This window comes from Symphalangus syndactylus, chromosome 11 (assembly GCF_028878055.3).
Source record: "Symphalangus syndactylus isolate Jambi chromosome 11, NHGRI_mSymSyn1-v2.1_pri, whole genome shotgun sequence".
In the NCBI taxonomy this organism is placed as follows: Eukaryota; Metazoa; Chordata; class Mammalia; order Primates; family Hylobatidae; genus Symphalangus; species Symphalangus syndactylus.
This window is the reverse complement of record NC_072433.2, coordinates 24,181,529-24,253,617: the sequence shown is the minus strand read 5'-3', so window position 1 is coordinate 24,253,617 and position 72,089 is coordinate 24,181,529. Positions and strand designations below refer to the sequence as shown.

Genomic DNA, 72,089 nt, shown 5'->3' with positions numbered 1-72,089 from the left:
CATGGTGAAACCCTGTCTCTACTAAAATTACAGAAATTAGCTAGGTGTGGTGGCACACGCCTGTAATTCCAGCTACTCAGGAGGCTGAGGCAGGAGAATCACTTGAACCCAGGAGAAGGTTGCAGTGAGCAGAGATTGCACCACTGCACTCCAGCCTGGGCAACAGAGCGAGACTCTGTCTCAGAGAAAAAAAAAAAAGAAAAAAGAAAGAAAAGCAAGTTTCAAAACAGGGTATACAGTATTATCCTACTCGTGGGTAAAAATTATCTACATATGCATATATAGATATACATTCATAGAAAAAATTGTGAAAGAATATTAAAAAATTGCTAGCAATAGAACTAGCAAATGAAACTAGGATGGGAAGATTTTGCTTTTCTCTTTATATCCTTTCATGCTGGTTGAAAATTTTATTTTATTTTATTTTAATGTATTTTTTGTAGAGAGGGGGCCTTGCTATATTGCCCTGGCTGGTCTCAAACTCCTGGCCTCAATTGATCCTCCCACCTCAGCCTCCCAAAGTGTTGGGATTACAGGCGTGAGCCACTACACTTGGCCTAAAAATTTTGACCTAAGGAAAGCTTACTTTTCTAATTTTTTAAACCGTTACAAAAATTCCGTATAATCTTGAGAGCCCATGAAATCTTAAACTTCCAGCAGGGGGCAGCAACGATTCTCAAATATCTCTGACGTCAGCACAAAGCTGAGGATTAATGTCCACAGGTTTCCATTTCCAGGCCCAAATACTGTCCTTGCATCACCAGATCATAAGGGAAACAAAACGCAATAACCACAGAAGGCTTAAAATGCCTCAAGAATTGTTGTGTAACAAAACATTTCTGTATGGCTCTTTGTTAACACATCTGTGAGTTAAACTGCCTTTTCTCTCTCTGGAGCTCAAAGTTTTCTCATCCATTAAATTGAGGGGGTTTGATGAGATCATCTTAAAAGTTTTCTTTCCATCTCTGTAATGCTAAGACTTTATGACTTAAAACCCAGTATCAGGAAGAAACAAGCCCCAGCGCCCTCTGAAATTAACTGGCTTATCAAAGAATCTGCTTTAAAACCCTCAGCTGGTCAGTGAATTATTGCCAGTTTATCTTTAGTGTAGATCAAAGAATACTTTTTTTCAGGGGGGAGGATGTTGGTATTTACTTAACTCACTGATGGAGAAAAAGAACTCTCCCACTCTATAAATGTTTAGCATGTGTGTAAAGGTCGTGGGTCTGGTGTTCAGAAATTACATACAGGCTTACAAAAGAATCTTCACTGGGTTGGCCAAATTAAACAACAGGCAGTTGTAGAGAAATAAACACAAGTTAACATTTAACCACAACAAGTCTCTGTTCTTGCTGCTCAGTCTTTCTCCCTAGGAGGGGCCTTGAGAAGGTCAGAGAGCTCTGGCTACTCCAGCGAGAGGGCTCTTCTGAGAATGCACTAATCTATTACTTTTATAATATATATATATATCGGCCGGGCATGATGGCTCATGCATGTAATCCCAGCACTCTGGGATTCCTTATCTGTAAAATGGGGATACCAAAAACCTCTAAGACTGTTAATAGCTGTGAGGGTTAAATGATATAATGCATTATCAAATTGCTTAGCATGGGACCTGGCAACTGGAAAGACTTGTTAAAATATGAGTTAATAATATTGTTTAATAAAGCTTAAGCAAAATAAGAATCATACATACAGCCACATTTCTGGGGTGTAGACACCCCTTCTCAAATTATTCAGAATCTCCCAGCACCAAAAGATTCATTTCCTATATTTTTATAAGAAATGTATTCTTCTCCTGACATAGTTGTCTTTTTTGTTTTGTTTTTTGTTTTGAGACGGAGTCTCGCTCTGTCGCCCAGGCTGGAGTGCAGGCGTGATCTCGGCTCAATGCAAGCTCTGCCTCCCAGGTCCATTCTCTTGCCTCAGCCTCCTGAGTAGCTGGGACTACAGGCGCCCGCCACCATGCCTGGCTAATTTTTTGAATTTTTAGTAGAGATGGGGTTTCACCATGTTAGCCAGGATGGTCTTGATCTCCTGAGCTCATGATCCACCAGCCTCAACCTCCCAAAGTGTTGGGATTATAGGCGTGAGCCACCGCGCCTGGCCGGTTATCTTTTCTGGGACAGGAGCTTGGTCTGCTGCCCAGGCTGGAGTGCAGTGGCTCCATCATGGCTCACTGCAGCCTTGACTTCCCAGGCTGAAGAGATCCTCCCACCTCAGCCTCCCAAGTAGCTGGGACTACAGGTGTGAGCCATCCCACCCAGCCCACAGTTATCTTTTGATCATGTTAGAATGTCTTCAGGAAAGAATGATGCAAAGAGGCCCCAGCCCCCAAGCCCCAAAACCTGGGGCAAGTTCCCAGGGAAGGAGAGCTGCGATGGAGACTAGACCTTGGAACAGGCAAATCAAGACGGCCAAGACAGGCAATCAGTCATCTGGGGGCATTTGTTAAAAAGTTTCCAGGATCCAGTCTCCAAGATTTTCATTCTGTTCCAAAATGAAATTCAATAGATAGTTTAATATTTTCATAAAACTATAATCACAGGAAGAGTTTCACGTGATCTTATTCTGCTGCACACCCCGGTTCCCCACCAGTTTATTTATTGTTTTCTCCCAAACACTGACTCACTTCCTTTATCCTCAGTCAAGGGCATTGCTTTGATTTGCTATAGTGGCTGCCCCTCTCAGCTTCTGAGTCTTGGCATGAGGGTGTGTGAATTCTTCCATCTGAAATCATCTGCTTTCTCACAGCCTAACACTTCGCTTCTCTTCTAAAAGCGACTGACAACTCACCTCCTTCTGGAAGCCTTCCCTGTTGAGTTTTTTCACTTTCACACTGTGTTCTGTGCCACAGATGCAAGTGGAGTTGTGGGAATACAACCAGGGCCGTGTCCTTCTGTCTTTGCTATGGGTGGGTAAGTTCTGGTTCTTTCCATTGGGGGCAGCATGGTTTTAGGGAGAGAGCAGGACTCTGGAATCTGTCTGGCATGAACGCATTCAACAGCACTACCCATGAGCTCTCAGATTCATCCCGGCTGTCCTTTGTCACGTTGGGATCGATGCTTTCTTCTCATGGGTCATCCCAATTTCTCCAGGCAGCTTTCTCTTCTCCTCTTCATGTTACTTCTCTCCAAGAGTAGACAAGAAGCCCTTCTTTTTTTTTTTTTCTTTTTTAAATAAAATAGACAGAATCTTGCTATGTTGCCCATCTTTCTTTCTTTTCTTTTTTTTGAGACAGAATCTCACTCTGTCGCCCAGGTTGGAGTGCAGTGGCACGATCTCAGCTCATTGCAACCTCCACCTCCTGGGTTTAAGCGATTCTCCTGCCTCAGCCTCCCGTGTAGCTGGGACTACAGGCACCCGTCACCACGCCCAGCTAAGTTTTGTACTCTTAGTAGAGATGGGGTTTCACCATGTTGGCCAGGCTGGTCTTGAACTCCTGACCTCAGGTGATCCGCCCACCTCGGTCTTCCAAAGTGCTGGGATTTCAGGTATGAGCCATCGCACCCGGTCTATTTCTTTTTAAATAAAATAGAGACAGAGTCTTGCTATGTTGCTGGTCTTGAACTCCTGGCTTCAAGTGATCCTCTCGCCTCAGTTTCCCAAAGTGCTGGGATTGCAGATGTGAGCCACTGCACCCAGCCGGTCCTCTTTTAATTCTCCAATGCACAATTAAGGTCATACCGTGCACCCCACCATGACTGTCGTGTCCTCATCTGTCAAATGGGGATGATTAGAGTCCCTGCCTCACTGAATTCTTGTAAGAATGAAATGAGATCAGGCATGTTTCCAGCACCTGGCACCTGGCAAGTTGTGGCGGATGCTTTGGACTGGGTCACTCAAAACCCACCCCAACCCCTTTCTAACTTTGCTTCCTGGACTGCAGAGGATGGAAAGCTAAATATGACATTTCTCAAACACCCTTGCAGCTCTGGTTCTGTTTATGATTTAGATTCTACTGTGTGAGACTTGATAACTATGAGTCACGTGGAGGGGGAGACAGAGCAGGAAGCATCCATTTTGCTGGCACTGGTCAGGGCAGAGGCAGTGCTATTCTGGAGCCAACAGCTGTGGTGGCTGCTTAGCAATTCTATTCTTTTCTTTTCTTTTCTTTTCTTTTTTGAGTCAGGGTCGCATTCTGTCACCCAGGCTGGAGTGCAGTGGTGCAATCATAGCTCACTGCAGCCTCAAACTAGTGGCTTCAAACGATCTTCCTGCTTTGGCCCCCCAAAGTGCTAGGTTTACAAGCATGAGCCACTGTGCCCAACCACAGTGTAATTTTGAAAGTCATTCCTGGATATTTATCCTAGTGTCTATTTCTTCAACTTCCCTAATGAGTCCATGAGCTATCCATACCCCTTAATAAATCCTTTTGTGCTTAAATTAGCAAGAGTGAAATCTGTTTTCTGCAACAAAGAAAACTAACCAATACATACATTCAATAAATGTTAGCTGTTACTATTATTTAAAATACTTCATCAAAGATTTAGTAATAATGGAAGTAATTACATTTCAGGAAAGGAAATTTTAAATTGGCTACTAGATATGACTATATAAAATAATTTCTGGAGTAGTACTGTCCCACAGAACTTTCTTTTTTTTTTTCTTTTTGAGACAGAGTCTCACTCTGTCACCCAAGCTGGAGTGCAGTGGTGCCATCATAGCTCAGTGCAGACTTGAACTCCTGGGCTCAAGTGATCTTCCTGCCTCAATGTTCCAAATGGCTTCCCAAAGTTCTGGGATTACAGACGTGAGCTACTGAGCCTGACTTGAATTATTTTTTTTCCTTTTTTTTCTTTTCTTTTCTCTTTTTAAGATGGAGTCTCACTCTGTCACCCAGGCTGGAGTATGGTGGCACAATCTCGGTTCACTGCAACCTCCCACCCAGGTTAAAGTGATTCTCCAGCCTCAGCCTCCTGAGTAGCTGGGATTACAGGCGCCTGCCAATATGCCCGGCTAATTTTTGTATTTTTAGTAGTGACAGGGTTTCACCATGTTGGCCAGGCTGGTCTTGAACTCCTGACCTCAGGTTATCCACCCGTCTCAGCCTCCCAAAGTGTTGGGGTACAGGCGTAAGCCACTGCGCCTGGCCAGAACTTTCTTTAATGATGGACATGTTCTGTATTTGCACTCAATATGGTAGCCACTGATTATATGTGGCTATTGAGCACTTAAAATGTGGCTTCTATAACTGAGGAACCGAATTTTTAATTTGATTTAACTTTAACAAACTTAAGTTTAAAATTAAATAGCCACATGCAGCTAGTGGCTACTGTGTTAGATAGCACAGTCTTGAGTATCCCAGCCCTACCTTTCACAAGTGTCTTTTACAGCTCTCTCTGTCTCTCTCCCTGGCCAAGGAAACATCTTCAGTCAGTTCTTCCACAAGCCCCAGTCTCAGGGCCACACTATAATAATCTACAGAGGTGCAAAATGCCCACGATGATGACAATTTTTAAATGGTAAATTTAGAGTTTCATTGTCCCTAAACCTCATTCTAAGATTGCATATTGGCTTCTTACTTGCACGACCGAATGTTTATTGACTATAAAGTACTTGTATGTGTGTATAATGAGAACTGTACAAGAATGTTTACTGAAAAAACCAAACACCGCATATTCTCACTCATAGGTGAGAATTGAACAATGAGAACACATGGACACAGGAAGGGGAACATCACACACCGGGGACTGTTGTGGGGTGGGGGGAGGGGTGTAGCATTAGGAGATATACCTAATGTTAAATGACGAGTTAATGGGTGCAGCACACCAACATGGCACATGTAAACATATGTAACAAACCTGCACGTTGTGCACACGTACCCTAAAACTTAAAGTATAATTTAAAAAAAAGTTTACTGAAGCATTGACTATAGTAGACAAAGGTTGAAATTAATCTAAATGCCTATCAAAAGAGAAATAGCCAAGCACAATGGAATATTGTATAAAAGTTAAAAAGGGCCAGGCACAGTGGCTCACACCTATAACCTCACCACTTTGGGAGGCCAAGGCGGGCAGATTGCTTGAGCCCAGGAATTTGAGACCAGTTTGGGGAGCATGACAAAACCCAGTGTCTGCAAAAAATACAAAAATTAGCAGGGCGTGGTGGCATGTGACTGTGGTACCAGCTGCTTGGGAGGCTGAGGCAGGAGGGTCACTTGTGCCCTGGAGGTGGAGGTTGCAGTGAGCCAACATCACGCCACTGCACTCCAGCCTGAGTGACAGAGCGAGACCCTGTCTCAAAAAAAAAAAAAAGAATGACTATCTATAATAATCGTATAAAGTGTTCAATATTATATTATTGAGTGAAAAAAATCAAACTGCAGAATAATATATAGAATATAATTTGTTTTCTTAAAAGCATGCATGTAAAAATACTACATATTTATTTTCTATGAGTACATTTATATGTATGTAAAAGTATACTGAAAAGTCAGTGAGTGATTTTTTTAGAGGAAGGGAGAAAGGAACTGGCATTGTGGGGAGTGATTAAAGAGAACCAAAACTTTGTCTGCAATACTCTAATTTTTTTCAAAAGGGAAGAATGTATTACCATATATTCACTAGTAATTAAATGCTAATAAAAATACAAGAAAAATAATGGTAGAGTGTTAAAGGGGTAACTTACTGTGAAATAAGATGAATAATTATAAACTTGTTATTCAAAGCCAAATTTTTTTTTTTTTGGCTGACTAGTGGTCACAAGGAGTCAGTAATCAGAGCCATCACCCAACAACTCTAGGAACCTTCTGGAACACAGACATTCACAAAAAGAGTGCAGATGTCAGTGAAGCTCCTCTTCCATGTGTCACTTTTTCATGTTATATACATAAACCCACATAATGGACCATAAAAGTTTCATAGACCTTCCTTGTCACACAACCAAGCAAACGTACAACTCAAAGGAAACCAGGAAAAGACACAAGAGGTGTCCAAGTTCAGCTTCAGGACGTCTCTTTTCTACGAGCTTCCACTCCCCCGCTTCCTCCCACACAGATGTTCCCTATAAATGAGCTTGGCTCTATGCAGCTCATATCAGAATGGGATTGTCCAAAACAGTTTGAAGAGAGGAACTCACACTTCCTGAAATGATTCTCTCTTGACATAAATTCAAATTTAGGAAGGAACCATCTAAGCCTTTTATAAATACCCATGATGCCCATATGTGACTCAAGACTGATTTTGTTTCCTCCTGTCCTCCTGGTACCTCTTTTATCTTACTAGAGTGATGCTATGGCTTCGGTTCATGACTACAGTGAGTGACAGCTGGGATCTGGCCCTTTCCTCCTGCCCCAATTCATAAATGGTGGGCGTTTTTCATATCTCGAGGGCCCAGGTGCTTGGAAATACTGCCAAATATTCCTTTCAACTTAAAAAAAAATGTAATTATATTGGATTAGGTTATGCATTCACATAATTTAAAAATTCAGAGGATACAAAGGGTATAAAGTGAAATTTGTTTCCCCATCCATGTTGTCCAGTTGCCCAGTTCCCTTCCCCAGTTCTACCAGTTCCTAGAATACCTACCCCTAGATAGATATTTTGTACATGTTTAAAATAACATGTCTTACATATTTTTTGTAGAGACAGGGTTTCACCATGTTGGCCAGGCTTGTCTTTATAGACCTGGCATGGTGGCTCATGCCTATAATTCTAGCACTTTGGGAGGCAGAGGCAGGTAGATTGCCTGAGCTCAAGAGTTCAAGACCAGCCTGGCCAACATAGTGAAATCCCGTCTCTACTAAAATACAAAAAATTACCCAGGTGTGGTGGCGCATGCCTGTAGTCCCAGCTACTTGGGAGGCTGAAGCATGAGAATCTCTTGAACCTGGGAGGTGGAGAGTGCGGTGAGTTGAGATTGTGCCACTGCACTCCAGCTTGGATGACAAGATGAGACTCTGTCTCCAAAAAAATTTTAAAAATAAAATAACACATTTATATTTTCTTCCCTCCTTTTTTTTTTAATTTTACATTAGCAATAGAACACTATATGGGCCAGGTGCGGTGGCTCACGCCTGTAATCCCAGCACTTTGGGAGGCCGAGGTGGGTCGATCACCTGATGTCAGGAGTTCAAGACCAGCCTGGCCAACATGGTGAAACTCCGTCTCTATTACAAATACAAAAATTAGCTGAGCGTGATGGCGGGCGCCTGTAATCCCAGCTACTCGGGAGGCTGAGGCAGGAGAATCGATTGAACCCGGGAAGCAGAGGTTGCAGTGAGCTGAGATGGTGCCATTGCACTCTAGCCTGGGCGAGAAAGCGAAACTCCATCTCAAAAAAGGAAGAAAGAAAGAAAGAGAGAGAGAGAGAGACAGAGACAGAGAGAGAAAGAAAGAAAAGAAAGAAAGAAAGAGAGAAAGAAAGAAAGAAAGAAAAAGAAATTAGAGAAGTATCTGGAATTTAGAAAGTTCAGAAAAATTGGAGAAGGGCCTTTGGCCCATGCGGTGGTTACTGAGATGCTCGTTGTTTCTGTGCAGTTGACTTCAAGATAGAAGGTTCAACCTCAGTGTCAACCTCAACCTCCAGGACCCTCTTGGAGACTTCCAAGACCTAGGAAGGTTTGGCATTCAGTGCTTTGGGAGCTGCCATTCTTCACCTGCTGGGGTTCTGTGTGGGATTGGAGTGGGGATCTCTGTTACTCAGGAACCTGCCCTCCCTTCCTCCCAATTAGATTTGCACTTTATTACTTTTTTTCTCTAGCTTTTTTCGAGACGGATTTATACTTAAAAAACCCTCCTCTTAGATAATGGGTGGCAGGGGGGTAGAGGGGATTTGAGAAGACCTGGAAAATTCCCAGGTCTCCACTAAGTAAGAAAACTGGGGAGTAAGGACACTGGAGGGGAACGGAGAAAGAAATGTATTTTCTTTTCTTCTTTTAATCAGAACTGTAGCTTACAATAATTTTTTCCCAAGCTTCTAAGAGAGTTTTGCAAACAATTGGAGTAATTAAAAGTTCTCAGAAGTAGCCGATGGTGCCCTTTTCACCGAGGGAATGTGGGCCAAGCATGATATATTAAAAGAGAGGGAGCTGCTCTATTGAAGTTAAAAATAATCTGTCACATGGCTAATTTGTTGGAATGCAGCAATAAAGGGCTGTGGGCAGAGGGAGAGCTGGAAGCAGCTGGGAAGTTTGCAGGCAGAGTGCACGCCCTGGGGACTGTGTTTGTAGGGAGAGAAAAAAGTGTTACAGCTGACTTAGGGCACCTTATCAGAAAACCCACAAAATGGGCAGGAAGAAGGAAAAGTAGGTTTGAGTCCAGAGCATGACCTTTGGGCTTATCAGACAGTGAAGGGATGGGTCAGAACTTGTCACCTGTGCTCACGGGATGCTGATTCACTCAGCAAGGAAGAAGTCTTTTCAGATCCCCCTGCCTTTGAATCTGTTTCAAAGGAATACATAACCCAAAGGAGGCTTTTGATCCGAAATCCATGGGAAAACCAATCTATAGGGTCTTGAGCGAAAAAAGTTCAAGCCAGGAATACAAATCCTATTTTGGGGGATTAGGTATATTATAATTTTTGAAATGTTAGAGTTGAAAGAGAGAAAACAAATTACTTAGTATAATCCCTGAATTTTCTTTTCTTTTCTTTCTTTCTTTCTTTTTTTTTGAGACAGAGTCTTGCTCTGTTGCCTGGGCTGGAGTGCAGTGGCACAATCTCAGCTCACTGCAACCTCTGCCTCCCGGGTCAAGTGATTCTCCTGCCTCAGCCTCCTGAGTAGCTGGGACTACGGGTGTGCACCACTGCGCCCATCTAATTTTTGTATTTTTAGTAGAGACAGGGTTTCACCATGTTGGTTAGCCAGGATGGTCTAGATCTCCTGACCCCGTGATCTGCCTGCCTCGGCCTCCCAAAGTGCTGGGATTACAGGTGTGAGCCATCACGCCCGGCCTAATCCCTGAATTTTCTACATGAGGCAACAGACTCAAAGAGGTTGATTTGCTCAAGGTCACTCAACCAGCAAGTAATAGCGCTAGATTCAAACCTAGGTCTTTAGCTAGAAAGGAAGGGCATAGTGGTTAGCAAATATAGGGTTCTGAATGCCCCAATGTCAAATCCTGGCTCTACCAGCTGCAGGACCCTTGGGCAAGTTTCTAACTCCTCTCAGTGTTAGTTTCACCATCTGTAAAATGGGAATAATAGTACCCACTAGAATTGCTATAATGTATGTAAAGTGCTTAGTACGACATCCAGCCTAGAGGAAAGGCTTAATCAAACACTAGATGTTATCATGCCACAGCTTTTTCATCACCCTGCATCAAATTTCTAGAGCTTTCCGCAGGTTAACTTGTCCAAACATCCTCTTTGGTTTGGGTGAGATTCTCTTTCTCCCTTTCCCACCTCCAACTCTCACCCATTATATATAAAGAAAAAGAGGGTGGCTGAACTTTAACCTCTCTATCCTCTGGTGGACACTTTTGCTAGCATTTCCTACATTGTAACGCACCCATGAGACTTGTTTTCTCTTAAGCTACATGCCCTCCGGCCTGTATTTTCAGTATGGTTTCCAAGTTGCTGACAGGCAGAAACGGTGCCAACATGAAGAAGCAAGTATTGCTGCCCCAAATGCAGCAGCAAGATGTATTTGAATGTTTTGGAATAGTTGATCATTTTTCAAATTCATAATGGGCACTGCTCACAGAGGGGGCTCTTAATATACAAGGCAGGTCTGGGCTCATAGTTAGCACTTCTGGAAAGTGGAGGCCGAGTTCTGTGTGTGCACATACCAAAGAACAGGAGCCTACCTCCAGCAGCTTGGACAAAAGCAAAGGTGAATTTAGTGGCTCAAGTAACCAGAAGACCAGATTTAATTGATGACTAGATTCAAGTGTTCATTAATGTCCTTAGACACATTTCTGCTTTGTTGGGCTCCATTCTTCAGACTGATTCTTTCTACTTGGCAGAAAAAAAAACATCTACAGAGAGTCTAAGCTTTACTTTTTCTCCAGGTTAGTTTTTTTTTTTTTTTTTTTTTTTTTGAGACGGAGTTTTTGCTCTTGTTGCCCAGGCTAGAGTGCAATGGCATGATCTCGGCTCACGGCAACCTCCACCTCCCGGGTTCAAGTGATTCTCCTTTCTCAGCCTCTGGAGTAGCTGGGACTACAGGCATGTGCCACCACGCCCAGCTAATTTTATATTTTTAGTAGAGATGGGCTTCTCCACTTTGGTCAGGCTGGTCTCGAACTCCCGACCTCAGGTGATGCACCTGCCTCGGCCTCCCAGAGTGCTGGGATTACAGGCTTAAGCCACTGCGCCCGGCCCTTTTTTTTTGTTTGTTTGAGATGGAGTCTTTCTCAGTCGCCCAGGCTCAAGTGCAGTGGCATGATCTCTGCCCACTGTAACCTCTGCCTCCCGGGTACAACCGATTTTCCTGCCTCAGCCTCTCGAGTAGCTGGGACTACAGGTGTGTGCCACCACACCCGGCTAACTTCGTATTTTTAGTAGAGATGAGGTTTCACCATGTTGGCCAGGCTGGTCTCAAACTCATGGCCTCGTGATCTGCCCTCCTGGGCGTCCCAAAGTGCTGGGATTACAGGCGTGAGCCACCGCGCCCGGCCAGGTTAGTATTCTTAAGGAAAGTATGTCACGCCTCCCTGAGTTGTCTTTCCCTGATTGGCTGCTTTAAATCACACTCCTATTACTGAAACAATAGGGCCAGGAAAACAGGCTTCTCTGATTGGACAGAGTGGATCACATGCCCAACCCTTGTCACCAAGGGGAAGCGGAGCATACTGATTGGCAGCACCGCTACTTCACATAGAGTGGAAGAGGAACAGCTCCTAAAAGAAAAATTGGAGCTACAGAAACCAGAAGACAGGGAAAGGGATACAAAAGTCCATGACAAGACCTATGTGCATTTTCCTTGGATGGTGGTTCATAGCTTGCTTCACATCCTCAAAGTTATTGTATAATCCAAGAAATAGTTAAGAATTTTGGGGCCAGGGACGGTGGCTCATGCCTGTAATCCCAGCACTTTGGGAAGCCGGGACGGGTGGATCATTTGAGGTCAGGAGTTCGCGACCAGCCTGGCCAACATGGTGAAACCCTGTCTCTTCTAAAAATACAAAAATTAGCCGAGCATGGTGGCGGGCGCCTGTGATCCCAGCTACTTGGAAGGTTGAGGCAGGAGAATTGCTTGAACCTGGGAGGCGGAGGTTGCAGTAAGCTGAGATTGCACCACTGCACTGCACTCCAGCCTGGGTGACAAAGCAAGGCTGTTTTCTTTTTTTTTTTTTTTTTTTTTTTTTTTTTTTTTTTTTTTTTTGAGACGGAGTCTCGCTGTCGCCCAGGCTGGAGTGCAGTGGCGCAGTCTCGGCTCACTGCAAGCTCCGCCTCCCGGGTTCACGCCATTCTCCTGCCTCAGCCTCCAGAGTAGCTGGGACTACAGGCGCCCGCCACCTCGCCTGGCTAATTTTTTGTATTTTTAGTAGAGATGAGGTTTCACTGTGTTAGCCAGGATGGTCTCGATCTCCTGACCTCGTGATCCGCCCGCCTCAGCCTCCCAAAGTGCTGGGATTACAGGCGTGAGCCACCGCGCCCGGTGGCTGTTTTCTTAAAAAAAAAAAAAAAAAAAAAAGAATTTTTAGAGAAGAAAATGCTTCCTCTCACTCCAGATATTTCCTTTGGTATGAAGGGCCATCAACTACTATAACGCTCCAGCCTCCCCCTTCAGCCCTTACTCCTGCACATAGGGAAAGGAGAGTATTAGCATATTCCCAGCCCCAGGAGAAACTGGGCATGAGTTGCCGTGTCTTCCTCTTCCTGGTATCTGAGGATCAAGAAGGGAGCAGAAATTCTCTTCCTCCACATGGGAGGGTGCTCCGGTCCACCGCTGCTTGGGACTGATGGGATAGTCTGTCTTATTAGGATACAAGGACACACTCAGGCACATTCTGCAGCCTATAGCCTTTATCAGGAGATAATCCATCTTCTGACTTTTTTTCCCCCCTGAATTGATTTAGAGCCTCAGTAGGGAGGGAGTGTGTTATTTATTTATTTATATATTTTTTGAGACAGCGTCTCAGTCTGTCACCCAGGCTGGAGTAAAGTGGAGCCATCTCAGCTCACTGTAACCTCCACCTCCCGGGTTCAAGCAATCCTCCTGCTTCAGCCTCCCAAGTAGCTGGGACTACAGGCGTGTGCCACCACACCTGGCTAATTTTTGTATTTTTAGTAGAGATGGAGTTTTGCCATGTTGGCCAGGCTGAGTCTGCTATTTATTGAATCCCTTCTCAAAAGTTATCAAGAACTACCAACTTAGAGCATCAAGGACCCATAGATTCGTCCTCTCACCTCTCCCCTTCCTTGCTGTATTCTCAGCCCCAGGAGAAGAAGCTGTTTTCCTTGGGAATCTATAGAGATAGTGGAGTGCTAGAAGTAGCCTCGGAGGGAAATTCCAAGAAAGGCAGAAAAGTTAGATTTACTTACAACAGCAGGTGAGAGGAAATGGATTATATCACATGGAGCGGGGCGGGGAACAACAGAGCAGTGATTTAATAGTGGACTTCACCAGAACCACGCTCAGGGTGTGGCATCCCTGGTATTTTTCCACAGCCTCACCCTGACCGGGACCACAGTCACATCTGTCCCCCACCTCGCCTAACCCACTTGTATCCTTTTATGCACACTTCTTGGAAAATAGATTGTTCCACTTCCACAGAGAGGAGCAGGAGTTTGGTGCATACATACCAGCTTAAATAACATAGTATTTTATTATTATTAATTTTTAATTACAAAAGTAATATACAATCTTTGAAATAACTAAACAAAGATATAGAGAAACATAGAAAAGTATAAAGATGAAAGCTAAAGTCAGCTCCAAGCCCTCAACTCTGAGATAGCTATTGTTAAACTTTTAGTTTATTAAGTGTTCAGCCTTTTTTCTATACATATTTTAAAATTTCTTCATATTCCTTAAAACATTTTATAAAAGTAGTTCAAATAATATAGAAGCGCATGATGTAGAAGATGAAAATGGTTTATTCTGCTATTTCTCCTACTATTATGATGTAGTTGTATTATTACATGGAATTTTTGTCGTCATCACCGCATCCTTTTCTCTTTCCTGGTCTCAGGAATGATTGAAATACTGCACACACGGCTGGGCGAGGTGGCTCATACCTGTAATCCCAGCACTTTGGGAGGCGGAGGTGTGAGGTGCTTGAGCTCAGGAGTTCAAGACTAGCCTCGGCAGCACAGTGAAAACCCATCACTACAAAAAATACAAAAAATTAGCCAGGTGTGCGGGTGCATGTCTGTAGTCCCAGCTATTTGGGAGCCTGAGGTAGGAGAATGGCTTCAGCCTGGGAGGTGGAGGTTGCCGTGAATCGAGATCATGCCACTACACTGGCACTCCAGGCTGGGAGACAGAGCCAGACCCTCTGTCAAAAAAAAGAGAAAGAAAGAAAGAGAGAGAGAGAGAGAGAGAAAGGAAGGAAGAAAGAAAGGGCACTCATGTGAGAAGAAGGTACTTGTATTATGACATCCATTGTAGAGTTGAGGAACTGAGGCTCCCAGACTCACCCACAGCAACACCCCACTCTTGGTTGGGTGGCCAGGATCCCTGGGGACAGGAACAATTTCGTTACTTAATAGGCAGCTTGGTTAAGAAAAGGTGGTAACAGGCTGGGCGCAGTGGCTCATGCCTGTAATCCCAGCACTTTGGGAGGCCGAGGCGGGCAGATCACCAGGTCAGGAGATCGAGACCATCCTGGCCAACATGGTGATACCCTGTCTTTACTAAAAATACAAAAATTAGCTGGGCATGGTGGTACATGCCTGTAATCCCAGCTACACAAGAGGCTGAGGCAGGATAATCGCTTGAACCAGGGAGCTGAAGGTTGCAGTGAGCTGAGATCATGCCACTGCACTCTAGCCTGGCGACAGAGCAAGACTCTGTCTCAAAAAAAAGAAAGAAAAGGTGGTAAGAGAAGTGGCTTCCATAAGCCGGGGCTCTTGGCCTTTCTTTCTGTACCAGAAATACCTATCACATTTACCCGTACTCACACTGGCCTCTCCAGTTCCAAGAATTTGATTCTGGGAACATAGAGCTGCAAGTGAACAAAGAGTCAAGGGAAAGTTCTTTATCAACAGAAGAATTATTTTATTCAATGTGTTTCCTTACAGAACTTGGGACAATATGGGGAAAGAATGAGAAGAAATAAAAGGCCAGTTACTTAGGCCACTTTTAATGAATCACCCCTCAATGTCATTACCCATCCTTAGTCAGGAAAAGCTTGAGTTTTTCCGTGCCAAGAAAAACAGAGGGCAGGAAGAAACAAATTACAACCTTGTTTGTGTTTTATTTCTCAACTGTTTGATTTATAGCACTTGATCCAGTGATTATGGATGAAAGAAAATATCCCAGTGTCCCAAACCTAACCTGAACTTAACCGGGGGTGGGTCTCACGTCCACTGCTCAAGTTAGCACAAAGTTAAAATGCTTTAAGAAGAAAGCATCGAGGTTTGGAGCTGCCTGTAGGCATTCTCAACCCAGCGGCAAGGCCAAATTCCTTTCCCACACTCCGATTTCAAAAAAACTCTGTTTAGAAACTTTACCCCTTTTTCCTTATCGCAGAAGCTGAGCATTTATCTATTTAGCTGATAGTTATCAAGCACCTACTGTGTGCAATGCATGACATTGGACAGAGGACACAGAGAGCATACAGATCAATCAACACACAAATCAGAAAATGTCATGTAGGCTGGGCACGGTGGGTCGTGCCTATAATCCCAGCATTTTGGGAGGCTGAAGTGGGAGGATCACTTGAGGTCAGGAGTTTGAGACCAGCCTGGCCAACGTGATGAAACCCTGTCTCTACAAAAAGTACAAAAATTAGCTGGGTGTGGTGGTGGGCGCCTGTAATCCCAGATGCTTGGGAGGCTGAGGCAGGAGAATCGCTTGAACCTGGGAGGCAGAGGTTGCAGTGAACTGAGATTGCGCCACTGCACTCTAGCCTAGGCAACAAAGTGAGACTCCATCTCAGAAAAAAAAAAAAAAAAAACCACAAGAAAAAAAGAAAGTGTCATGTAGCCATGAGCAAATGGAGAGAAAAGAAAACAGAATGATGTGTTAGAGAGACACTGGGTAACCACTTAGGAGGAAGTGGCGAACCTTGATCTTAGGAAGACAATGACATTTAAACTGACATCAGAATAAGATCTGTATGTGAAGCAGGCATTGGGGAGACCATTCCTGGCAGAGGGAAAATCCTCCAAGACAGGCTTGTACTTGACATATAGAAATTAAGCCATCCTGAGGCCAGGCGTGGTGGGTCATGCCTGTCATCACAGCACTGTGGGAGGCCGAGGTGGCTGGATCACCTGAGGTCAGGAATTCGAGACTAGCCTGACCAACATGGTGAAACCCAGCCATGGTGGCGCACACCTGTAATCCCAGCTACTCAGGAGGCTCCAGGCAGAAGAATCGCTTGAACTGGGAGGCAGAGGTTGTGGTGACCCAAGATCGCGCCATTGCACGCCAGCCTGGGCAACAAGAGCAAAACTCCATGTCAAAAAAAAAAAAAAAAAGAAAGAAAAAAGAAAAGAAAAGAAATTAAGCCATCTTGAGGATGCATATGCTGGCTAGTGACAGCCGCTGTCAGGCTCAGTGTAAGGGGGCAGGTGTCCTCACTTTCTGAAGGAGCTGTGCCCACCTTGGCCAGAGCCCCATGGGGCTCCACTGCACTCAAGGGATGGAGGGCTGCCCCTGAGGCCCCAGCTTGGCTCACCATCCCAACACCCCTTGATAGCTGCTCGAATATTGCATTTTTATCCACCACCCAGGCCTTCTTTCTTAAGCTGGTGTCATGGAAGTTTGAAAGAAATGGAAGAAAAGGAGGGACATGACCGATTCTGTTTGGTCCTCCTACCTTGAGGCCTGGTTGGCATTTTCCGAGAGGAAAATACAAAATTGTGTTTTTTTTGGAGGAGGGTGAGAGGAGAGAGTGAGAAAAAGGAAACAAGGCTTCACATTTTCTATGATTTTCTAAAACTCTGCACGTTGACAGTGGTGGCAAAATAAACTAATCCCAAAGCTGTTTTTCTATTGAGAAGAAAGTGGAGGTGGATTTCATTCCCTTTTGTTTCCTACCATTTCTCCCAGTGACAAAGCATAAAACATGGACACTAGAGAATAAGGTGAACCTCAGAAATCCTGAAAAGACTGCTAAGCTTACTTTCTTCCTCTGGAGGGAAGAGGGGAATGTTTCTAGCCCTCCCTGGATCCTAAAATGAAAAACACAAGTTGTGTGCGTTGGAAAGAAGACAAGGCCGTATCTGAATCATCGGCGTTACAATAATGTGAACGTCATTATGGCAGCATTTCAAACAAAAGGCTATGAAGCTGTTGCGCAGGGCTGCAGGTGCCATTGTGCTCACTAATGGTATGCGCTGCATGGGTGTGGGCTTCAGCGCTATGGAAGCACGGAAGAGGCCTCTCAAAAGGCTGCACCGGATCTGTGCTCCAGAGTGAGGCAGGGCCTGCTACAACCTTGATTCCAAAAACAAGATGCCCGAGTGGATTGGAGGCGGGAGTGAGCTCCAGAAGTTAATTTCTTTTTCTTTCCCCTTTTTTTTTTAGACAGAGTCTTGCTGTGTTGCTCAGGCTGGAGTGCAGAGGCATGAACACAGCTCACTGCAGCCTCAACCTCCTGGGTTCAAGTGATCTCAAGCAATCCTCCTGCCTCAGCCTCCTGAGTAGCTGGGACCACAGGCAACTGCCACTATGCCTGGCTAATTTTTGAATTTCTTTTTTGGTAGAGACGGGGGTCTCATCATGTTGCCCAGGCTGGCCTTGAACTCCTGGCCTCAAGTGATCCTCCTGCCTCAGCCTCCCAAAGTGCTGGGATTACAGGGGTGAGCCACCACACCAGCCAGGAAATTTCTAAAACATTATTTGCAGGGAAAGGACGGTGCCTTCCTGCTGGTGGTACCAGAAGAGTGCGTAGGCTCACCAGAGTTGGGCCATTGGTGTGTAACACATTTCGGCCCAACCTCTCCCTCGCCTTGGCCCTTTCAGTCCTCTGTGATATGCTGGGCCCTCTACAGTGAGTGGTCTGCCCATGCCACTTCCCCAAACAACTCATCACAACTCACGAAGTTTTTCCCCTTTGGATCTGACCGTGCAAAATGTTAGATGTGTAGACTGTTACAGCCAGGCGCAGTGGCTCATGTCTGTAATCCCAGAACTTTGAGAGGCCAAGGTTACAAAAACCACTCAGTGTTTTGCTCCTGGGAAAGGAAGGTAGGCGCTCTGTGCACTCAAGGCCAGTGTTCACAAACCCTTGTTTTGTTTTTTGTTTTTTTGTTTGGAGACAAGGTCTTACTCTGTTGCCCAGGCTGGAGTGCAGTGTCATGAACAAGGCTCACTGCAGCCTCAACCTCTTGGGCTCAAGCAATCCTCCTGCCACAGCTCCCCAAGGAGCTGGGACCACTGGTGTGTGCCACCACACTCAGCTAACTTAAAAAATGTTTGAAGAGATGGGATCTCTCCATGTTGCCCAGACTGGTCTCGAACTCCTGAGCTCAGGCAATCTTCCTGCCTTGGTCTCCCAAACTGCTGGGATTACAGGCATGAGCCACTACGCCCAGCTCCTTGTTTTATTTAAAGGGAGAGGAGAAAGAACGAAAGGGGAGGTCCTAGCTTATTTTCCCTTTTCTTTTTTTTTTTTTTTTTTTTTTTTTTTGAGACAGAGTCTCGCTCTTTCACCCAGGCTGGAGTGCAGTGGCGCGATCTCGGCTCACTGCAGGCTCCGCCCCCCGGGGTTCACGCCATTCTCCTGTCTCAGTCTCCCGCGTAGCTGGGACTACGGGCGCCTGCCACCTCGCCCGGCTAATTTTTTGTATTTTTAGTAGAGACGGGGTTTCACCGTGTTAGCCAGGATGGTCTCGATTTCCTGACCTCGTGATCCGCCCGCCTCGGCCTCCCAAAGTGCTGGGATTACAGGCGTGAGCCACCGCGCCCGGCCTTATTTTCCCTTTTCTATGAGGACCTGATGCAGATTCTGCTTGACATAGTACATACAAAGCCCATGTGACTGGCTCCAAGGATCCATTACCTTAAGGGTCTCTCAGGAAATGAACCCTAAAAGCCTGGTGGCGGTACAACATACTGCCTCTTTTTTTTTTTTTTGAGACGGAGTTTAGCTCTTGTTGCCCAGGCTGGAGTGCAGTGGCGCAATCTTGGCTCACCGCAACCTCCGCCTCCCGAGTTCAAGCGATTCTCCCTCCTCAGCCTCCTGAGTAGCTGGGATTATAGGGATGCGCCACCACATTCGGCTAATTTTGTATTTTTAGTAGAGATGGGGTTTCACCATGTTGGTCAGGCTGGTCTCGAATTCCCAACCTCAGGTGATCTGCCCGCCTTAGCCTCCCGAAGTGCTGGGATTACAGGCATGGGCCACCGCGCCTGGCCTCCCTCCAACTTTTTTTTTTTTTTTTTTTTTTTTGAGACGGAGTCTCGCTCTGTCGCCCAGGCTGGAGTGCAGTGGCGCAATCTCGGCTTACTGCAAGCTCCGCCTCCCGGGTTCACGCCATTCTCCTGCCTCAGCCTCTCCGAGTAGCTGGGACTACAGGCGCCCGCCACCACGCCCGGCTAATTTTTTTGTATTTTTAGTAGAGACGGGGTTTCACCGTGGTCTTGATCTCCTGACCTCGTGATCCGCCCGCCTCGGCCTCCCAAAGTGCTGGGATTACAAGCGTGAGCCACCGCGCCCGGCCCTGCCTCCAACTTTTAACACCACTCCTTACCCCTAGTTTTAAGGGTAATTATGGCCAGCTGTGGAGTGCTTGTTATTTATTTATTATTTATTTATTTATTTCTGAGGCGGAGTCTCACTCTGTTGCCCAGGCTGGAGTGCAGTGGCATGATCTCAGCTCACTGCAACCTCTGCCTCCTGGGTTCAAGCGATTCTCCTGTCACAGCCTCCCAAGTAGCTAGGATTACAGGCATATGCCAACACACCCAGCTAACTTTTGTATTTTTAGTAGAGACGGAATTTCACCCTATTGGCCAGGCTGGTCTCGAACTCCTGACCTTGTGATCCACCCGCCTCGGCCTCTCGAAGTGTTGGGATTACAGATGTGAGCAACCGCACCCAGCCTAATTTTTTGTATTTAGTAGAGACGGGGTTTCACCATGTTGGTCAGGCTGGTCTCGAACTCCTGACCTCAGGTGATCCACCTGACTCAGCCTCCCAAAGTGCTGGGATTACAGGCGTGAGCCACCACGCCTGGTCATTTACTGTACTTTTAAAATCAGCTTTATTAAGATATCCTTTTTTGGCCGGGCGTGGTGGCTCACGCCTGTAATCCCAGCACTTTGGGAGGCTAAGGCAGAAGGATCACCTGAGGTCAGGAGTTAAGAAACCAGCCTGGCCAACATGGTGAAACCCCATCTCTGCTAAAAATACAAAAGTTAGCCAAGCGTGGTGGCATATGCCTGTAGTTCCAGCTACTCGGGAGGCTGAGGCAGGGTAAAGATCCACTTGAGCCTGGGAGGCAGAGGTTGCAGTGAGCTGAAACTGAGCCACTGCACTTTAGCCTGGGTGACAGTGTGAGAGTCTGTCTCAAAAAAAAAAAAAAAAAAAAAAAGAAAACCAGTAAAAGTTAACTTAATCACCATGGAGGATTCTGTGCCTTGCTATTCATCCTCAACAGACTAGAAAAAAGGCAATTGGCCAAAGGCAATTGGTGCATTTGGAGGGCAAAACCAACCTACAGGAAACTTTGTGTTTATAGAAAGATTATGACTTATCGAAGTGGCCTTTGCCCAGCAGACTGTAGTAAAAACAGTGAGTCATGTAATCTATGTGCTAGATTATCTTTAACAAAAAGAATCTGGCCAGGCGCTGTGGCTCATGCCTGTAATCCCAGCACTTTGGAAGGCCGAGGCAGGAGGATTGCTTGAGCCTAGAAGTTTGAGACCAGCCTGGGCAACATAGGGAGAACCTGTCTCTTCTAAAAATAAAATAAATTAGCCGGGCATGGTGGCACATGCCTGTAGACCCAGCTACTGGGGAGGCTGAGGCGGAGAATAACTTGAACCCAGGAGTTCGAGGTTGCAGTGAGCTATGACCGTGCCACTGCACTCCAGGGCAAGAGAGTGAAACCCTATCTCAAAAAACAAAAAGAGCTGGGTGCAGTGGCTCACACCTGTAATCCCAGCACTTTGGGAGGCTGAGGCGGGCAGATCATGAGGTCAAGAGATCAAGACCATCCTGGCCAACATGTCTCTACTAAAAATACAAAAATTAGCTGGGCACGGTGGGGCATGCCTGTAGTCCCAGCGACTCAGGAGGCTAAGGCTGGAGAATCGCTTGAACCCGGGAGGCAGAGGTTACAGTGAGCTGAGATCTTGGCATTGCACTCCAGTCTGAGCGACACGGCAAGAACCTATCTAAAAGAAAGAAAAAAGAAAAAGAATAAAAAAAGTAAAAAGAATCCCTTCTATTGTAAAGAGCTTCACAATTTTAAAATCTTTTCACATCCATTTACTCATTGGCTCTGCACCTGATGGGGATTGCAGCCTTTCAATATTTTTAAATCACTGTCCCTCCTCCTCTTCATGACTTTTCTGCAACACCGAATCCAGACTTCTAACACTATATCTAGGTTTCGTTTGTGATTTTAACAGCTTTATTGAGATATAACTCACATACCATATAATTTACCATTTATCTTGTAAAACTGAATTTTTTTTAGTATAGTCACAGGGTTGTGCAATCATTATTACAATCTAATTTTATTATTTTTGATACATAATAATTATGCAAATTTATGAGATTCGATTTAATTTTAGAACATATTTATCTTTCCCAAAAGAAAACTCTTACCCATTAACAGTCACTCCCCATTTCCCCCCAACTCTTTCAGTCCTAGGCAACCACTAAATCTACTTTCTTTTTCTGGAGATGTGCCCCTTTTAGAAATTTCCTATAAATAAAATCATATAGAATGTGATCTTTTGTGACTGGCTTCTTTCACTTAGCATGATGTTTTCACCATGCTTTAGCATGTTATTTTTGTGGCTGAATACTATTCCATTTTAAGGATACAGTCATATTTTATTTATCCATGCATTAATTGATGGACATTTAGATTGTTTCCACTTTTTGGCTATTATAAATAATGCTGCTATGAATATTTGTGAGCCAGTTTTTTTCTTTTTTTTTGAGTTGGAGTAGTTTTTTTCTTTTTTTTTTGAGTTAGAGTTTTGCTCTGTCACCCAGGCTGGCCAACATGGTGAGGTCAGGAGTTTGAGACCATCCTGGCCAACATGGTGAAACGCCATCTCTACTAAAAATACAAAAATTAGGTGGGTGTGGTGGAGTGTGCCTGTAATCCCAGCTACTTGGAGGCTGGGGCGGGAGAATTGTTTGAACCTGGGAGGCCAAGGTTGCAGTGAGCTGAGATTGTGCCACTGCGCTCAGCCTTAGCGACAGAGACTCTGTCTCAAAAAATATATATAATAATAAATTAAAATAATACAAGAATAAAATGATATTGAGCCTGTAATCCCAGCACTTTGGGAGGCCAAGGCAGGCAGATCACTTGAGGCAAGGAGTTAGAGATCAGCCTGGCCAACATGGTGAAATCCCGTCTCTACTAAAATTACAAAAATTAGCCGGGCATGGTGGCGCATGTCTGTAATCCCTGCTAATTGGGAGGCTGAGGCAGGAAATCATTGAACCTGGGAGGTGGAGGTTGCAGTGAGCCAAGATCGTGCCACTGCACTCCAACCTGGGTGACAGTGCGAGACTCTGTCTCGGTAAATAAATAAATAAATAGAATGACCTTGAAGAAAAATTTTAAGCGAATAAAGCAACAAAGCAGTAAAGCTTATCTATAATAAGCTATGCTTTGTATAAAAAGGGAAGGGCTGTGGAAGGGATAAATAAAAGTGTATTTATTACCTATTAAAAATAAACTAGCAAACACTGGAAGGAAGAACAGCAAGTGTTCTGAAGCCAGGAAAACCAACCCAGGGTGGAAAGTATCCTTGCCAATGGCTGTTTGCATCAGCCTATAGTTTCTTTCACTCCTAGAAGCTGGGCTGGGCTGGTGGGGTTTGGGCCTTACTGGCATAAGACTGACAGGATGGTCTTGGATGAAACTCCAGAAGAGGCCACCTAATGGGCCGGGAAGATCTGGCTGACTTGGGGGTGGGATCTACCCCAGAATGCTGACAACCAAACACCCCCTGAGGCTATCCCCTGGAGGATATAGGTTCCCAACTTTGCAAGGACTTCCTGAAGCTTCCCAAACACTGGATGACTCAGGCCTGGCCCTGGGAAGGGAAAGACTGTTGGAGTGTGACAGCTTTAGAAGTTTGTCTTCCCTCTGGCAGGGGCAAAGAGTAGGTTGCCAGGGAACATAATACCTTGAGAAGGTCAAGAACAGATTGGAGGGCCACGTCATTGTATTTCATTCCTGGAAGAGGAAAAGGGAACATTCCTCCTCGCTGCCACCTCAGAAGGGTATGAGAACACAGGGCATGCCTGATGGCTGCAAAAACTGGGACAGCATCCTCGCTTCTTACTCTGTTCTCAAGGAGCATGCACAGTGTTTGCCTTGACCATTTCCTGTTTATACAAAAGCAGTAAAATGAGCTTGCAAGGTAAATAACAACTCCGGTGGAGCAGTGTCTCACATGCTAAGGTACTGGTATCTGAGGTAAATTACAGAATTCACACTGATTGTCATCCAGCCTGGGGAGAGAATTTTCTAACTTGTAAAAACAGCAATAGTAAAATGTTCATGTTAAACTTGTTTTATATGATAAGTGCCATCTTCCTTGTAAATTTCCTTAAGAACTGGGTTTCATTTTTCAGCATCTAGAAATAATAACCCCCAAAATAGCTAGCATTTACTGGGGACTCTCTGTGATAGGCAGTGTGCTAAGAATTTTGTTTAATTCTCATGTCGCCACAACGCTTTACTGTAGCTACCCAGTAAATATTTGTCAAAGAGCTTGAAAAACCTATCAAAGACCTTCAAGAAGAGAAAATTACAGACCAATATTCTTCGTGAATATAAATGCAAAGATCCTTTTAAAATATTAGCAAATTGAATTTAATAAACAAGATTAGCATCATAACCAAAGTGGGATTTATCTCAGGAATGCAAAGATTGTTAAGTTTTTTTTTTTTTTTTTTGAGATGAAGTCTTGCACTGTCGCCCAGTCTGGAGCACAGTGGTGTGATCTCGGCTCACTGCAACCTCCGCCTCTCGGGTTCAAGTGATTCTCCTGCCTCAGCCTCCCAAGTAGCTGGGACTACAGGTGCATGCCACCACGCCTGGCTAATTTTTTGTATTTTTAGTAGAGACAGGGTTTCACCGTGTTAGCCAGGATGGTCTCGATCTCCTGACCTCATGATCTGCCCGCCTCGGCCTCCCAAAGTGCCAGGATTACAGGTGTGAGCCACCATGCCTGGCCAGATGGTTAAGTTTTTGAAAACCATTCAGTGTAATTCACCATATTAACAGAATAAAGGAGGAAAATAATGTGGTCGTTCTGATAGATGTATAAAACATATTCAACAGGCCAGGCACAGTGGCTTATGCCTGTAATCCTAGCACTTTGGGAGGCTGAGGTGGGTGTATCACATGAGCTTAGGAGTTTGAGACCAGCCTGGGTGACATGGCAAAACCCTGTCTCTACAAAAAATACAAAAATTAGCCGGGTGTGATGGTGTGAGCCTGTGGTCTCAGCTACTCAGGAGGTTGAGGTGGAAGGATTGCTTGCGAGCCCGGGAGGTTGAGACTGCAGTGAGCCGTGATTGTGCCACTGCACTTCAGCCTGGACCACAGAGCAAAACCTTGTCTCAACAACAACAACAACAACCAAAAAAAAAAAGAAAAGAAAAAATATTCAACAGGATTCAACACCCTTTCTTAATAAAAACAAAATAAAAATAAAACAAACTCAGGAAACTAGATCCTCAAGATCCTCAAGCTGATAAAAGGCATCTACTGAAAAATTATACTAAATTGTGAAAGACTGAATGCTTTCCTCCTAAGATTAGGAACAAGACGGGGATGCTTACTTCACCATTTCTATTCAACACTGGACTGAAAGTCCTAGCCAGTGCAATAAGGCAAGGAAAAAAGAGGCATACAGATTAGGAAGAAAGGTGGAAGCAAAGCTGTCTCTATTAGCAGATGACATAAATATTACATAGATAATTCTAAGAAATCCATAAAATAATTAAAGGAACTATAAGTGAATTTGGCAAGGTATAAGATAGTAAGTCAATGTACAAAATCAATTATATTTATCTAGACTGGCAGCAAACAATTGGAAAATGAAATAATTTCATTTATAGGGGCATTAAAAAACAAAATATTTAGAAATAAATTTAATAAAAGATGCTAAAGATGTCTACATTGAAAACTACAAACTAAACTGAAGTAAATGGTTGATGAAATGTAAGGTTTTTAAGGTGTCTTTTTTCTGTAAATTCATCTATAAGTGCTTTTGTAAAATTAAGAAGCTGATTTTTTTTTTTTTTTTTAGAAACAGGCTCTCACTCTGCCACCCAGGCTGCAGTGCAGTGGCACAATTATAGCTCACTGTAGCCTCCAACTCCTGGGTTCAAGCAATCCTCCTGCCTCAACCTCCGAGGCAGCTGGGACTATAGGTGCCCACCACCATGCCCAGCTAATTTTTACATTTTTTTTAAAGAGATGAGGTCTTGCAGGCCAGGCACAGTGGCTCACGCTTGTAATCTCAGCATTTTGGGAGGCCGAGGTAGGCGGATCGCCTGAGGTCAGGAGTTCAACACCAGCCTGGCCAACATGGTGAAATCCTGTCACTACTAAAAATACAAAGAAATTAGCTGGGCATGGTGGTGGGCACCTGTAATCCCAGCTACTCAGGAGGCTGAGTCAGAACTGCTTGAACCCGGGAGGCGGGGGTTGTACTGAGCCGAGATCATGCCACTGCACTCCAGTCTGGGTGACAGAGCGAGACTCTGTCTCAAAAAAAAAGAGATGAGGTCTTGCTATGTTGTCCAGGTTGGTCTTGAACTCCTGAGCTCAAGCAATCCTTGAGGATTGTAATCCCTCCAAAGTGCTGGGATTACAGGCATGAGCCAGCAAAAAAATAATAACCTTTTTTTGTAATAATTTTAGATTTACAGAAAAGTTGCAAAAATAATACAACGAGTTTCTGTATACTCACTCAATTTTCCATAATGATAACATTTTACATTACTATAATATGTTTGTCAAAAGTAAGAAATCAACACTGGTACCTTACTGTTTTATTTGGATTTCGCTAGTTCTTCCCTAGTGCCCTTTTTCTGTTCTAGGATCCAGTCCAGGATACTACACTGCATTTAACTGTCATGTCTCCTTAGTTTACTTGAGTCTGTGACAATTTCTCAATCTTTCCTTTTTTTTTTTTTTTTTTTTTTTTTATGAGCTTGTCAGTTTTGAGGAGTACTGGTCAGGCATTATGTAGAATGTCCCTCAGTTTGGGTTTACCTGATGTTTTTCCCATGCTTGGACTATGGTTATGGGTTTTGTGGAAGAATGCCACAGTGGCAACATGCCCTTTTCATCACATCACACCAGGGGGTACATGCTTTCAACATGATTTATTATGGAGATGTTTTAATTTGATCACTTGGTCAACAAGCTGATTTTAAATTGTATGTAGGGCCGGGCATGGTGGCTCATGCCTGTAATCCCAGCACTTTGGGAGGCCGAGGTGGACGGATCACCTGAGGTCAGGAGTTTGAGACCAGCCTGGCCAACATGGTGAAACCCCTTCTCTACTAAAAATATGAAAATTAGCCGAGTGTGGTGGTGGGGCCCTGTAATCCCAGCTACTCTGGAGGCTGAGACAGGAGAATCTCTTGAACCTGGGAGGTGTAGGTTGCAGTGAGCTGAGATTGCGCCATTGCACTCCATCCAGTCTGGGTGATGAGAGTGAAAAAAAAAAAGTATATGGAAATACAAAAGATCTAAAAGATCTAGAATAGCAAAAATAATTTTCAAAAGTTAAGAGCAAAGCTATAAGACTTATATTACCTGATTTAATGCCTTACAGTAATCAAGACTGTGGAATTGGCACAAGGAGAAACAAATAAGTCATCGGAACAGAGTAGAAAGTTCAGAAAAAGAACCATACTTATATGATCAATCAATTTTCGACAAAGACAGGAAAGCAATTCAAGGGGGAATTGCGTTTTCATCAAATGGTGCGGGAACAAGCGGGTATCCACATGGAAAAAAAGAGGCTAAGAAACCTGCCCAAGGTCACCAAGTTTGTGAGTGGCAGGGACAGGTATTCCAAGCCAGACTTTCTGGCTAACATGTGCTATAAATTGTAAATATAAATTTATAACCAAAATATTTAGGTCACAATAATTTTTCAGTGTAAAGTTCAATTTGAGGCTATACTATTTAAAAATATCAATGTCATGAAAGCAAAAGCAAAGTTAAGGAAATGTTCCAGATTAAAGGGGACTCAAGAGACTTAGATAAGTGCAATACATGATCCTGAACTGGATCCTGGGTCATACAGGCACACTAAAATTCCATGAAGGACATGAATGCAATAATGGAAAATAATATGGAGAGTATGTTAGATAATAGTTTTGTGTGAATGTTAAATTCTCTGAATTTGAAAATCATACTGCAGTTATGTAACAATATGTTCTTTTTTTTTTTTTTTTTGGTGGAGATTTTTTTTATTAATTTTTTTTGCATACAAAAACAATAAACATTTTCTAAAAATACATACAAACAAAAAGATGCGTATCAAACATATTAGGAAGGTTGCACATGGGAAGTCGGGGAATAGAAATGGGGGTGGGAGTTAAAATAAATGAGAGAGGGACTTTATATGGATCAGTGATAATAACTCAATCCTCTATTTGACAAAGAAGAGGGAGAAGGAAGAGGAAGAAAAAGAAAGTGGGATAAAGGATCAGAAAGGGAGGAAAATAGAAAAAATTAGAGTATGACTCCAGGGTAGACCTGTTTTGTTGTCATTGAGTTGGTTGGTTGGTTTGTCTGTTGTATTCTTCATGTTTCGCCAAGTTGGCCAGACTGGTCTCGAACTCCTAGCCCGAAGTGATCAACCCGCCTCGCCCCCCAGAGTGCCGGGACCACAGGCGTGAGCCACCACGTCCAGCCCCCACATTGCTTCTGGCCTCCGTGGTAGACCTCCCAGACGGAGCGGCCAGGCAGAGGAGCTCCTCACTTCTACCCAGACACGGGGCGGCCGGGCAGAGGGGCTCCTCACTTCCCAGACGGGGCGGCCAGGCAGAGACGCTCCTCACTTCTTCCCAGACGATAGGTGGCCGGGCAGAGGCCCTCCTCACTTCCCAGACGATGGGTGGTCGGGCAGAGGCGCTCCCCACTTCCCAGACGATGGGTGGCCGGGCAGAGGCGCTCCTCACTTCCCAGACGATGGGCGGCCGGGCAGAGGCGCTCCTCACCTCCCAGACGATGGGTGGCTGGGCAGAGGCACTCCTCACTTCCCAGATGGGGCAGCCGGGCAGAGGCGCTCCTCACTTTCCAGACGATGGGTGGCCGGGCAGAGGCGCTCCTCACCTCCCAGACGATGGGTGGCCGGGCAGAGGCGCTCCTCACCTCCCAGACGATGGGTGGCCGGGCAGAGGCGCTCCTCACCTCCCAGACGGGGCGGCCGGGCAGAGGCGCTCCTCACTTCTTCCTGGACGGGGCGGCCGGGCAGAGGCGCTCCTCACTTCTTCCCGGACGGGGCGGCCGGGCAGAGGCGCTCCTCACTTCTTCCCGACGGGGCGGCCGGGCAGAGGCGCTCCTCACTTCTTCCCGGACGGGGCGGCCGGGCAGAGGCGCTCCTCACTTCTTCCCGGACGGGGCGGCCGGGCAGAGGCGCTCCTCACTTCTTCCCGACGGGGCGGCCGGGCAGAGGCGCTCCTCACTTCTTCCCGGACGGGGCGGCCGGGCAGAGGCGCTCCTCACTTCTTCCCGGACGGGGCGGCCGGGCAGAGGCGCTCCTCACTTCCCAGACGGTGGGTGGCCGGGCAGAGGCGCTCCTCACTTCCCAGACGGGGCGGCCGGGCAGAGGCGCTCCTCACTTCCCAGACGGGGCGGCCGGGCAGAGGCGCTCCTCACTTCACAGACGGTGGGTGGCCGGGCAGAGGCGCTCCTCACTTCCCAGACGATGGGTGGCCGGGCAGAGGCGCTCCTCACTTCTTCCCGGACGGGGCGGCCGGGCAGAGGCGCTCCTCATTTCTTCCCGGACGGGGCGGCCGGGCAGAGGCGCTCCTCACTTCCCAGACGGGGCGGCCGGGCAGAGGCGCTCCTCACTTCTTCCCGGACGCGGCGCCCGGGCGGAGGCGCTCCTCACTTCTTCCCGGACGGGGCGGCCGGGCAGAGGCGCTCCTCACTTCTTCCCGGACGGGGCGGCCGGGCAGAGGCGCTGCTCACTTCCTAGACGGGGCGGCCGGGCAGAAGCACTCCTCACTTCCCAGACGGGGCGGCCAGGCAGAGACGCTTCTCACTTCTTCCCCGACGATAGGTAGCCGGGCAGAGGCCCTCCTCACTTCCCAGACGATGGGTGGTCGGGCAGAGGAGCTCCCCACTTCCCAGACGATGGGTGGCCGGGCAGAGGCGCTCCTCACTTCCCAGACGATGGGTGGCCGGGCAGAGGCACTCCTCACTTCCCAGATGGGGCAGCCGGGCAGAGGCGCTCCTCACTTTCCAGACGATGGGTGGCCGGGCAGAGGCGCTCCTCACTTCTTCCCGGACGGGGCGGCCGGGCAGAGGCGCTCCTCACTTCTTCCCGGACGGGGTGGCCGGGCAGAGGCGCTCCTCACTTCCCAGATGATGGGTGGCCGGGCAGAGGCGCTCCTCACTTCCCAGACGGGGCGGCCAGGCAGAGGCGCTCCTCACTTCCCAGACGGTGGGTGGCCGACAATATATTCTTATTTTAGAAGATACATGTAGAATTATTTGGCTGTAAAGGGTGGTGATATCTGAAATAGTTCAGCATTATTAACAACAACGATCAAAATAATATGGAAAAAATCAAATACTGAAAAATATTAACAATTGGTAAACCTAAGCTAAAAGTATACGGTCATTCATTGTATTATTTTTGTAACTTGCTTATTTGAAATTCTAAAAAAATTTTCAAATAAAATGTTACATGTATGTATCACTTAAGTACTAGAATTTGTAATTTTTTTATTTTTTATTTTTATTTATTTATTTATTTTTTTGAAACAGGGTTTCGCTCTGTCATCCAGGCTGGAGCACAGTGGTGTGATCATACCTCACTGCAGCCTCGACTGCCCAGGCTCAAGCCATCCTCGGATCTCAGCCTCTCAAATATCTGGGATTACAGTTGTGTGCCACCATGCCTAGATAATTTTTGTATTTTTTGAAGAGACAAGAGCCTCACTATGTTGCCCAGCCTGGTCTTGAACTCCTGGGCTCAAGTGATCTGTCCACCTCAGCCTCCCAAAGTGCTGGAATTACGGGGCTTGGGCCGCCGCATTCAGCCTGTACATGTTTTTATTTCTTTCAGAGATTTTGTTTCTTATGTTATCTCTCTACTCTCAATGCCTATCATAAGACTTGTAACAATAAATAGTAAATGTCTGGAATAAGTGTAAATATTTGAATGTAGAGTTTGTGGAGGATCCTAAGAATCTTGTGAGATTGCTCTCATAGTGTCAGTCTAACTAGGGATGTAAAATACGTAAAGTTAAAATTTATAGACTTAGCAGGTTTCCCAAAATAGTAATATGCTTTCTTAGGTACTACAAAGGGATGGAACCAACTGGAGCTCAAAACGGTAGGAGAAGAAGTTTGAAAATAGAAGAAACTGAAGAGGAACTTGAAAAGCCAGTAAGTAGGCTTTGAAAGGAAGAGGAGTCCTCGGGACAGCAATTGAGGGTAGAATGTGGAGTATCCCATGTTTCTACCACCACTCAGAATCCGATTTTCAAATGAATTCTGTGATGATCAGGATCAGTTTGCACTATTTTAGTCTCTACGTGATCTAAAATTAACTCGGTGGACCTGGGATGACCACGGATGTGGTTTTAAACCAGGAGGTTTCGGAGTCGGGGCTGGTGCAACAGGCTTATAAAGGGAGTGGTGGAAAATATTATATGTTAGTGAAAGAGGTTGCGAATGGATTGTGGAGAGCCCTGAATGGTAAACTGCGAGAGTGACAGGATGAAAATGGCATTATAGGAAGAGCAATCTGTCAGTTACAATGGCAGTTAAAAAGTGGCGCACAACGCTGCACCTTAACCAAACTTGGAATTCCAAAGTGCCGGGACCTCTAGCGGAGAGCAGTTGAGTTCAATTCTATTTTAGATCACGTAGAGACTAAAATAATGCCGATTGATCCTGATCATCACAGAATTCGTTTGAAAATCGGATTCTGAATGGTGTTAGAAACGTGGGATACTTCACATTCTACCCCGAATTGCTGTCCCAAGGGACAGCAATTGCCTTTCTAATCGGCTACCATGTTTAGCGATTACTATGCGCCAAGCGCTTTACAGGCACTCTCATTAAAATAGGCAAACCGGGCCGGGCGCGGTGGCTCACGCCTGTAATCCCAGCACTTTGGGAGGCCTAGGCAGGCGGATCACCTGAGGTCAGGAGTTCGAGACCAGCCTGGCCAACATGGTGAAACCCCGTCTCTACTAAAAATACAAAAATTAGCCGGGCGTGGTGGCGCATGCCTGTAATTCCAGCTACTCGGGAGGCTGAGGCAGGAGAATCGCTTGAACCTGGGAGGCGGAGGTTGCAGTGAGCTGAGATCGCGCCACTGCACTCCAGCCTACGCGACAGAGCGAGACCTTGTCTCAAAAAAAAAAAAAAAAGGCAAACCCCCCTGTAAAAGAGCGTTTATCAAGCCCATTTTACTGATGGGGAAATTGAGGAGAGACGGGATTGGCCAGATCACTACCTGGAGGCAGCAAAGATGTAAAATCAGGGTTGGGATACAGGCTGCGCCGGTAGTGTAGGGTATACGAGCTTCCTGAGACTCAGGAGAAAGCCACAGCGATGGGAAGGGAAGCGGAACAGTGGATACCCTAAAGGCCCACAGGCTGAGCGAAGTGGAACCTCTCCTGAGGTGACACCTGTCAGCACGCCTCTTTTGGGCGCCAGTCCAAAAATCGCGGTATCTGATTGGCGAGGTTGGAGGGGCTGAACGACCCTAATTGGTTAGTTGGACCTCGAACCAGACTTTCACCTGGAGGATCGGGAGAGGAGTGGGCGGGATTTCGAACTGAGCCACTCGCTTCATTGGTGAAAAGAAAACGAACCAGGAACTATTCGGAAGTTTGATTGGCTGTTGCTAGGAACCGTCTCAAGGCCTTATGGGCCCTCGTTACGGAAGCCGAGGAAGGCTGAGCGCGGGCTCTCAAGGAAAGTAGTCGCGGAATCTCAGTTAGCGGTGGAGAGGCGGTATGTCCGGTTCAATGGCGACTGCGGAAGCTAGCGGCAGCGATGGGAAAGGGCAGGAAGTCGAGACCTCAGTCACCTATTACCGGTTGGAGGAGGTGGCCAAGCGCAACTCCTTGAAGGAACTGTGGCTTGTGATCCATGGGCGAGTCTACGATGTCACCCGCTTCCTTAACGAGGTGGGGCCTGGGAGGCGGGAGGCCTCTGAAGCTGCTGGGGCGAGGGGTGAAAAGGCTGTATGGAGGGTATGTGGGAAGGAAGGAGGGCTTGGCTGGGGGCGATAAGGCGTACGAAAGGGATCACGACCCTCAGAGGGAAACTGGGGTGGGATTGGGGGAGGGCTTTAGTTTGCATGCATTTCCAGTCAGCTCCGAGTTCTGGTGCCTTATGTAATATCATGTATTACTTATGTGTCGAGCACTTGCTGTGTGCTCAGCTAAACTCTAAGCCATCATTATCTTTATTTTACAGAAAGCGAAACAGCCTCACGGGTTGAGGACTCTCAGGGCCATAGAGTTAACGGCCTAGATCCGTTGAACCTAGGTCTGAAGTGCACCCACATCTGTGCTTTTCCAGTGTGCCTTCTGAAGTAATACCGTTTTTGGTTTTCGTCTTCTAGAGTAGAAGCTGAGATTTCTCTCCACACGCTCCCCCATTTTGATTATGCCTCCACTGTTTTTTTTTCCCCCAATCTTGAGTTGACCTTGAGGCCAGAAAGTCATAAATCAACCCTTTTTTTTTTTGTCTTTGACTCATGTTTTGTCATTTTTCTTAAATATTCAAGACTGTTTTATTTAATCTTCAAGCCTGTTGCATTAGATCTCATTTTAAAAATTATCTTTGAGACTATGGTGCAACTAATTTTTTTTTTAATTAAGGAAACAGGATAGACTTTTAAAAATTTAAACTAACTTTATTGAGGTGTAATGTACATACGTAAACTGTGCCTATCTAAAATGTACATTTTGATGAGTTTTGAAAAATGTATCCATCCATGTTAAGACATAAACCATTTCCATCACTCTAAAAAGCTTCCTTTCCCTTTGCAGTGATTCTCTCCCAACCCCAGGCAAGTAGTGATATGCAGACACTAAAGATTGGTTTTGTGTGTGTGTGTGTGTGTGTGATCATTTTATTTTGAGCAATATATTAATGACTTGTGAAAGTTCACTTCTATTTCTCTGAAGCAAATATACTGGTGAAATATTTTTTCGATTAATTTGGGGCCTAAAAGAGAAATCTCTGCATCCTGACTTTTAATTCTAAAAACTTTTAAAATTTAAAAGTTTCCCCCAAAGAACATTATTTTTAGTAAATCTTAATAGCGAACAATAATTTAACAAACTCAGAATTTACTAACTTCTTGCATTTGTATGGTGTATGGCATTTTATGCTTTTAAAAGTGCTTTCCGGCCGGGCGCGGTGGCTCACGCTTGTAATCTCTGCACTTAGAGAGGCCGAGACGGGCGGATCACGAGGTCAGGAGATCGAGACCATCCTGGCTAACACAGTGAAACCCCGTCTCTACTAAAAATACAAAAAATTAGCCAGGCATGATGGCGGGCGCCTGTAGTCCCAGCTACTCGGGAGGCTGAGGCAGGAGAATGGCGTGAACCCGGGAGGCGGCGCTTTCAGTGAGCCGAGATTGCGCCACTGCATTCCAGCCTGGGGGACCGAGCAGCCTCCATCTCAAAAAAAAAAAAAAGAAGTGCTTTGCCGGCCACGTGCGGTGGCTCACGCCTGTAATCCCAGCACTTTGGGAGGCTGAGGCTGGCGGATCATGAGATCAGGAGTTCCAGACCAGCCTGACCAACATGGTGAAACCCCGACTCGACTAAAAATACAAAAATTAGCTGGGCGTGGTGGCGGGCGCCTGTAATCCCAGCTACTCAGGAGGCTGAGGCAGGAGAATCACTTGAACCTGGGAGGCGGAGGTTGCAGTGAGCCAAGATTGCACCATTGCACTCCAGCCTGGGCGACAGAGCAAGACTCCAAAAAAAAAAAAAAAGGGCTTTCAAAACAGCTAGTGGAGGGTGACTTGGATAGTAGTGATTTTTATTTTAACAGAGGTACAAGTAACAGGTTCAGAGAGATCCTGGTCATACAATCAATTAGTAGCAGATTTGACAGATCCCTTGATTTCTCTTGTCTGCATAGCATTACTTCAAAATTCTAGCCTTAGCTATGACTTCTGGTATTTGCTTCATAATAAGTTTCATGCTAAAGCGTGGTTCATAATGGGGAGAAAATCAAGTTTTTTGGCCGGGCGCAGTGACTCATGCCTGCAATCCCAGCACTTTTGGAGGCACAGGCAGGCAGATCACCTGAGTTCAGGAGTTCGAAACCAGTCTGGCCAACACGGCGAAACCTCGTCTCTACTAAAAATACAAAAATAAGCCAGGCGTGGTGGCACCTGTGATCTCAGCTACTTGGGAGGCTAAGGTAGGAGAATCGCTTAAACCTGGGAGGCGGAGGCTGCAGTGAATTGAGATGGCGCTGCTGCACTCCAGCCTGGGTGACAGAGCGAGACTCCGTCTCAAAACAAAGAAAAAAAAAATCATGTTTTTCATTTGTGGTTTTATTTCCCTCCATTTTTTTTTCTTGATTGATTCAGAATAGATGGTGAGCTTGGAGGGAATACAGCCCTTACAGAGAGCATTAATTCAGTCTCAAGTAATAGTTGCTAACCTGTTTCTTTCTTTTTTTTCCCTCCGTGAAGATTCCAGAAGTAACTAACCTGTTTCAACCACATGCTGATATAGCCAGAGACATCACTAATGTGCCAAGGTTTCTCTTGGAGCTTGAGCCACAGCTCTTTACTTGCAGTTTTGTTTTTTGAGACAAGGTCTTACTTTCACCCAGTAAGCTGGAGTGCGGCTCACTGGAGCCTCAGTCTCCTGGGGTCAAGTGATCCTTCCATTTCAACCTCCCGAATAGCTGGGAAAAGGTGTGCACCACCACACCTGGCTAATTTTAAAAATTTTTTGTAGAATTGGGGTCCCACTGGCTGGGTGTGGTGGCTCATGCCTGTAATCCCAGCACTTTGAGAGGCCGAGGCGGGCAGATCACGAGGTAAGGAGATCGAGACCAGCCTGACCAAAATGGTGAAACCTTGTCTCTACTAAAAATACAAAAAAATTAGCTGGGCATGGTGGCGCACATCCATAATCCCAGCTACTCAGGAGGCTGAGGCAGGAGAATCGCTTGAACCTGGGAGGCAGAGGTTGCAGTCAGCCGAGATTGCGCCATTGCACTCCAGCCTGGGCGACAGAGCCAGACTCCGTCTCAAAAAAAAAAAAGAATTGGGGTCCCACTATGTCCCCTTCTGCCCAGTATGGTCTGGAACTCCTGGGCTCAAGGGATCCTCCTGCCTGGGCCTCCCAAAGTGCTGAGATTACAGGTATGAGCCACTGTGCTCAGCCTAATTAGCTATTCTTATTTATTCTGTTTTCTTGTTCATTCCAAGCCTATTCATTCATTTACTTATTCAAATATTTATTAAGCCTTTATGATGTTCCAGACACTGTTCTAGGTGCTAGAGACTTAGTAGTGAATAAACAGCTATGCCCTCATGGAGATTACATGGCATAAGAGGCAGACAATAAGCAGAGTAAATAACTAAAATATATACTACATTAGGTAGTGGTAAGTGCTAAGAAGAAAAATAATACAGGGGGCTGGACACGGTGGCTCACGCCTGTAATCCCAGCACTTTGGGAGGCTGAGGCGGGTGGATCATGAGGTCGGGATTGAGACCATCCTGGCCAACATGGTGAAATCCCATCTCTACTAAAAATACAAAAATTAGCTGGGCGTGGTGGCATGTGCCTGTAGTCTCATATACTTGGGAGGCTGAGGCAGGAGAATCACTTGAACCCAGAAGGTGGAGGTTGCAGCGAGCCAAGATTGTGGCACTGCACTCCAGCCTGGTGATAGAGTGAGACTCCATCACAAAAGAAAAAAAAAAAGAAAAATAATACAGGGAAGAGGACTGTGGAATACGTATGTGGTGTGAGGAGGAGGGTTTGAAATTTTAGCGATGGTGGCAAGATAACTTTATGAATTTGACTAAGTAAAGGCCAGGAGCAAAGTAAAGGAGCTAGCCATGAGGATATCTGTAGGAAGACCATTCCTGGCAGAGGAAACAAGTTCAAATGCCTTGAGATGGGAGGATGTCTGGTATGTTTGAGGAACAGTCTGGGAGGCCACAGTGGTTGAATAGTTAAAGACTGAAGGAAGAGTGTGTCTGGAATTGGTTCCTTCTGGTGGGTTCTTGGTCTCGCTGACTTCAAGAGTGAAGCCATGGACCTTCGCAGTGAGTGTTACAGCTCTTAAAGGTGGCACAGACCCAAAGAGTGAGCAGCAGCAAGATTTATTGTGAAGAGTGACAGAACAAAATTTCCACAGTGTGGAAAGGGACTGGACCAGGTTGCTGCTGCTGGCTGGGGTGGCCAGCTTTTATTCCCTTATTTGTCCCTGCCCACATCCTGCTGATTGGTCCATTTTACAGAACGCTGATTGGTCCATTTTTACAGAGTGCTGATTGGTGCATTTACAATCCTTTAGCTAGACACAGAGTGCTGATTGGTGTGTTTTTACAGTGTACTGATTGGTGCATTTACAATCCTCTAGCTAGACACGAAAGTTTGCCAAGTCCCCACTCCACCCAGGAAGTCCAGCTGGCTTTGCCTTCTCAAGAGGACAAGGGCAGAATTGAGGAGCCCAGTTAGGAGGCTGTTTTAGTAATTAGGCAAGAGATAGTGGGTTGTACCAGAACAAGTGTCAGATTTTGGATATGTTGTGATGGAAGAGCCAATAGGATTTAATGATGTCCCAGATTTGGGGAATGAAAGAAAAAGGAGTCAAGGGTAACACCAAAGTTTTTGGCTTATGAGTCTTCAAGAATTGGGTTGCTATTAGATGAGAGAGGGAAGATTTACATTGGTGTTCATCCTTCTCTTTCCAATCTGATGTCACTTCGGGGCCCCTCCTTTAGCAAGAGGTTCCTAATCTAAGTGTCCTGTGTCTGTAGCTTACCATTTTTTTGATTAATGCCTGGTTAGAGTGTGATACTGGAGTTTGAATGTGGTAGTTTAGAATTGGTAATATAATTGAATTGTCTTTCCCTAGCAGATTAATTTTGCATTGTTTGAATCAGTGCATTCATGAGTTACTGAAATCATGAATGAAAGTAGTACATGTCATTATCTTTCCACTATTTAGTAGTTTAGAAAAATCACATAAAAATGATTGTAATATCTTATGACATTGAATAGAAAATATCAAAGTGCATCTCTCTTATCAAGGGTAAAATTTTGTGAAACTTTGTTCAGTTATATATAATGTCTTTTTTTTTTTTTCTTTTTTTGGAGACAGTCTGGCTCTGTTGTCCAGGCTTGAGTGCAGTGGTGCCATCTTGGCTCACTGCAGCCTCTGCCTCCTGGGCTCAAGCAATCCTCCGCCTCAGCCTCCCAGGTAGCTGGGACTACAGGTATGTACTACCACACCCAGCTAATTTTTTTGGTATTTTTTTGTAGACATGGGGTTTTATCATGTTGCCCAGGCTGGCCTCAAACTCAGGGCTCAAGTGATCCTCTCGCCTTGGCCTCCCAAAATGTTGGGATTACAGGCATGAGCCACTGTGCCTGGCCTATAATATCTCATGTATATGGTGTTTACTGGATTGCAGTGTAAAATTATTTTCTTACTGGGTATTACAAGTGAAAATTTGGAAGCCATTGACTTGTGTATAAATAGCCATTTGTCAAAAGAGTAACTTGAAATAACATTGTGATATTTTAAAGCTTTTTTTTTTTTTGAGACGGAGTTTCGCTCTTGTCGCCCAGGCTGCAGTATGGTGGCATGGTCTCGGCTCACTACAACCTCCGCCTCCCAGGTTCAAGTGATTCTCCTGCTTCAGCCTCCTGAGTAGCTGGGATTACAGGTGCATGCCACCATGCCCGGCTAATTTTTCTATTTTTAGTAGAGACAGGGTTTCGCCATGTTGGCCAGGCTGGGCTTGAACTCTTGACCTCCGGTGATTCACTCTCCTCGGCCTCCCAAAGTGCTGGGATTACAGGCATGAGCCACCATGCCCAGCCCTATTTTAAAGCTTTATATGTGTATTTAATCATTTATTTATTTTGAGATGAAGTCTTGTTTTGTCGCCCAGGCTGGAGTGCAGTAGCGTTACCTTGGCTCACTGCAACCTCTGCCTCCTGGGTTCAAGCGATTTTCCTGCCTCAGCCTCTGGAGTAGCTGGCACTACAGGTCCCTCCCACCACAGCTAGCTAGTTTTTATGAGATGGGGTTTCACCATGGTAGGTAGGCTGGTCTCGAACTCCTGACCTCAAGTGATCTGCCCACCTCGGCCTCCCAAGGTGCTGGGATTACAGGTGTGAGCCACGGCACCGGCCTGTATGTGTTTTTAGAAACTGTCACCATAAATGAGAATATTACTTTAGGACCCATCTCGTAAATGGTATAACATTTTATTAACCCAACAAATATTTGTTAAGTTCTGTATAGTAGTAGGCCCTGGTGGTGTATAAAAATAAACGTGGAACCCCAGCCTGGGTGACAGAGTGAGATTCTGTCTTAAAAACAAAACAAAGCTGGGTGCAGTGGCTCACACCTGTAATCCCAGCACTTTGGGAAGCCAAGGTGGACAGATCACTTGAGCTCAGGAGTTTGAGACCAGCCTAGGCAACATGGCGAAACCCCATCTCTACAAAAAATATGAAAATTAGACGAGCATGATGGCATGAGCCTATAGTCCCAGCTACTCAGGAGGCTGGGGTGGGAGAATGGCTTGAGGCCAGGACATCGAGGCTGCAGTGAGCCAAGACAGCACTACTGCACTCCAGCCTGGGTGACGGCGAGACCCTGTCTCAAAACAAACAAAACAAAAAAATCCCATGGTACTGCCTTCTTGAAGCTACCATTCTAGAGGAGTCAAAACCAAAGCAGACAGATGAAATAATTTTAAATTATGGCACTTTTATGAAGAAAACAAATGAGAAAGAAAAATCAGGAAAGATTTAATTTAATAAGAGTGATCTAGGAAAGCCTCTGTGAGAAGATAACTTTTAATTGAGCTGATGGTCATGAACCTGATTTGGAAAGAATACAGAAAAGAGCATTCCAGCAGCATTTGAAGTCAAGCAAGAGTTTGGCACATTAGTGGGACTGAAAGAAGCTGTGTCTATAGTGAATGAAGGACAAGAATGGCCAGAGAGCTAGGGAGGAGCCAGGACATGCAAGGTCTGGTAGGTAGTTTGGATTTGATCTAAAAGGTAATAGAAAACCACTGACATGTTTTAAGATGAGGGATGACATTGAAGCAATTTACAGACAGTCCCTGACTTACTATGGCTTGACTTAAAATTTTTTGACTTTACCGTGGTGTGAAAGTGATATGTGAGTACTCATACAAGCATTCTGTTTTTCACTTTCAGTGTGGTATTCAATAAATTACATGAAATATTCAACACTTTATTGTAAGATAGGCTTCATGTTAGGTGATTTTGCCCAACTGTAGGCTAATGTTTAAGTGTTCTGAACACATTTAAGTTAGGGTAGGCTAAACTCTTTCAATCCCAGTAATTTGTTTGAATACTACATCTTCCATGCATATACTTATATGTGCAAACATGTGTATACTTATATATACAAATATGTACAAATATATACAGAAATAGAGTCATAGTATTCTATTAGTTGATTTGCCCTTGTAGTCATCATAGTGTTTATTGGGTGCTTATTATTCTAAGTGCTTTACATGTAATTTCTCTTTTAAGCCTCCCAACAACCTGTTTTAGAGATGAGAAAACAGGAGCAGAGGAGTAACTTTCACAGAGTCATAAAGTTAGGTGGCACAAGTGAGATTTGAACTCAAGCACTGTGACCCTATAGCCTGTACTCTTTTTTTTTTTTTTTTTTTTTGAGACAGAGTCTCGTTCTATCACCCAGGCTGGAGTGCAATGGCACGATCTCGGCTCACTGCAACCTCCACCTCCCGGGTTCAAGCGATTCTCCCTGCCTCAGCCTCCTGAGTAGCTGGGATTACAGGCACCTGCCACCACATCTGGCTAATTTTTGTATTTTTAATAGAGACGGGTTTTGCCATGTTGGCCAGGCTGGTCTCGAACTCCTGACCTCAGGCGACCCGCCTGCCTCAGCCTCCCAAAGTGCTGGGATTGCAGACCTGAGCCACCATGCCCGGCCTGTGGCCTGTACTCTTAACTGTACCCTAGGATCTGCCTCAATGTTTTTCATGGCTGCAGAGTATGGAATTAAGTCTGTTTTATAGCTTCATTCACATTTTAAATATAATTTGGAAGGATTAGGAATGTGATATAGGGAAGTTAGAACAGATACCCCTTTCCTGGAACCTAGGTAATTTTTTCATTTCTTAAGTAGGTCAAACAGGTATATAGTGAAAAGCCACCTTCCTCTCTGCCCAGTTTCACTGCCTCCTAAAGTTAACTACCATTGTTTGTGTATCCCTCTAGTTTCTTTTTGCCTGTACAAGCCAAAGTGAATGTAGTTTCTCTTTTTTTACACAAAAGATAACATACTGTGCACACTGATCTGTGTCTTGCCTTTTTTCACTTAACTGTATATCTCAGGGATCTTTCCATAGCAATAACTGGCATCTCTCCTCCTCCTTCACCACAGCTGCATAGGATTTATTATATGGATCATTATTTAAGCAGTATCCTGTTGATAAACATTTGGGTTTATCAATATTTTGCTGTCACATTTTTTTCTCTAAATCAACTTAATTGAAATCAAATGTAGGGATAATAAAATATACAGATTTTGAATGTAGAGTTCAGTGAGTTTTGACAAATGTCTCATCTGTATAATCACTATCACAATCAATATACGGTCATGAGTCACTTCACAATGAGGGTACATTCTGAGAACTGCATCATTAGTTGATTTTACCCCTTCACGAACATCATAGAGTATATTTACACAAACCTAGGTAGTATAGCCTACTACACACCTTAGCTGTACGGTATAGTCTCTTGTTCCTAAGCTATAAACCTGTACAAACCTGTAGGCAGTTGTGACAGTAACAAGTATTTGTGCATCTAAACATAGAAAAGGTTCAATAAAAATATGGTATTATAATCTTATGGGACCACCATCATATATATGGTCCATTGTTGACCATATTATGTGGCACATAACTGTATAGAACATTTCTACCAGTGTTGTCCCCATACACACTGATTTTATTTCTAACGCTATAGTATGTACTCTTCTGTCTAGCTTCTTTTGCTCAGTATATCTGTGAGATTCATCTATTTTTTCTGTGTTATCAGTGATTTGTAACTTATGATTTCATTGTGTGAACATACCAAAATTTGTTTATCCATTCACTTGTTGATTGACATTTGGGTTGTCTCCAGTTTGGGGCTGTTATGAATAAAACTGCTAGGAACTGTCATGTAATCTTTGTGTGGACATATGATTTTATTCCTCCTGGGCAAATACCTAGTAGTAAAATTGCTAGGAGTGAGATTACTAGGTTATATGTCTGTTTAACTTTTTAAGCAACTGCCAGAGCATTTCCCAAAGTGTTTGTATCATTTTATACTCCCACCACAATGTAGGTTTTCCACTTTCTTCACATCTTCCTTAATACATTGTATTTGTCAGTTATTTTACTTTTAACTATTCTAATGGGTGTGTGGTTGGCCAGGTGCTGTGGCTCACACCTGTAATCCCAGCCCTTTGGGAGGCTGAGGTGGGCAAATCACGAGGTCAGCAGATAGAGACCAGCCTGGCCAACATAGTGAAACCCCGTCTTTTCTAAAAATACAAAGTTAGCCACGTGTGTTGGTGCATGTCTGTAGTCCCAGCTACTTGGGAGGCTGAGGCAAGAGAATTGCTTGAACCTGGGAGGTGGAGGGTACAGTGAGCAGAGATTGCGCCGCTGCACTCCAGCCTGGGCGACAGAGCAAGACTCCATCTCAAAAAAAAAAAAAAGCCATTGTAATGGGTGTGTAATGGTATACAATTGTGGTTTTAACTTGCATTTTCCTGATGACTAATGATGTTGTATCTTTCCATGGGCTTATTGGCCATTTATATATGCCTTTTTATGAAGTATCTGTTTGGTCTTGCCCTTTTTAAAATTGGGTTGTTTGCTATTTTTGACTTGAAAGCATTTTCTCTAGTGGCTGGGTATTAGCTTTGGGGTCCAAGTGTCTGGTTGAGCTTTCTACTTTACCACTTAATAGTTGTGGAACCTTGTGGAAATAAGCCCTGTAAAGGCCCTTTTCCCTCTGTAAAATGGAGATAATAGCACATACTTCACAGGGTAGTTGTGGTTGTGACAAGTAATTTAAATAATGCATATATAGACTTCTGATATGGCATGTTACCTGGCTTAAAGAGCTCAATAAGTGTTAGTGATTATTTTTGTTTTTAATACAAAATTGCATTGAATACAAAATTGCATTGTTTCCTGCAGCATCTTTTGAGTACCAAGTGGCAAGTGCTTTGAAGGATTGAAAGGTAAATTAGATGACTTGGATTTGCAGGGAAGATCTGTGCCCAAGTAATTGTTGTGTGAGGTATAGAGTGGCCTTGCCTTAAGACTGCTGAGAATGCAGGCTCTATTTGGTACAATCCTAGGATATTTTTGAAAGCTTTGGCGTTTGACTAATAATTCCTACTGTACTTCTCCAAGGCTGGTCAAAAGAAAGTTGATTGTTGCCTGGCCAGTGGAATTAACATTATAATTAAATTAAATTAATTAATTTATTTGTTTTTGAGACGGAGTCTCACTGTGTCTCCCAGGCTGGAGTGCAGTGGCGCGGTCTCAGCTCATTAAAACCTCTGCCTCCCGGGTTCAAGCAATTCTTTTGCCTCAGCCTCCCGAGTAGCTGGGATTACAGGTACCCGCCACCACGCCTGGCTAATTTTCTGTGTTTTTAATAGAGACAGGGTTTCACCATGTTGGTCAGGCTGGTCTGAAACTCCTGACCTCAGGTGATCCTCCTGGCTCAGCCTCCCAAATGCTGGGATTACAGAAGCGAGCCACTGTGCCTGGCCTAACATTATAATTTTATAGAAAGAATGCTCTCTGCCAAGAGTGGTTCCAAGTGGTTAGTTCTAGGGAAGGTGAGAAATAAGATGCAGAATTTAACCTCTATCACTGCCCAGGTGAGGTGACCTGATCAAGGAATCTACTTTCATTTATTTATTCATTTTGCCCGGGGGCATGGCACGCACTCACATGTGTGTTCGTGCTTGTGAGCGGTGTGTGTGCTCACTGCCAGCTCCCATTATGTTCCAGGCACCATGCTGTGTTCTAAAACAGCCATGAATGGGACAGGCGTGGTCTCTGTTCCCAATGGAGTTTATCTAGTCTGATGGAAAAGAAAGATATTAAATAAATAATTGCAATTGTGATACATAAATATCATGAAGGTACATATGGTGTTGTGAGAATCAGTGCAGTGGGACCCCATCTGGGGGGATAAGGATGTCAAGTTATGTTTGGACTGCAGACCTGAACTTCAGACCCTGCCAAGGTTACACCATTCCTGTCAGCCAGCTGGTTTGCCTCTCTTAGGTGACAGCCTTTTCTTATCAGGCTCATTCTAACCCAAATGCAAATACCTATAGACCTGCATCGTTTCCTCCTGTTCACCCCCCAGGTCTGTTATCTTTCTCTGCCCTGCAGACTGTTTTTTAGGAAGTAGTTTTTGTCCTCTCCAAAATTTTAACCTCCATGTTTTATTTTGACGAGGTAACCTGTTTGGCCAGAGGACCCCCTTTTCATCACCAGGCCTAATTTTGCACTTCCTCAATCTTAATGTTTCTAGATTTAATTTTCCAAGTCAGGTGATCTCTAGTATATCTCCATTGTTATATTTTTATTACATCACTGTGGAATTTCCACCTACAGATAATTTGTGTAATTTTTTTCCAACAAGATATTTATTCTATAACTGCCATTCTTCACATTCTCCTCTTTTCTGCCCATCAGTCCCCTATTTCCATAGAATTAGTAATCTGGAAGTATTATTTTCCATAAGGAATTTGTCCTCTTCTTTGTTGAAACATAGATTTTCTGTCTGCTCTCCAAAAATACTTAGTAAAGTAAATGAACTTAAGGAAAAGTCAATAGATGTCCCCTACTCCTATCACATATTCTTTGGACAGTTGAACTGGATAAAATTTTTCACAAGAGGACATTACCAAATTTCCTTTGTAGCCGTAAAGTATTTCACTTGATTATTATTGCTTGACTTAGATAGAAATGAATAGATCACAATCATTGTTTCATCTTTTTTGGCAGTTTATAATTTCAGTTGCAGTGTAGTTTATTTGAAACATTTCATTTGTAATATTGTGTAACTGCGTACATAATATTAATATTAAGTAGATAAAGAGTCCATTAGTGTTAAAGTACAAAGGCTATTCAGGTTGGAAGAATGTTTTTTTGCAAATTCGCAAGAGGTTTAAATACAAAGCAAATCCTAGAAAAAAATGGGAAATATCTACTGTCTTACTAGGTTTACTTAATAAAAAGTAGGGAGGAATTTTTGAGTATCTAGTAGATTTGAATAGTATAGACAACTAATCTAGACTACTGAGCATAACCTGCCCCCATACACTTCTGTCTTGTTTTGTTAGGATTCAGACAAAAGCACATTTTTAGTTTATATTAATTATAGATATATAAACCTAACTTTACTCTTTCTTTTATTGTGGTGAAATATAGATAACAAAATTTGCCATTTTAACCATTTTTAGTTGTATAATTCAGTGGCGTTAATTATGTTTACACTGTTATGCAGTCATCACCACCATCTATTTCCAAAACTTTTTCGTTACCACTCCAAACAGAAACTCTAACCATTAAGCCATAACTCCGTATTCCTCTCCCCAACTCAAACTAACCTCTCATCTACTTTCTGTCTCCATTGAATTTGCCTGTTCTAGGTACCCCATATAAATGGAATCATATAATATTTGTCATTTTGTATTTGGCTTCTTTCACTTAGCATAATGTGTTTTGTTTTATTTTTATTTACCATTTTATTAATTGTTAAGCATACAGTTCAGTGGCATTAAGTACATTCACATTGCTGTGCAATCATCACTACCATCTATCTCCAGAATTTTTCATTACTCCAAACTGAAACTCTGTACTTGTTAAATAACTCCCCATTTCCCCCTCTTCCCAGCCTCTGGTAATCACAGTTCTATTTTTTGTTTTTATCAATTTGACTACTCGAGAATATAAATGGAATCAACAATATTTGTCCAGTTGTATCTGGCTTATTTTACTTAGCATAATGTCTTCGAGGTTCATTCATGTTGTAGTATGTATCAGAATTTCATTCATTTTTAAGGCTGAATAATATTTTATGTATATACCACATTTTTTGTATCTATTCATCTGTTTATAGGCATGGATTGTCTACCATTTGGCTGTTGTGAACAATGCTGCAGTGAACATTGGTGTACAAGTATCTGTGTGAATCTGTTTTTAATTCATTTGGACATATCTAAGAGTGGAATTGTTGGGTCATATGGAAATTCTATGTTTGACTTTTTGAGGAACCTCCAAACTGTTTCCCACAGCAGCTGCACTATTTTATATTCCCACCAGCAATGTAGAAAGATCCCATTTTTCGATTTTTTTTTTAAATTGTAGCCATCTAGCAGATGTAAAGTGGTGTCTCGTTATGGTTTGATTTTCATTTCTTTTTTTTTGGTGTGGGGAGTCCCTTTCTGACAGAATTCATTTCCTTAATGACTACTGATATTGCACATCTTTTCGTCTTCTTATTGGTCATTTATTTATTTTCTTTGGAGAAATGTCTACTAGAGTTCTTTGCCTTTTTTTAAATTTGGATGTGAGAAGGAGAGAGAGCGAGAGAGCTCTTTGCCCACTTTTAAATTGGAGTGTCTTTGTTGTTAGGTTACAGTTCTTTATATATTCTGGATATTCTTGATCAGATACATGATTTGCAAATATTTTCTCACATTCTGTAGATTGTCTTTTTACTCTTAATGTCCTTTGATGCTCAAAAGTTTTTATTCTGATGGAGTCCAAATCTGTTTTTTGTTGTTGTTGCCCATGCTTTTGGTATCATATCTAAGAATCCATTGCCAATCTCAAGATCATGAACATTTACCCTTATGTTTTCTCTAAGAGTTTTATGATTTTACCTTTTATATTTAGGTTGTTGATATTTTATATTAGGTTGTTGAGTTAATTTTTGTAATATGGTGTGGGGTAGGGGTTCAACCTTTCCTTTGCATGTGGAAATCCAGTTTCCCAGCATCATTTGTTGAAAAGACTGTTCTGTCCTCCACTGAATGGACTTGGCATCCTTGTGAAAAATGGGAGCTCGATCTTGGCTCACTGCAACCTCCGCCTCCTGGGTTCAAGCGATTCTCCTGCCTCAGCCTCCCGAATAGCTGGGACTACAGGTGCCCGCCACTAGGCCCAGCTAATTTTGGTATTTTTAGTAGAGATGGTATTTCACTATGTTGGCCAGGATGGTCTGGAACTCCTGACCTCATGATCTACCCACCTTGGCCTCCCAAAGTGCTGGGATTACAGTTGTGAGCCACCACGCCCGGCCTGTTTCTATTTTTAATTGTATTTTACTTAAAAATTTATATTATGGTAAAAACAGCATGAAATCTACCATCTTTTTTTTTGAGACAGTCTCACTCTGTCACCCAGGCTGGAGTGCAGTGGTGTGAACTCTGCTCACTGTAACCTCTGCCTCCTAGGTTCAAGTGATTTTCCTGCTTCAGCCTCCTGAGTAGCTGGAATTACAGGTGCGGGCCACCACATCCAGCTAATTTTTGTATTTTCAGAAGAGATAAGGTTTCACCATGTTGGCCAGGCTAGTCTCAAACTCCCAACCTCAAGTGATCCACCTGCCTCAGCCTCCCAAAGTGCTGGGATTACAGGTGTGAGCCGAAATCTACCATCTTAAACATTTGTTTGTTTTAAAGACAGGGTCTTGCTCTGTCACTCAGGCTTGAGTGCAGTGGTGTGATTGTAGCTCATTGTAGCCTCGAACTCCTGGGCTCAAGCAATCTTTCTGCCTCAGCCTCCCAAGTAGCTGGGACTACAGGTGTGCACCACCACACCTGGCCAATTTTTTTTCTTTATTTTTTTATTTTTATTTTATTTTATTTTATTTATTTATTTATTTATTTATTTATTTATTTTTTTGAGACAGAGTCTTTCTCTGTCCCCCAGGCTGGAGTGCACTGGCGCGATCTTGGCTCACTGCAAGCTCCGCCTCCTGGGTTCACGCCATTCTCCTGCCTCAGCCTCCTGAGTAGCTGGGATTACAGGTGCCCGCCACCACGCCCGGCTAATTTTTTGTATTTTTTGTAGAGACGGGGTTTCACCGTGTTAGCCAGGATGGTCTCGATCTCCTGACCTCGTGATCCACCCGCCTCGGCCTCCCAAAGTGCTGGGATTACAGGCTTGAGCCACCACGCCCGGCCTTCTTTATTTTTAATATAGATCGGGGTCTTGCTGTGTTGCCCAGGCTGGTCTCCAACCCCTGGCCTCTGGTGATCCCCCTGCCTCAGCCTCCCAAAGTCCTGGGATTACAGGCCTGAGCCACTGCACCTGGCCCATCTTAAACATTTTTAAGTGTACAATTCAATTGTTTTAAATATTGAATATTGAATATTGTTGTGAATCAGATCTCTAGAACTTTTACATCTTACAAAAATGAGACTATACTTATTAAACAAATTCCCTTTTTTTCCTTTCCCAGTGCCTGGCAATCACATTCTACTTTGTGTTTCTATGAGTTTACTTTACGTACTGCCTATATTTTTGAGATTTAGCCATAAGATGTCACTGTAGTAAGTGAACACACTTGTATAACCACCATCTGGTTCTTCCTCATCCCCAGAGGTACCCACTGTATTACCATAACAGCATAGATTCATTTTGCCTGTGTTTGAACTTTTTATAAATGGAAATTTCACAGTATATATTCTTTTGTGTCTGGTTTCTTCAGTTCAACATGTTGCATTCTCATGTGTTGTGTGTGTGGCAGTGGTTCGTTCTTTTTCATTGCAGATTAGGATTCCATTATATGATTATATCTCATTTTGTACATACTCTGTTGTTTGGCTGTTTCCAGTTTGGGACTGTAATCAATAATGCTGCTATGGTCGTGTGTGTTGTGTGTGTGTGTGTGTGTGTGTGTTTGTGTGTGTAAATACATATATCTATTACACATTTCTCTTTAGTATAAAGGGATCTCATTTGATTTTTTTTTTTTTTTAGAGAGATAGCATCTCACTATGTTGTCCAGGATGGTCATGAACTCCCAGGCTCAAGCAATCCTCCCACCTTGGCCTCCCAAAGTGCTGGGATTACAGGCATGCACCGCTGTGCTTGGCCTTCATTTGATTTCTTTTTTAATGGAAATTTTTATTGAGATAATTGTAGATTCATATGTAGTTGTAAGAAATGATAGAGATCCTTTGTACTCTTCTCCCATTTGTAACATTTTGCAAGACTTTAGTATGGTATCACAACCAGGATATTGACATTAATACAGTCCACAGATATTATTCTGATTTCCCAGTTTTACTTCTCTTTTTTTTTTTTTTTTTTTTTTTGAGACGGAGTCTTGCTCTGTTGCCCAGGCTGGAGTGCAGTGGTGCAATCTCAGCTCACTGCAACTTCTGCCTCCCGGGTTCAAGCGATTCTCCTGCCTCAGCCTCCTGAGTAGCTGGGACTTACAGGCACATGCCACCACGTCCAGCTAATTTTTTTATATTTTTAGTAGAGACAGGGTTTCACCATGTTGGCCAGGATGGTCTCGGTCTCCTGACCTCATGATCTGCCTGCCTCGGCCTCCCAAAGTGCTGGGATTATAGGCGTGAGCCACCACGACTGGCCTTACTTCTTTGATTTATTTCTTAAAGAGAAAGCGAGATGGTTTAATTTGTAGTCAAGAGTCATTTCTTCTTGATTATAGTGCTCATTATGCAAATTTCATCTACCTGTTGATACAAAAATGGTACCCTGCCACTTCCCTGGACATTTATTCCAGACAGAAAAATTCCTGCGCAACCCTCACCTACATATCTGCCAGCAGTTGATCTCTCTGCCTTCTTAAAAAGTTATGTAAACTCTTATCTAGAATAGCTGGGGTTTTTAGTTCAACTGATTGGACATATACAGTATAGAAACTCATTTTTTTTTTCAGTGGGTTTGATAATATTCTCAACTCTAGATCAAGAACTTCCCATTACTTAACCTGTCTTTGATGATCCTGAAAGTTCCCTAGATGGGAAATAGATCTAGCAGTATGTCAGGGTCACTAATTTTCCCTGCATAGTATTAAAATATATAGAAGGTTTGCTGTCTCCTGGCCCTGGATAATCCATCTGAAAAGAGTTTGTATGAATGAAGTTTTCACATATTTGCTCTTCATGTCATCTTGTAGGCTAAAATGAACAATACAGGTAGATTCATTTTGCTTATCTATAGTTTCTAAATTTTTGGTAATGAAAATTATTACTTTTGTAAAGAAAGTTATAAAAATACTAACACAATTAAATATAAAAATGCAGGGTGCTTGGATCCCAAGAAAATAGGAGCTTACTGTGATTAAAAGTCAGACTGCATATAATAATTAGTTATAATTAATAATGCTTTTTCTTTTTTTGTTTACATGAAATCTTTCAGAAAATAATAATGCTTTTTCAAAGATTGAATTTTTAGTAAATGTTTATATTTTGGCTAGCTTAAGTTTTCCCCTTTCTCTGCCTCTCATTTCTAGAGTCACCAGAAGGAAAATATAAAACATTTTTTAAATGGCTCTTTCCCTGTAAATCATCCAGCACACACCCTGCATTTTTTCTAGTTTCAGGCATAAAGGGAAACCTGGCTCAGATAAGAATAATCCTTGCTGCATGCTCAGCGGCTCATATATCTTTCTTTTAAAATTATTATTTTTTATTTTTTAATATTTATGTATTTTTAATTTTTTTAGTGACAGGGTCTCTGTTGCCCAGGCTGCAGTGCAATGGCACCACGCCTCAAATCCGTTGGCTCCTGGATGACCCTCCTAATTCAGCTTCCTGAGTAGCCACCATGCCTGGATAATTTTTTAATTTTTAAAATTTTTTTTGTGGAGAACAAGGTCTTGATTGCCCAGGTTGGTCTTGAATTCCTGGCCTCAAGCAATCTTCCTGCCTTGGCCTCCCAAAGTGCTTGGATTACAGGTGTGAGCCACTGTGCCTAGCTATCCTTTTTTTTTTTTTTTTTTTTTTTTTTTTTTTTTAATTCTGAGAGTCTCTAGTTCAAACACAAGTAAGCAGGTTAAGGGCTACTCCAAGTTCTGGCAGAGCTAATCTTTACTGCTTGGTCTTCAAAAAACAGAACTTTATAACTCTTTTTTTAAATTTTTTTTGTGACAGAGCTTCACTCTATTGCCCAGGCTGGAGTGCAGTGGTGCGATTGTGGCTCACTGCAACCTTTGCCTCCCAGGTTCAAGTGGTTTTCCTGAATAGTTGGGATTACATGTGAGCGCCAGCATGCCCAGCTAATTTTTGTACTTTTAGTAGAGACAGGGTTTCACCACATTGGCCAGGCTGGTCTCAAACTCCTTGCCTCAAGTGATCCACCTTCTTCAGCCTCCCAAAGTGCTGGGATTACAGGCGTGAGCCATGGCACTTGGTCTTGTAACTCCTTTTTGAACATAACTTCAAAGTGAAGGTCTTTGCCCATGAGCTCTTTGACATCATCTGGTGTCCACTGGTGACCCATCAGCTCTAGAACTTTCTACTTTGTCTTGGAAGCTTTGCTGGTTTCTGTGGGCATGGCCATGGCTGCTCTGGTCATTTGCTCCTGCCTCATTTCTTATTGGTCAGTTGCCATTATCTTGGCCCAGAATCACAGTAAATTCTCTGAAGCCCAAATACGTTGAGGAAATACCAGGATGCAGAGCTCATTCAGGGTGGATCTAATGTGAGTGGTTTGATAACTTGCTGTAGCATAGGCTTAAAACCAGAGGGTCAGCTGGGTGCAGTGGCTCATGCCTGTAATCCCAGCACTTTAGGAGGCTGAGGCAGGTGAATCACCTGAGGTCAGGAGTTCGAGACCAGCCTGGCCAACGTGGTGAAACCCTGTCTCTACTAAAAACACAAAAATTAGCTGGGCATGGTGGCAGGCACCTGTAGTCCCAGCTACTTGGGAGGCCAAGGCAGGAGAATTGCTTGAAATTGGGAGGCAGAGGTTGCAGTGAGCCGAGATTGTGCCATTGCATTCCAGCCTGGGCAACAGAGTGAGACTCCGTCTCAAAACAAACAAACAAACAACAACAACAAAAAAACAGAGGGTCAGTGGAAATAGGACCTTGGTTGCAACAATGCCTGAGTATGTCAGTGTTGATCCATTCACAAGTAAGAATCATAGGGATGACGTTTGTTATATTTCCTTTCATCATGCCTGAGAGCATAGTGGGAGGAAGTGGTGATATTTTTATCCTCTGGGTTGTTGATGTAATATTCTCATGTCAAGAAAAAGACTTTTTGGGAATGTAATTTCTATTTTCACTGAAGGCTCTGCTTCAAATTAGGACTTAACTGTCAGATACTTGCTCCTGGGTGAGCTTCTTGTCGCTCTGTACCAGGATGAACGTGTAGTGGCAGATCATATCTGAGAAGAAGAAGATGATAAATATGGGCGGGACCATCCAATGGCTGATGCTGGAGTTGGACAGTAGCTCCTACCCTCTGTCTTCACTGAGAGCTGGTCTGGCTTCTCCTGGGGTTCCGGGGCTCTTTGGGTTTTCCTCGAGGCCTTCTCATGCTCCTCAGCCTGGGCATTATCTTGGCCTAAGACTGGCCAGGACCCTGCCACAGCCTCGGGCCTAGTGGACTGATTCCAGCTCCTCCAGCTGGGCTGCCAGTGGCCCACGGCAGCCCTGCATCCATTTGATTTTCATTAACTCTATCTGAAGACTATAGAGTTCTAAACAGAAACCAAGAGCTCCCTGACGTCTTTTTGCTTGTTCTAAGCCATCTCTATTAAGACCATATTTTAGAGTGAAAGTTATTAAACCAAAGAATTTTGTTTGATCACTCTGACCCCCACTTGCTTCAGTGAAAAAAAAAAGCAGGCTATAAAACATTATAACATTCACTTTGTGAGAACACAAAAAACTTTTATCACTGCCTACCACATAAAATAGTAAGGATTCAATAAAAAATTGTAGACTTATGGCTGAAATGATTGAAAGAATACACAGGAAAAATGAAATTTTATGCACCAAATTGTTAACTGGACTTATTTCTGTTCCAGGACTCCAGTTGATTATTTTCTTCCAAACTTACCACTGTGAATATATAATTTTTACTTAATATTTTAAAAAAGTGTTGTGCTTTTTCTTGTTTATAAGTGGTGAGAGACTGATGAAAGTGAAAGTACTTTGTGGAAAGAACTGTGTAGCAATTCAAAAATTCAGTCATTCCCTGAAATGTTGTAATCTACTAAGGAGTTTTATTGTCCTTTTACTCTGAAAGGCAACACAATAGTTGGGATGTGTCAAAAGGAAAAAATATCATCCATAGTTGAGATATATAGAACAAATTGGGACATAATTCCAGAACTGATGACTTAGTTCCACAACAAAGAACAGTTTCAGATATAATAACCTGAGAGTTTCAGATATAATAACAAGTGAATCGTGGCTGTCTTCCTCTTGCTGTAAAATAGCATTCTTAAATACTGGGATGCGAGACCCACTCACTGGGTGGAGACCTTTTAGGAGATAAAAATAGAAGTTATCCTTATCCTCAGGGAGCTCATAGGCTGGTGACTATGACTGGAAAGTAACACAGTTTTTATACTTCAGTTGAATTAACATTTATTTAAAATAGGAATGATAATTTATTCCTGCTGAAATGGTTATTATAAAAAGTAAAAAGCATTAATATTTCAAAAATACAAATTTCGATATATTAATATAAATTCTAAATTTGCTAATTTAAGTAAATGTTTTTTGAGTATTTAAGTCAAGGACTGTGCTAAATATAATTTTACAAAATGATTAATTTTCTGAGTAAGTAATGCTTTATTTGGCAAAACAATTTCAGAGGCTGGGCATGGTGGCTCACACCTTTAATCCCAGCAATTTGGGAGGCCGAGGCGGGTGGATCACCTGAGGTTGGGAATTAGAGACCAACATGGAGAAACCCCGTCTCTACTAAAAATACAAAATTAGCTGGGCGTGGTGGTGCATGCCTGTAATCCCAGCTACTCGGGAGGCTGAGGCAGGAGAATCGCTTGAACCTGGGAGGCAGAGGTTGCGGTGAACTGGGATTGTGCCATTGCACTCCAGTCTGGGCAACAAGAGCAAAACTCCGTCTCAAAAAAAAAAAAAAAAAAAAAAATTTCAGAAGAGTATGTGGTGAGGTCTTCCTTCTACCCTATCTCCCAGCCACTAGGTTCTTTCACCATTTTCAGAGATATTTTATGCATGGGTATAAATATGCATATATGTATCTTCATTTAAAAATTGTAGATGGTATTATATTATGCTCTTCTGGAGTACAAAGTGTTTTATATGCTTATCTCATTTAATATGTACAATAGTTGTCAAGACAGGTACTCTTATTAATATTTCTATTTTACAAGTAAGGAACTAAAGACATCTCAATTTCTTAATAACTTGTGCAGGGTCACATAGCTGATAGTTATAGAATCTACTTCCTGAGGCACTACTTTATATAGTTAACTTATTTATTTATTCATTTATTTTGAGTCAGAGTCTCACTCTTTTGCCCAGGCTGGAGTGCAGTGGCGTGATCTTGGCACACTGCAACCTGACCTTCCCAGGTTTAAGTGATTCTCCTGCCTCAGCCTCCTGAGTAGCTGGGACTGCAGGCACCCGCCAACACCATGCTTGGCACTTTTTGTATTTTTAGTACAGACAGGGGTTCACCAAGTTGGCCAGGCTGGTCTTGAACTCCTGACCTCAAGTGATCTGCCTGCCTTGGCCTCCCTGAGTGCTGGGATTACAGGCATGAGCCACCGTGCCTGGCCTAGTTAACTTTTTAATTTGAAACAATTTCAAAGTTACAGAAAAGTTGCAAGAATAGAATAAAGAATTGCATATACCCTTTGCCTGGGGTCCTCAGTTAGGTTTCTGCAGCTATCTCAATAATATTGGCAAAAGGAACCAACCTAGGATCACACATTGTTCCCAGTTGTCATGAATCTCTAGCCTCCTTCAATCTGGAACAGTTTCTTCACTCTTTCTTTGACTTTCATGACTGTGGTATCTTTAGAGATCACAGGCCAGACCTGTCCAGAGAGATTTTGTAGAATATTTCTAAATTTGTGGTTGTCCTAGGTGTCCTCACAGTAATCCCCATATGATGCATTTTTGACCACAGTATCACGGAAGTTATGCTGTGTTCTTCCCATTGCATCCTGTCAGGCAGCACACAATGTCAATTTGTTCCATTATTTCTATTAAAGGGAGAAAGGAAGAAAGGGGTATGGGAAAGTAACTTGTTGGTTTACTTTTCAGAGAACCCTCGGTTCAGTAAATATCTTTTCCTTCTAGCACCCTGGAGGAGAAGAGGTTCTGCTGGAACAAGCTGGTGTAGATGCAAGTGAAAGCTTTGAAGATGTAGGACACTCTTCTGATGCCAGAGAAATGCTAAAGCAGTACTATATTGGTGATATCCATCCGGTAAGAACTGTCAGAGATGGGAGCCCTTATGCAGAGAAAACTACTCAACAGCTGCAGAACAGGATGAAGAAATGAATTATTGGCCGGGCACGGTGGCTCACACCTGTCATCCCAGTACTTTGGGAGGCCCAGGCAGGCGGATCACTTGAGGTCAGGAGTTCGAGACCAGCCTGGCCAACATGGTGAAACCCCACCTCTACTAAAAAATACAAAAATTAGCCGGGTGTGGTGGCGCACACTTGTAATTCCAGCTACTCAGGAGGCTGAGGCACGAGAACTGCCTGAACCTGGGAGGCAGAGGTTGAAGTATGCCAAGATTGCACCACTGCACTCCAGCCTGGGCGAAAGAGCGAGACTCTGTCTCAAAAAAAAAAAAAAAAAATTATTAAAATGGAAATTCATTCAGTCTAGCCATCAGGCTAAATTTTCTCCAAAATTGTCTAGTCTTACTGTGCTAGGATATAATTTCTTCTTTGCCAGGTAGCAAATGTAATATCTCTAAAAAGCCAAGGGAACTGATTCTGGATTATTTTTATATGTTGATTTATTTTTGTAATGCAGTTAATAACACCTTTACCTAAAATAGTGGTTTGCTTGTTTTTGCAAGCTCCTTGCTAAAGGTAGTAATTATGGACTTTTAAAACTATCCATATATACCATTCTAACAAGGGACCCTGATATGCTCAGAGTAGGGGTATCTTTCTGTAGATCCTCAAGTCTCCCAGGGAATTCACTATCACCAGAATACAGTCTCATGTTCCAAAGTTAGAAAGAAGCATATAGTGAGAATTCATTTGGGTATGCCTTAAAATATTATTTGTTTTCCTTTTTTTAACAGAGTGACCTTAAACCTGAAAATGGCGGCAAGGTAAGAAGTCATCGGTTTGTCTTGTGTGTTTATATTTCTGTTTACTCAAGTAGAACTGCTTTTTGAAACATTTTCTCTTAACAAGAGAAGTTACAAAGTATTTACTTTTTCCCCAAGCAAAAATCCTATTTTTCAGGAATTTGGACTCAGTATCATCTCAGTAAAAAAAGAATAGCTGAGTCTTGAACAGTAGGAAACATTTTGCTAATGCTTCTATACGCTTTTTTTTTTTTTTTAAACTGAAACTCCAAAGCTATGCTCTGTGTGGTTTTGAAAGAAATTAGTTTATGGGTTCAGTTGTAGAAAAATATCTTACTTTTACATTATGTAGAACAAGTGATAATAATTGTTTCTGTGTTGGAAAAAAATAATTGCAAAGTTGTTTTGTTTCTTATAGGTTATCTTCTTTATCTGTAATACAGAGGCCTTTCTGTGCTTATTTTCCAAATTTAATTCTTTTATCCTGTAGGTTCAATTAGGCCCACACCCTTCCTGGTTACTTAGTAATACAGCGAAAACAAAAGACTTAAGTATTTGAGTGTTTGAAAACTTTAATGTGTACTGCATTGCATACCAGGAAGAAAATATGGAACCATTTTCTGCTTCCCACATGCTAGGTAGTTCATTTCCCTTATTCCCTAACAATTTTCCTTAATTTCTGTCCTTCAGATAGCTGTTACACAGCACTCTAATTTAAAGGGACAGAAGTTTAGGTGCCAACTAGAACATAGGAAAGTGATGCTGCCTCCCTTCCATTTTCCTTCTTGCTGCTTGCTTCCCATTCCTCATTGAGCTGGAATTACTGAATAGGTTTGACACAGCAATTAAAGTTGGCCTAGACACAAGAATTCTATTAACTCGAGATTGCTTGCTTAACAGTGTCTGCCATCTGTTGCCGTGCAATCCAGAGAGTTTGTGTAAATTAACTCTTCCATCTTGCTAGACTGCTACTCTGAACTATTGAATTGTTTCTTGAAAGGGGAATGACATGGTTCTTAAAACACTTTGTAACAACTGTTGGTTGTTAACTACATTAGGAGTCCTCTCCTCCTAACACATGTACTATCCATTCTCCAATCCTTAAAAAAAAAAAAAATTAAATAGTTCAAAACAGTATTCTGTAAAAAGCTTCCTCCTATCTCCAGCTCTCAGTGTCTTAGTTCCCCTTCCCTGGAGGTAACCAGCCATCATTTTTTGTTGTTGCTTACTCTTAATAACTTGTGTTATTATGGTAAAATTTGAACTAAGCATGGCCTTGATTTGTATATTGAACATGTCCAGAAAATACCACTCTCAGAGGTCAACATCTGATTCAAGGGATATAGGAGCCATAACACATTTCTGCACAGCAACTATGAGAGCATCTTTTATATTAAAACAATAGAAAAAATATGTTCGCAATTACAATGTCTAGACGTCTACAGATTGCTTCTTGTTGCTGTTTTTCTTTCGTGGTAGTACAGTTAGGACCATTCTTAGGAATGTAGAACAATGTTCCCCAAATTCTGTTCTTGTATCACCTCAATCGGAATCCCTTGGTATGTACATAAATATATATAGGAAATGTTTATTTCTTGGGCTTCTACTCCTACTGCTTTGGAATCTCTGGAGATAGAGTTTAGGAATTTGCAATTTAACTAATCTAGGTGATAAGTAGGTAGCTAAGCCCAAACTTTCTGCTGAATGATACGCCCATCTTTTCATTTGAAAACTTAGGACAATTTAATTCTCTTCTGTGGTAAGCATTGTCTGCCTTCTATAGGCCAAAGAATTAGAAACTTCTCAGCTGAATTAAAACTATTGAGCCATCCAGGTGCAGTGGCTCACACCTGTAATCCCTACACTTTGGGAGGCTGAGATGGGAGGATTGCTTGAGCCCAGCAGTTGGAGACCAGCCTGGGCAACATGGTGAGACCCTGTCTCTATTTTTAAAAAAATCATAAAATTAGCTGAGCATGGTAATGTGTGCCTGCAGTCCCAGCTACTGGGGAGGCTGAGGCTGGAGGACAGCTTGAGCCCGGGAGTTTGAGGCTGCAGTGAGCCATGGTAACACCATTGGACTTCCATCTGGGTAACACAGCATGACCCCATCTCAAAAAAAAAAAAAAAAAAAAAACCCAAAAAACTATTAGGCCTTAGATTTTTTTGTAAGAAAGATAGAAAAAGAAAGGATTTAAGCTCACCAAGTTCTATAATAATTTAGAAGTCTCCAAATGTAGTTTAGCCCCTATCTGGGTTAAAAAGTGACTAAAGGCAGTGTTTTCAATCCTGTTTTCCTCATGTCACTGTACTCAAGGGACATGCCTTCATTAAGTAGAGAGTCTGGCTATTGTGTTTCTAGTCACTCTGCTCTACTTCAGGCAGATCAGGCAAGAAAGGCCTTTTGGAACATTTTCAAGACCACCTACATAGGTTTTTACAGAGCTATATTCCAACCTGACTTCAGTTCCAGGAAGAAATTCTTGATCTCTCAGATTTATTTCTTACAGAGGTTTAAATAGGCACTTGGTGTCTAGGATGTAGGTATCTCTTTTCTCCATATTTTATCTCTGGTTTAAACATTCACCATTAAGGAATGGAAGTGGAGTTCATTTTATTGGTTACCTTCCTTTCTCTTGGTTCATGGTTTCTGAATCTTTATGAAGAAGTGATTTTTAAAAGTCAAATTAAAAGGTATCTTCAGCCTATGGGAGAGAGTTTTCATTTCCATTTTCCTTCTTCTCCTTTCCTCTATTTCTACCCGTCTCCTCTCCCACCTCCACAACCCCATATCTACTCCCTGTCTGAACCGCACCTTCCCTACTGCCACCCCCCGCCCCGAGAAACAAACACTCAAAATGTTGCTATTCCAGACTGTAAGTCTGTAACCATTCTCTAATTCTTTTAGAAAACACCTTTCATATTACTTTTATAACACAGGTAAATAATTAATGGTCACCATTGTTTTATTGTTAGATGGATAGTACCTGAGTTGAAGGCCCAGAATTATTATACTAAAAACGTAAAGACTTAAAAACTTAAAGATCTAGCAACAGATTTTTTTTTTTACCTGCTTCAATCAAAAATAACTAACTAGAATTAAAAACGATTTGTCTTTGTGAATCTCTTGCTTGCTGGATTAACCCTCATGCTGGGAGCCGTCAATCTCCTACTTATATTTGACTTAACATTTTTCTGGTCTGTTTTTGGTTATGGAAACTCACCTTAGGAACAGACTTAGTGCCCTCTGTACCAGTTTGCCTGCCTGCTTGCCTGCTCTTTAGCAAGTAACCTATAAATATTCGTGGTCTATGAATTCTCTCTTTGATGATGTATTTACTTCTTGGTTAGCTGTTTTATCACTTAATCTGCCATCAGTTCAAGAGATAAAGTGCATACAAATCCTAACCTGACTAAAAAAGTGGGCACCATTTCATTCATTTCTTCAACAGATATTATCTAGATAATAGTTCAACTGCTTTACTGGTCAAATCTTGTAGTCAAATAGGTCTAGTAATTTGACCAGTTCCCCATTACATTTTTTTTGAATGAGTATTATAAAATGTACATGGTAAAAAGAAAATTTAAATAGTTCAAAACAGTATACTATAAAAAAAAGTTGGCCGGGCGCAGTGGCTCACGCCTGTAATCCCAGCACTTTGGGAGGCTGAGGTGGGCGGATCACGAGGTCAGGAGATAGAGACCATCCTGGCTAACATGGTGAAACCCCGTCTCTATTAAAAATACAAAAAAATTAGCCGGGCGTGGTGTCGGGCAACTGTAGTCCCAGCTACTTGGGGCAGGAGAATGGCGTGAACCCTGGAGGTGGAGCTTGCAGTGAGCAGAGATCGCGCCACTGCACTCCAGCCTGGGCAACAGAGTGAGACGCCGTCTCAAAAAAAAAAAAAAAAAAAGTTCCCTCGTATCTCCAGCTCTCAGACTCTTAGTTCCCCTTCCCTGGAGGTAACCAGCCATCATTTTTTTGTTATTGTTTACTCTTCCAAGATTCCATGCATTCATAAGGATGGATGGATGGATGGATAGATAGACAAACCAACCAACCATCATTTCCTTTAAAAAAGTAAAAAGCCGGCCGGGTGCGGTGGCTCAAGCCTGTAATCCCAGCATTTTGGGAGGCCGAGGCGGGCGGATCACCAAGTCAGGAGATCGAGACTATCTTGGCTAACACGGTGAAACCCCGTCTCTATTAAAAATACAAAAATTTAGCTGAGGGTGGTTGCAGGCGCCTATAGTCCCAACTACTCGGGAGGCTGAGGCAGGAGAATGGCGTGAACCCGGGAGGCGGAGCTTGCAGTGAGCCGAGATTGCGCCACTGCACTCCAGCCTGGGCGACAGAGCGAGACTACGCCTCGAAAAAAAAAAAAAAAGCCTCATACATACTATTCTTCACCTTGCTTCTCTTTACTTAAAAATTTTATTTGTTGGCTGCGCACTGTGGCTCACGACTGTAGTCCCAGCACTTTGGGAGGCTGAGGTGGACGGATCACACAAGGCCAGGAGTTCGAGACCAGCCTGGCCAACATGGCAAAACTCCGTTTCTACTAAAAATACAAAAATTAGCTGGGAATGGTGGTGTCCCAGCTACATGGGAGGATGAGGCTGTAGAATGGCTTGAACCTGGGAGGCAGAGGTTGCAGTGAGCCAAGATTGTGCCAGTGCACTCTAGTCTGGGTGACAGAACGAGACCCTGTCTCAAAAAAAAAGTTTTTTTTATTCATCATTATTTCTTGTCAGTTTATTAACATCGTTTGGGCTGGGGGCGGTGGCTCACGCTTGTAATCTGAGCACTTTGGGAGGCCCAGGTGGGTGGATGACGAGGTCAAGACCATCTTGGCCAACATGGTAAAACCCTGTCTCTGCTAAAAATACAAAAATTAGCTGGGCGTGGTGGTGCGCACCTGTAGTCCCAGCTACTCAGGAGGCTGAGGCAGGAGAATCGCTTAACCTGGGAGGCAGAGGTTGCAGTGAGCCGAGATTGTGCCAATACACTCCAGCCTGGCGAGAGAGCGAGACTGTGTCTTAAAAAAAAAGATCTTTCTCATTTTTTAAGTAGATATTTAGTATTCCGTAGATGAAAGTGTTGATATGATGACATTTGCTTTCAAAGGATTTGATCTGTTTTTTAAAACAAATAAAATGGTCTCCATATAGGCTTAACGTGTTTTTTAAACTTCATTTTTAACTTAAGAAGCTTAACTTTTGAAATCTAGTAAATTTTACATGTTAGAAGCGGTCTATTAATTGCATTTAAAGTTACATTTTTTTCTCCCAGATGCTACTGAATTTTATTATACATACAGTTTTCTGTTATATGATGTATTATGTAACATACAGTTTACTTCTTTTATGAGAGAGAAACTAAAAAGAATATATTGTTTATAATTATGAAATATAGTTAGTTGATTACATTAAATTAAAAATTTTATTTTTAAGAATTTTTTAATATCCCTACCATACCGACTATCTAATTTATTAAAGTTTGGAATGGGATGCTGATGCCCTTTAGACAAGGCGTGATTGCTATTTACCAGAGAATTTTGTCTGGTTATTTCCTGGTTTCCTGTGTTTTGTTTTGTTTTGTTTTGTTTTGTTTTGTTTTTGGGCAGGCGAATGGAGTGTTGCTCTGTCACCCAGGTTGGAGTGCAGTGGCGCAATCTCGGCTCTGCAACCTCCACCTCCTGGGTTCAAGCCATTCTCCTCCTGCCTCAGCCTTCTGAGTAGCTGGGATTACAGGCGCCCACCACCACGCCTGGCTAATTTTTGTATTTTTAGTTGAATTGGGGTTTCACCATGTTGGCCAGGCTGGTCTCGAATTCCTGACCTCAGGTGATCCACTTACCTTGGCCTCCCAAAGTGCTGGGATTACAGGCATGAGCCACCAGCTACTGCGCCTGGCTTATTTCCCGTTTTTGTATAACGCTTATATTTTGTAACATAATCTTTTGAAAGAAAGCATAGAATGTGATGCCAAAATTACTCTTGAAAGACAAAATACCCTTTGCTAAGGGTTCTCAAGGACTAATGTCTTCTATTGGTAAAGCTTTACTTAGAAATTATATATGGTTTTGCAAAACAAGGGATCAGAAGGGCAAGGAAACATTCTTTTCAAATCAGTCCTCCAGTGTTATAACAAATTTTTCACTTCTTAAGTCCCAATAGAGATCATCCTGTGAATGTGTTAATTTTTTTTTTTGAGTGAGGTGTTATATATTTTATCACAATGAGTTCTTAAGAGAGTTTATAGCAATTTGTTTTAGGGGCTGTTTTTCATCTTTGAATTTTGCCATATCTACAGGGAAATTTTTTTATATAACGGTTTGACTCTAGGATTATATGCTTTGCAAGGCAGTAATTGTTAAATTATATTCATATCCAGAAAGAAATGGTTCTTATTGACTTGAATATTTTAGTACATTGGAGCTTCATGAGAAGGCTGTCCTCAAGATCCATACCACATGACTGTCATAGTTGGGACTGTAAAATGCTGAAATCATATACCTTCAATACTCAAACATTTTAGGTGGTAAAATGAACGTAATATTAAAATTCATATAGTGGTAGCTCATGCTATAAGGTCCATGGTATTAAGGGGGAAAAATCCTTTCCAGTTTAGAATTTGAAGCTAGAAGTTCCCAACTTGTTTTTCGTAAGTTACTGGCCACAGAGATACCAAAGTGTTCCAAATTCAAAGCTACACAATCTCTACCAGACCACCTAAATAAATACCCATTAAATTTGCCAAAGGTGTCCTGTGGCTTAAAATCTACTTTTTCCAATTTTAAATACTTAGAATCCTCTTCGAATAGCAGTGTAGGAATTAAAACATAAGGTCTTTATATACCTTATATTTGCCTTTTAAGCTTTTGAAAGCCTAAATGTAAGCTGTATAGGCTGAAGGTATATTGCCCTGTTTTTTGGCGGTTTGGTTTTTTTTTTTTTTTTTTTTTTTTTGAGACGGAGTGTCGCTCTGTTGCCCAGGCTGGAGTGCAGTGGCACGATCTTGGTTCACTGCAACCTCCGCCTCTTGGGTTCAAGCGATTCTCCTGCCTCAGCCTCCTCAAGTAGCTGGGACTACAGGTGCTTGCCACCACACCCAGCTAATTTTTTTGTATTTTTAGTAGAGATGGGGTTTCACCCTGTTAGCCAGGATGGTCTCGAGCTCCTGACCTCATGATCTGCCTGTCTTGGCCTCCCAAAGTGCTGGGATTACAGGCATGAGCCTCTGCGCCCGGCTTCCCTGTCTATTTTAATGTGTCATAATCATGATTCTGGTTCATTCTTTCCTACATTTATGTCCTGATGACAAAGTACACTCCATTCCTTAAGTGTGTGCTCTTCTCTCATGTTTTCTCATAAACAAAGTTCATCGTGAAATGCACCCTCATTGACCCCCACATCCTTTCCATGTGGTTGCCAGTTGAGACATTTCTTTGTCATTCTCTTTTTTTTTTTGGTGGGGGGACGGAATCTCACTCTTGTCACCAGTCTGGAGTGCAATGGTGCGATCTCAGCTCACTGCAACCTCTGCCTCCTGGGTTCAAGCGATTCTCCTGCCTCAGCCTCCCAAGTAGCTGGGATTACAGGCACAAGCTGCCACGCCCAGCTAATTTTTGTATTTTTAGTAGAGACGGGGTTTCACCATGTTGGCCAGATGATCTTGATCTCTTGACCTCATGATCCGCCCACTTTGGCCTCCCAAAGTGCTGGGATTGCAGGCATGAGCTACCATGCCTGGCCTTTTTGTCATTCTCTTAATCTTATCAAATTGGGTTAGTGCTTATGGTGCGACGAGTATCTGGGAAATTACTCCTTTATGTAGCTGGTGGAAGAGAGAAAAATCTATTTATGGTAGTGCTTCTTCAGTCTTCCTAGACATGAGAGAATGATGTTTTCTTCTCTCTACCCTTTAGAAACCTGCTCCTGTAGGTTTCGCCACAATGTCCTTGGCTCAGAAAATTGTGTTGAGATAATTGAATATGACTTTAGAATTCACATTGATCTGAGTCTTTCATTTTACAAATGAGGAAACTGATTTATAACATTGGGCTTGAAGATATTAGATATAATTTTAATTATGAGCAGCTTTATAAATATTCTATTCAGGTATTACAAAATATTTCCTTTTTCCCTAAAAAGTCCGTCTTTTGTGTTTATATGTATATAAATATATTTATTCATTTTTGAGACAGGGTCTTGCTCTGTCCCCCAGGTTGGAGTACACTGGCACAATCTTAGTTCACTACAGCCTTGAACTCCTGGGCTCAGGCGATCCTCCTGCCTCAGCCTTCCAAAGTGTTGGGATTACAGATGTGAACCAAAGTGCCCAGCCTCTACTTATTTATTTTAGTGGGGAATTAAAGCCTTAATGAACCTTGAACTTGAGGAACCAGTTTTATTTAAACAGTTAATTTCCATGAGTTTTGAGCTAAAGTCAGAGTAGACTTAACAGCAATTTGTTTTAGAACCTATAATACCAAAACTCACAGCAATTTTGTTGTTTGCCCCAGTGTATTCTAAGCTTTTTGAAGAAAAAGAAGCATGCATATTAATTGCTTGGTAGGGGTTATGCTGGAAGAACTTTGGATTTGATTCACTCTCTTGTAACTAAAATCATAGTATTGCAATTATTACTTTCCAGGCCAAAGGTTGAGAGCATTAAAATTTGGGCATGGACATAACCAGCTAGATATGCCTCAATACCTGAAGGGATAAATTAAAGTCAACTATAAACTGTAAGATTTTCACTTAAGCATCCATTAGCTTTAGTCCAGTGCTTAGCTGTGGAAATGAAGACTGGGGGGAACTGTGCCTAGGGGAAGGGTGGAGGTGAAGGGAGGTTATGTTTTAATAGAACTTTCTTCATTTCAGTTTAAAAATAACCGATTTGGTTTATTTCCAAATTTGGCTGAGAGTCTTGGCTGCTAAGAGCTGTGCCTTCAACATCTCTTTGATTATTATGTATTTGATTAAAAGTGGGGTCACTATGGTTTGCATCTACTTGGCTGTCAGTATCCTAAAGGGAGTGTATGCCTCTTTCTCTTCTCTTTCCTTTAATGGGTTAGACAAGTTGGTCTTTTTTTTTTGCGTCCCCAGGGATGGATTGATCTTAAAACAGGCACGTTTTGCAGTACTTAGTTCAAAGAACACCATATGTTTTAAGTTATTTATTGTTTAGAAATTTTTACATTTCAGCATAGTATGGTTTTGGCTGTCTTTGTTCTCTTTCTTCTTCAGTTGCTTATTACCTTTTTCTAAGGCTCACCCTACTTAGCAGACATCCAGGGCTTTTGATTGTAAAAGAGGCTAAAAGCTTTGAAATCTAGAGAATCCATTTATATGAAGTATATGATTTTTACTCTATAGATTAAACATCATAATACATATATTATGCTGTGATGCTCTCATATAAGCCTTTCAAATTATCCCTTTTAAAAATAGTAACTACATTTTTTGTCTATAAATCATTGGTATTTATGTAGCTAAAGCATAAAAGACCATGAACATTTTCTTGATGGAATTCAATTATTTCTTGGTTACTGTGGTGGAATATTTATTTTAAAAGGCAACATTATAAATTAACTTGATGCACATACTGCCATTGCTACCACTTCTACGTTCCGAATCTGTAGAGTAGACAGTAACATTTGTTGTATTTTTCAAAGATTGACTTGTAACTCATTTTAATTAATCGGATCCTTACTAGACTAGCTGAAATGTCCCAGATAACGATAATCATTAAAGTCTTAAAGAAGTATGGTAGTATGTTAATATGGTTTCTTTAAAACCTTTCGTTTGACATTTTTCTTGCCTACAGGCTAATTTCTTTCAGGTTTGGGGCATGTATTTATTTGCATGACAGTGTTTTGGATATATGAAATTAAAACTCATTTCTAAACTCATTTCTAAAGTATATCGGGGCCAATGTGATTGGTTTCTGGAAATTCTTGGAGATTATTGAAAACGGTGGTTAAGCAGAGCTAATATTCCATGTTCATAACCTGATATACTTCTACATTTTGCAAAGACGGTATTTTGGGCAGCAACAACCTATGCTAAAGGGTTATTGTCCTCTGGCAGTAAGTTAGCAGGCCTTTTGTACTATACAGCTGATTAATGGAATCAATAACTCATTTGATACTTAAACTGAGTAAAAAAATTTTAATAACAGCTTTATTGTGATACAATTCACATACCACACAGTTCACCTATTTAAAGTGTACAAGTCAATAGTTTTTAGTGTATTTACAGAACTGTGCAGTCTATTTTAGAACAATTTCTCAGTCCAAGAAGAAATCCCATATTCATTAGCAGTTGTTTTCCATTTCCCCACAACTCGTCCTCCTCACACCAGCCCTAGGCAACCACTAATCTAATTCTAACTCTATTGATTGTCCTGTTCTGAACATTTTATATAAACAGATTTATATAATATGTAGTCTTTTGTGTCTGCTTTCTTTCAGTTAGATAATGCTCTGAAGTTTGTAGCATATATCAATACTTCAGTACTTTTTATTGCCAAGATTTGTTTTTTAAGATTATTTTGTCATTTTCTTTCCTTTGACTCCATTTTTTCTCTTTTCATTATGAAATCAATTCGAAGGTCTCCTGTCATAATTATTGTGATTTCAAAGAGTGAACCAGTGTATTTTTGTGATCTACAAAGCAATCATCTGTATGATCTAGAGCATTTCACAGTTGATCTACATGTTAGAAGAGCTTTTTGGACTTTAAAAAATGTTTTTAGAAAGTGTGATGTTAGCTACTGCCAATGGCAAGCCCAGCTGAACCAGATACATCATCATGACCGCAGAGTAGTCCATTTCAATATAGTTTGTATCATTAACGTTTTTTAACATCTAAAAAAGTTTAGGTCATTTTTATGCTTTCATTAGTGATTCTTCACTAGGAAGGAACCTAGTGAAGTGCCAGTATGTTATCAGAAATAAAATTCCCAGTCTATCCATTGCTTATATATTTGTAAACATCAAAATGCATGAAAGATGAAGTTCTGGTATCAGTTACAGGGTTGACATAGCTTGATCAAGAAAATGTATATATGCTATGTTAATCTTCTTTCTTTTTGTTATTTTTGAATTTTTTTTTTTTTTTTGTCATTTCATTTCAGGACCCTTCAAAAAATGATACATGCAAAAGGTTAGTATCCCCTTAACAGGTTTCCATATGTTCAAGGTAATGTCTGGCAAGAGACTCTTCCATAAGTATATGTATGTAACATAACTTATGAGTGCAGTTTGACAACTAATTCTTTTTTGGCCCAAATAATTGCAAATTCAATTGTTCCTTGACATTAGAAAAATTAACTTTTACAGTTTCAGCCATTTTGAATAATCGAAAAGGTTCATGCCTTGAGTCATTTTTTAATCTTATTGTGACATAAATTGGAATCGCACTCAGTAAGAGGCCAGGATGCATGGACAGGAAGCTACTATTGGGTCAGCCTTTAATCCCGAAGTTCAACCCAGCTACATGATTCTACTTAAAACTTAATCTCATTTACTTCTCACAACCACTCTGTAAGGTAAGTGCTATTATTATATTTTGCAGGAGAAAAAAATACTATGGTCATATTTAGGAATTTGGGTTTTCTCAGGTTTATTTACAATATACTCCTTGGCATTAATATTAGTAATTCATTAGTATTAGCTCTGAAAGTTATAAATTGCCTTCCCTTAAGTGCCTCTATCTAAAATGACTGTGGAATCCTTGGCTTGTACAATATCTTTGTGGAGATTATATAGAGCTAGCCATTCTATTTTTTGGACATCTCGAAGTATTTCAGAGAAAGAAAATATGTCTTTTTTCCCCATAAAATATCAGATCTATTATTTGAGGTAATGGACACATATAAAAAAGTACAAACTATTAGTAAATTTAGTTTCCTTAATATTAAGGGCTTAGGATCAGCGAAATGCTGCATAAAAATTTTGAAAATACAAGCCACAAAATTGCAGATTTTAAACAAAACTTATGCTTATGCAGGGCCAGGTGCGGGGGCTCACGCCTGTAATCCCGGCACTTTGGGAGGCTGAGGCGGGTGAATCATGAGGTCAGGAGTTCGAGACCAGCCTGGACAACATGGTGAAACCCCATCCCTACTAAAAATACAAAATTAGTTGGGCATGGTGGTGCGAGCTTTGGGAAGCCGAGGCAGGAGAATCGCTTGAACCTTGGGAGGCAGAGGTTGCAGTGAGCCAAGATCGCTCCATTGCACTCCAGCCTGGGCAACAAGAATGAAACTCCATCTCAAAAAAAAAAAAAAACAACCTTATGCTTATGCTATAAAACTTAGACTTATGCTAAACATAAAACTGATTAAGAATTATTAGGTAGAAGATATAAAGAATTCCTACAAATCAGTTTTTTAAAACCTCAGTAGAATATGAGAAAAAGATTTAAGCACTTTATAGAAAAGGAAACACAAATGTAAACATATGGAAATGAGGTTGAATCTCATTCATCATTAGTGATATGTGAATTAAAATCATAGGTATATTTCATACCAACCAGATTGGTAAAAATTAAAAATTTTGCAAATAAGAGTTGGTTGGAAAATTTATCCCCGACTCTTAAGCACTCCTAGGGTAATGTAAATGAGTATAATCACTTTGGAAAACAGTTTGGCATTATCTAGTAAATTCGATAGGATGAATTAACTTTTGACCCAGCAATTCCATTTCTAGTGATATACTTGATAGAAATGTGTGCACAAGTACACCCAGAAATATGTACAAGAATGTTCATAGCAGTGTTACTGGAGATAATCAAACATCGGAAACCCTAATAAATTGTGGTATATTCATACAATGGAATACTACAAAACAATAAAAATAAATGAATCACAAACGTGTAGTAGTCTAGATGGATCTCCAAGAAGAAAAATCTGTCTTATGATAGGAAGTTATTGTTGAGCCTGAATCTCCTGTGATGCAGTATAAATGTATTTCCTCTGGTTCTCTCCTCAGTGGCAGTTAAGTATTAGGAAAGATTATGTGAGGATTGGTGGCAACCATTCTCAGTCTTGTACTAAAGAAATTTTCTGGCCGGCGCAGTGGCTCACGCCTGTAATCCCAGCAAATTGGGAGGCCGAGGTGGGCAGATCACGAGGACCGGCTGAGACAGGAGAATAGTGTGAACCCCAGAGGCGGAGCTTGCAGTGAGCCAAGATCGCGCTACCGCACCCTGGCCTGGGTGACAGAGTGAGACTCCGTCTCAAAAAAAAAAAAAAAAAAAAAAAGAAAGAAATTTTCTTCTTCAATGTTTTCTCAAGGATCGTACTTTTGGATTCTTTAGTCTCTTGTTGTTGCTCTTAAAGGAGTCTGAATTCATTACTCTTATCAGGAGATTACTTCAGAGTCCCCATGTGCGTATTGCCATTATACGTGCCATATTGCTTGGTTTTTTAAACAAAGCTACCTGGCTGATATTCTAAACTAGTCCAGAGTAGCTTTCTGCTATATGTAAGCATACAGAGTGCTAGGCATGTTTAGGCAAAGAGAATCATTTTTCTTATGAACTTCAGCTCGTTTTATTGAGTTCAAAAGCTTTTAATACCAAGACTCATATGTCTTAAGTAGAGGGGCAGCCGGGTCATTTGGATCATGGAAGAATTATACTTTAAAACTAGTGTGCTAATAAGTTCTATTAAAGAATTATTATGTTAAGAGAATGATGACTGTTCTGAAGCTCCTAAGGAAGGTCTCTTGCAGTACTTTTGAAGCTGCCATTTGCTTCACCCTATTAGAACTGTATATGCTTTGTGTGTATGTGTATCCTTATTAGTGTCCAAACTTAACTAAGAATTAAGAGGATGGGATTGGAATCAGACTCTCCAACTCCCTTACTAGCTTTGGGATTTGGGGTGCAAAGCTTATATTTCCCTTGTATGAGGTGAGAATAATAACCCTATTTCATAGGGTGTTGTAAGGATTAAATCTTTACAATACATATGAAGCAGATGGGATATTTCTGGTAGTTATATTAGATATGATTACTTCCAAATTTATATTGGGATGGATATATGTTTTTATACATATATGAAATGTCACTTACATAATGGTGTTTTTTCCTGTTTAAAAATGTTTAATTGTAGAATACGTGAAAAGCAAAAGCACAACGAAGAAAATGTGAGAGTATCCATAATCCCTAACTCAGAAATAACCACTATATGACTTTGTAGAAACACATATAGAGGCATTTAAAGGCATCTTGTTTGATATCATACTATTGGTTGTTTTTAACCTTTTAAAAAGTTACTTTGTAATATTGTCACTCCAGTTCAAATATTTTTTCCCCAACTACTTTGTGATAAAAGCAGTTAAATTTCCCAAAGTAAATAAAAACTCCTTGCCTATATAAAAACATGTGAAAGCTGAAAGATAGTGAACATTTGGCCTAAAATATTAACAACTTTATTGCTTTCTCCCCCTCTTCCTAGTTGCTGGGCATATTGGATTTTACCCATCGTAGGCGCTGTTCTCTTAGGTTTCCTGTACCGCTACTACACATCAGAAAGCAAATCCTCCTGAGGAGGCCTTGCTGAGGTTGGAAAGTGCATCCACTTTGGGGTGAAAACTAGAGACTTGCTTGGGGGCTGCAGAAGTGCCCTCTCCTCGAATCCTGCCAGTTGCATTCTTCCCCCTTGGAGCCAAGACGATTGGCCAGACATCCACCTCAGATCTGAGACCAGCATCTTCCATCTCTCAGAGCCTTACTCCCAAAGTACCTGCTTACTGTTCTGTGTCGAACAATTGCCGGTGTTTCCTCTCTTCACTGGTTTCCATGAGTATTCTTATATTTCACAACTTTCTGTTCATAAGTTATAGTGACATTGCTCTTTGGTAAAAATGCCTGCTTTCCAATACTTTGATTGCATATTAGACATTCTTAACAGGGCGACAGTCTAGTGTTGAAACTTTTATTTTTCCATTTTTCTTTTAAGTAAATTTTTTTTAAAAAATTCTGATTTAGGGCTAGATGTGGTGGCTCAGGCCTGTAATCCTAGCACTTTGGGAGGCCAAGGTGGGAAGATCGCTTGAGGCCAAGAGTTCAAGACCAGCCTGGGCAACATAGCAAGACCCCTATCTGTATTAAAAAAAAATCTGATTTAATTCTTTTATTTATCATAAGGAGTTTAATTCCTGAAGTAAAGGTATGCACCTATTAAACTTAAAACTGCCAAATGATTTTTGTTCCTTTTATGTGCGTGATAAAAATACAAAGAGTGGTGTGGCCACCTCCTCCCTTTCAATCTAGGGCAGCAGGTAGCTCTTCCCACCCCCTGAGCCCAGCCCCTTCCCAAGTGGTGCCGGACAAAAAAACTACATGGCCCTTTTGTGTCTTGGGGGTGGAAAGGGAGGGATGAATTGGGGTGATAGAACCCTGGTGAATTCAGAGTAATCTTTCTTTAGAAAACTGGTGTTTTCTAAAGAAACAGGATAGGAGTTTAGAGAAAGCACCAAAGCTTTCACTTTGGTTTGGCACCAGTTTCTAACCATCTGTTTTTTCTACCCTAGCTATCTTTTATTGGTAAAATATAAATGTATAATTATGTTTGTAGAGCTTTACCAAGGATTTTCCCTCCTTTTTTGTTTGTTGATTAGCAAATTTTTGATTCTCCATTTTCCAAAAGTAAGAGACTCCAACATGGCCTTCTGTTTGCCCCCCAGTAAAGTAACTTCCATATAAAATGGTATTTGAAAGTGAGAGTTCATGACAAGAGACCGTTTTCCATTTCATCTGTATTTTACCTCCATACTCCAACTTGTGGACTTGTTCTGTTTTTCCATGAGAATAAAATACTGGCAGTTTTTTTCTCGGATGTGTGTTCATTGAGAAGTAGGTTACTAGAATTATGTTACTGTGCCTTATTGGTTCAATGATGATTTCTCTGGCATATTAGACTTTTATTTTTTTCCCCATGGAAGCACCTGAGGAAATAAATAGTACACTGGCTGTTTTCTGCCAGCAGCTGTGGTGATTTTTCTCCCTGTCCTTTGAGAATTGCTAGTCTGCTTCTGAGCCATTGT

General features: G+C 42.4%; 1 protein-coding gene across 1 annotated transcript; it reads left to right on the top strand.

Moving 5' to 3' along the window:
- Window positions 1-31,994: 31,994 nt before the first annotated feature.
- On the top strand, window positions 31,995-71,876 carry CYB5B (cytochrome b5 type B). Its single transcript, XM_055297801.2, has 5 exons — window positions 31,995-32,612; window positions 55,047-55,175; window positions 56,014-56,043; window positions 67,169-67,197; window positions 70,499-71,876. Exons 1-5 carry the CDS (start codon window positions 32,439-32,441, stop codon window positions 70,587-70,589), a joined length of 453 nt encoding a protein of 150 aa, XP_055153776.1. The 5' UTR covers window positions 31,995-32,438; the 3' UTR covers window positions 70,590-71,876.
- Window positions 71,877-72,089: the final 213 nt, after the last annotated feature.

What these genes read in the sequence shown, in the direction of transcription:
- CYB5B (XM_055297801.2), top strand. Translation starts at nt 32,439, where the DNA reads ATGTCCGGTTCAATGGCGACTGCGGAAGCTAGCGGCAGCGATGGGAAA. An exon ending in ATATTGGTGATATCCATCCG is followed by an intron (nt 55,176 to 56,013) that starts GTAAGAACTGTC and finishes TTTTTTTAACAG; the next exon opens with AGTGACCTTAAACCTGAAAA. An exon ending in AACCTGAAAATGGCGGCAAG is followed by an intron (nt 56,044 to 67,168) that starts GTAAGAAGTCAT and finishes ATTTCATTTCAG; the next exon opens with GACCCTTCAAAAAATGATAC.